At 42.7% G+C, this 69,625-nt stretch overlaps 2 protein-coding genes across 9 annotated transcripts in view; both read right to left on the bottom strand.

Moving 5' to 3' along the window:
- ZNF326 (zinc finger protein 326) overlaps window positions 1–779 on the bottom strand; it is a 24,892-nt gene extending 24,113 nt beyond the window's left edge. Inside the window, exon 1 of one of the 2 annotated variants that reach the window (XM_039727130.1) lies at window positions 240–779. In XM_039727130.1, the coding sequence (XP_039583064.1) occupies window positions 240–558 (319 nt within the window). In that variant the 5' untranslated portion in view covers window positions 559–779. The remainder of the gene's footprint in view (window positions 1–239) is intronic. The other variant, XM_039727129.1, reaches the window with a different exon arrangement.
- Window positions 780–17,326: 16,547 nt separating this feature from the next.
- Window positions 17,327–69,403, bottom strand: LRRC8D (leucine rich repeat containing 8 VRAC subunit D). 7 transcript variants are annotated; one of them, XM_039727062.1, is made up of 4 exons: window positions 69,194–69,403; window positions 57,731–57,870; window positions 45,139–45,255; window positions 17,327–22,988 (listed from the first exon to the last, which is right to left on the bottom strand). In XM_039727062.1, exons 3-4 carry the CDS (start codon window positions 45,203–45,205, stop codon window positions 20,428–20,430), a joined length of 2,628 nt encoding a protein of 875 aa, XP_039582996.1. In that variant the 5' UTR covers window positions 45,206–45,255; window positions 57,731–57,870; window positions 69,194–69,403; the 3' UTR covers window positions 17,327–20,427. The 7 variants fall into 7 exon arrangements, with proteins under 7 accessions (XP_039582996.1, XP_039582999.1, XP_039582997.1 ...); XM_039727065.1 differs by lacking the exon at window positions 45,139–45,255 and adding an exon at window positions 37,546–37,611; XM_039727063.1 differs by lacking the exon at window positions 69,194–69,403 and adding an exon at window positions 59,139–59,158.
- Window positions 69,404–69,625: the final 222 nt, after the last annotated feature.

The following is a 69,625-nucleotide window of genomic DNA, read 5'->3' as shown; positions in this document are numbered from 1 at the left end:
GCCCGCCCGCGCCGCCCCGGGGAGGCCCTCCTCCCGCGCAGCCCTCCCGCCGCCGGCCGCCGCCGCAGCTCCCCCAGCCCGGCCGTGGCGGCGGGGGAGGAGGACGAGGACGTGGGTGAGGGGGGCTCCGTCCTGCGCCTAACAAAGCGGCCGCTGCCATTTTGAGTCGCGGCCGGGCCCCACGGCGGCAGCGGCGGCGGCGGCCGGGCCCTGCCCTTGCGGGGGGGGAGCGCCCTCACCTTCCCCGTAGTCCATGGCGGCGGCGGCGGGCGCTGCTGGCGGGAAGGCAGCGGCGGCTCCGGCGGCTCCCAATGGCGCCCTCCACCACAACGAGGCGAGGCGGGACCCGCGCGCTGCCCGCACGGCCACGGCGCGCGGCGATTGGCTCGGCCGGCGCGTCACGTGGCTGGGCCGGCCCGCGGGGAGCGCGGACGCGAGCCCGCCGCGCGCAGCGCCGCGCACGGGGCCCGGCTCGGCCGGGTCACGAGGGAGGCTGCGCGGCGGCCATTTTGAGCCCTGGCAGCCGCCATTTTGTGTTCTGGCGGCGGGCCCTGTCATGCTTGAGGTCGCTGCAGGACGAGGAGTGGCGAGAGATCCACAGCATCACCCTCCCACACACGCCCAGCGGCCTGGTGAAGTGCTTCCGAGTGCGCTCCGCTGAAGTCAGCCAGTGCCTGGCGGGACTGAGCCCTCGGTAGCGCCCCTGCAGCTGCACAGCCCTGGCCATGGGCCCGGCCTCTTCCCAGTGTGGGCTGCTGCTGTGTTACGCAAACCAAGCGACTTTGCGAAATAAACCGTTTGTTTAAGACATGCCCTCTGTGATGCCCCCCTTTGATGGACCTAACAACACCAGTTTACCTAAGGAAGAAATTATTTACTGCATGTGTTATGTCACACTGTCTAGTGTGAGGTGTTCCTGCCCTTGGTGGGGAGGGGGTGTAGGGTTGGGACTAGATGATCTGTGATCCTTTCCAACCCCTTAACATTCATGATTCAGTGATTCTGTGATGCACCAGTCCCCAGACAAAGTATTTTGTGTCTGTAACAGGCTGCACTCAAAATGGCTGATGTTAAAAACAGACTTCATTTGAGGTTAGGTACAGACTTCATTGATTTGTAGGTAACACTGTGCTCCTCTATACAGCCAAAAGATTTGAGAAACAGACTTTGCCCAGACACATGATCATGCAAAAAATCCTCAACGACGGGTGTGAAGATGAGGGGTATGTCACTCCTTAGAGTTTCTTAATGTTTTATACAACTCTTAAAGAAACAAAAAGGAAAGGTGGGGGGGGGAGAAGAAGAAGAAAAAACATATGAAATGGTAATGAGCAGATCTGATACAGAAAACCTAGGAAAATGTCTCTGAGGACAGGCTGTGGGTGAACATTCAGGCTGTATAAGCGAGAAAAGCCACTCTGCAATGGGGTTAGGTTTTGCCGGGGAATCGGGTTTCCTTCAGTCTTGGGCGGCTCTAACAGTTTCTCTCCATGCGCAAAGGGATAAACGCCCACTGCAGGCTCGCACGATTTGGGTCACCGAGGCGAGGAGCGGAGATCCATGCGGTCCGTGCCTGACCCGGTCCGTGCCTGCTCCGGGCCGGGCTCTGGGGGGCAGCAGAGGCGAGCGCATGGCCCCGCGGCCGTCCCTGCCCAAGGCACCGTGTGCTCGGGCACAGCCCTGCCGCCACGGTGCAAATACCCCTCACACAGCCCGCTCTGCGCCGCCATCCCTGCGCACATGCACACCGGACAGAGCTTCTTGCACTGAACGTGAGATTCATACAGTAGATGTTTTCCTGAATGTCCGGGGCTGTACATCCATCTCGTGTTTGCAACACAGCAGCCTCTTTTCTGCAGCCTTTTGTGATGGTCCAGCCTGATCCTCAGACTTGTGCTTGTGAACAGGCACGTGGACCAGCATCCCGCTGCCCTAAAGCTCTGAAAGGAAGATATATAGGCAGAATAGATTTGTGATCAGTGCAGCTAATCGTTATCCAAAATAAACACAAAAATTCATCTGAATCAATTGCCCATAGGTCTGTCAAAGGTGAATGTTTTAGCTGTTTCCCTGGCTCAAAACCTATTGAGAGACTCAACAACTGAAAGTCCCGGGTTGGCTATGCAACTGTATGGAAAATCACGGTATGAAAAACCAGTGTCCATAAAGCAGATACAGGAGTCCTGCTTAATAAAGGGAGAGAGTCCCCTGGAGCACATGCCCACAGGTTTTCCCTCCTGAGATTTCAGAGGACGCAGCCTCCTTTTATCCTGAAGTCCTGGCCACAAGTTGCTCTCTTCCTTTCCTCGCTTCTGAGGTACCAAGAAGGTACAGCCTTCCCAAACTGCCTTCCGCATATCCCCTGTGAACCACAGATCCCCTGTGACCATATGAACCTGTCATTTTACACCCAGCTTCGGGAAGTCAAGCTTGTGCAGACCCTCCTGTCTGTTTCAGAAGCCAAGCCCTCTGGGCTCTGTAGCAAACTGCTGCTTGAAGTTAATAGAGACATTAAGACCTGTTTCAAAGACATAAACACCCATACTTTCACCCATCGAATTATTATAAAGACATTATCACACATCTTCCCTATCACAATCTAAACAGACTATTGTTTAAAGGAGAGCAGAATTTGTACTGAAGCATCTGAAAGTCAGGAGACTGTTAAAGTTATAAGCATTATTATGAGATGTTTAGGCAGAAGGCCATAGAGAAAGAAGGGACAACCAATGGTAGATCAAGGAAAACAAAAAAGATTGAGGCTCATTGGAAAAGGGGAATAAAAAGGACTATTTGCAGAGAAGCAGGCTGCTGGTCAATATGTTAGTGTGACTGAGCCCCATAGCTAATGGCCACCGTCTATCCGATCCTCTTTTCATATTCTTTTTTATCTATTTTCCATGTGATTGATTGTGCCCTCTGTTCTGTGTCCATGTATATGAGCTGGTAATGAGCTTCAAGCCAGCTGGCTTGGTGAGTCACATGAGCAGTCTGGGAGACAAGTGCTGGGAGACCCTTGAAGGATTTTTCCCTATGCACACATCCTTAGGAGCAGGATCAGGCTATGCATGCTGCCTGCATGCATGTTGGGGGTCTCCAAAGACCAAGACTGAGAATGGGCAGAAGCAGGTCCACGGCACCTAACACTCCTCATTCACAGGAAATTATGCCAAAACATGTATTTTTGTGAATCTCTCCACTATTTTCCTAAAGCACATCTATTCTGTGACTAATCATCACCAGATTTACTCATTGGAGTATACTAGACTCCCAAGAGTCACAAGGTTAAGCCTCTATAGTTTGTCATGTTAAAAATCTGAATTCAAAAAGTCAGTAGCAGCCCCTGGAGACATGAGTGATCACTGAAATCAGCAGTTTCATATGGACTTCAGGAGGCTCTGAGTTGGGCCCATGCACATCATGTCAAGATTGCTTAAAATTTGTATGCATCCCCCAGTGTTCCTGTGAAAACTGCTGGTGTCCTGTGTGTCCTTTCATGGTCTGAAGAACTTATTGACAACACAGGTGGTTGTTATGGGGACAGGCATCTGTCAAAGAAATGAGGGTGTGTGCCAAAGAGAACACCTGATTATGACAAATTCGGTTTCATACAGAAGAGGAAGTATAGCCCTGAAAACACAGAGGTTTATTTGGGCTTACTGTCCCACCACCAGAAGCTCAAGGAGAAGAAACTGGATCCAGGGGCAGATCGAGACTACAGCAGGTATAACATACAATTTTTTGGATTCAATACAAACGGGTCAGCAAAAGCGTATTATTTTAGACTTAATTAAGATCAATGGGCCACTGTTGGTTTCAGACTTTTTAAAACAAAGACTCCTTCTTTCCTCCCTGCAGGACTCCAAAAAGGAAAAAAATCTAAGCTAAGCAAAGTAAAACAAAATGGAGACATAAGAAGAGAAGGGGAACAGACCAGCATTGTACTTCATTTGTTCTCAATGATCAAAACATGAATGTTTCAGTTCAGTGTAGAATCTCCCTGTGCAATCACATTCTGCTCTTGTATTCATGTTCTAGTGTTTCCTTGGGTTTGTTTTCTCAGGTTTTTTTGTGTTTTTTTGTAGATTTTTCAGAGCAGTACAGGGATAAAAGAACAATGAGTGATTTTTTCCCAAGAACAAACAGCAGCACGGTTACTGTGAAATACAGTTCTTCTGCAGCTCAGTACCGTGACTACCCACACCCTCTCCTCCTCTTCCCAAGTGCTGTGTTTTCCTCTGCCTTTCCTTTTAAAGCTTTGTCTAATACCTGAATGAATTCTGTCAAATAACTATCAATTGCTGCTAACAGTGGTTAGCAACCAGGTACCAACAACTGTGGAGGCCTAACACAGTTTAATTGCAGTGGAGTCGATTTACATCTCACTGAAAATAAGAGAGAGGGTTCTTCTGGACTTTGATGGAAGCTGTCGGTTAACCCTGTTCAGAGCAGGTGTGACGGACATAATGTTTAAACCTACAGGTGTGCATCTCTCCAACAGCACCTCTCTCCAGTACCATTAAAGCAGTGTTCACAGCAGGGCTATATATATGTATGCATGTGTATATCTATATCTATATCTTTAACACAAACATGGATGTCCCCTGACACTTGACATTTTCAGGAAGTAGCCTTCTTTGCATTTTAGGATGATGGAGAGTAGGGCAGGAACATGAAAATTGCATTGATTCTTTCTAGAACGTGAAATCTAATCCCCTTTGTTTCTTTTTACATATTAACATAGAAGCAGATCCTTCCATCCCAGCTTCACAGAAGAACCATGGTAACCATCCAGTGCCACACTGATTTCAGGGCTCTTATGTCTGTCATCACAGCATAAATCAGAGCCATAATATGGATTTCCAAAGCTCAAATATGCTGTCTGAATGCATATATTGAGAACACAAGCATAAAAGATGCCCTAAAATTCAGTAGGAGGGAGTGGAAACATCCTAATGCAGAAACTAATCATGTTCTCCTTTCCTCCAGGGGAAAATGAACACTTAGAATATAGATTAAAAATCAACCAAACTTAAATTTCTTTATGTATCTCCTTTAGAGGAAAGACTAGAAATGTGCCATAACACAGGCCTGCTGGAGCTTGCGTGCTGGGTGGCCCTGCTGGAGCCTCCTCAGCATCCCACCAGCAGTGGGTACTCGCCAGAGACAGTCATTGCTGTAACTCCTGGGCCACAGTAGAACACTGAAGTTAGGGTAACAAAACCCATCTCAGGGTTTGGGTTGGTTTTTGGCATGCTTGCCAACAACTGGTTAGTTGGAAATGGAGACAGGATATCAGCTTCATTATGACACAGCCCTAGAGGAGAAAGGATCTTAGCAGAACAACTTTCTAGTAATTGTCAAATTACAAAGTGTTTTACTTTTCTCAAATGCAAATACAAAAAAATTAGCAATTATGCTTATTGTTTTTTATATTTACAACTTGTTTTACTTTGCACTCCTTGATGTCTATCTCTAGTTATTATCTGAGCACGCAGAGAGCTGCTGCAAGAGGTGTGTGGGACTCTGGTCGGGCTCTTTGCCCTGTAGCCTCCACCCTGGGAGGCAGAGCTGTGTAGGTGCCCTGAGTAGGGACACAACTGGAGTTGTCATTGCTCTTTCCCTCTCAGTCAGCCCACTTATGTCCTGGAACATTTCTTTCAGTTGCTCTTATGTGCCTATTTGCTCCCATGTTAGAGCTGCCTGTGCCATACCCCTTCCTGACTTCCTCTTTCCTTAAAAAGAAAAAAAGCCAAACAAGACAACAAATTAACACAAACATACATATTCATTGCCAGTATTTTTCAAACCTTCTGTATAGGTTATATATATTTTTTTAATATATATAATTTTGTATCAGAAAGAGCACAAACTCAGATCCTTTTCTTTCATACTGCAGTAGGCTCGGATGTGGGTTTCCTACAGGAACTGCTCACAGAGGTACAAGACTGCCCATGCGCCTCTGCTTCCTTCCTCAAAACTGCCATGAAGTCACAGAGACTTTTAAAATACATTTAAAAATGGGGGTGGGGGACAAAAAAGGTTGAGTGTGTATATGTATTTACACTTGCAGGCCACTTTTTGAGCCTTTGCTCTTGAGTTTTATTCTTGGACTTTTCAGTGAGACTGAGCAGTATTTTTTCTCATTTTTAATTTATAGTTTTTATTGTTTCTTAAAGCTCAAGTTGTCATGCTCTCTTGAGTCAGACTGCAGAGGTGTAGAGCAAACACTGTTACAAGACTTGTGATAGAATCACCAGAATATCAGCATATGATTTGACATAACATTTCACTTTTTTTTCCTGTGTTTTCAAAGTAGTTCATGCCAGGAACAATTTCCACATGGCCCAATACGTCTTGCTATGAGAGTGCTCAGCATTTTCCCTCTTAAACTGTGTTATGCTGGTGAGTATTACTGAAGGACCAGAAGGATTTTTCCTATAGTGCAGGAAGGGAAAATTGCCCTGTGTTTTTGCTGGGTCTATGATACAGTGAGTACATCATGAAACACAGTCAAACTTTCATATAACAGTTTATTTTGAGGTTACTGACATTTTATAGGGAACTGCTGCATAGTTTTATGAAAACAAGGTACATATGCAAAACCCTTTAAAAACTGTAAGAGACGAAAAGAGCTACAGCTTCTTTCTCATGCTGCATTCATGCTTACTTCCCATGCACTTCAAGGATGACAGAAGTTTCAGCAAACCCTTTACTGTTCAAGGCCCATAAAACTTACATATGCTGCACATGTTTCTGAATCAGATTTTTGTATATAGTGCAACATGAAAATTTAATGCTGAAAATAATGATTCTCCATGCTTCCCATTTGTTTTGCTTTGAATTAATCTACAGTGAGGAGCCTCACTTACAAATATTGTGGTTTTTGTGAAATGTCTGATGATTACACTCGGTTAGCTCAATAATTGTGGTGGTAAACTCACTTTGGGGTCTTGGTCTGGAGACAGGATGGGTTTATTCACTGCAAAGGGTGGCTGCTGCGCCATCCTCCACGTGTCAGCAGCCAGGGCAGCAGCTCTCAGGGTGTCAGGGTTATGAGTGCCTTGGCAGTGATGGAAGTTTCGCATCCCCCCAGCTCTTCCCTGGGAGAGAAACTTCTCTTTATGGTCTGAAAATGACTTGTGCCCTGGTAATTCTGCCTGCTCCCCTCCGCAGTGCAGCTCTGCCTGCCAGGAGACAGCTGCTTCTGCTGAGGCCAGAGCAGCTCATCCAGAAAATGATAAAAGCATTTATCCATTATCAACTTTTCCTTCCTCCTCCCCTTGCACTTCACTTGTTACTCTGGGTCTCAAGTCCTGGCATGAATGTAGAGGTGCTCTACAGAGCCTGAGCATATTCATCAGTTTGAGTACTGCAGTATCTGTCAACATTTCCTCCACAATATTTGAGAGCACTTTGAAAACAGTGCTGGCTGTCTCTCAAAAATCCTTATGAAACATGGATTTCACTCAGCTCTGTGCTCCAGGGTCATATATTTGTTGGGCACGTGGTTCCAGCGAGATTCATCATCTGTGGTCCCAATCCAGAAACATTTTAAGAGCAGATAACCTCATCTAGCCACAACTATAGATCTTAATGTGGATACACAACATGGATTTTCTGCACAGGTACACAACTTCCCCCTTTTTGAGGGCTTTTGAAAATCTCATTCTTTCACACAGTTGCACAGTGCAGTCACACAAATAGCTGAATCAGCACTCCTGAAGAGAATTTCTGAGAGAGGGCAGGAGTGAGTATTGTGGTGATGGGGGATTCAAAGGCAGTTTTTCTCACCTAATTTTGCTACCAAGGGACATGTACTGCTAGGTTAATGGATTCACCCCCTTCACTGCTGAGATTCCCCTGCACAAATCCCAGAAGTATTTTAGGTAGCTCTGGGAGGGAACTGTGAAGATTTAACCTTCTAAGTGATGTATGTTAAGTATTCTGTGACAGAAAGGTCAAATCAAGATTCAAACAAAAAAGAAATACATACACTCCCCTCTCCTGTCAACAATTCTCACGCAGCTCAGTTATCCCCAGACAGGGGCACTGGTGAACTGGTTTTGTTACGGCTCTGAACCAGATCTAACCTGTGGCTGAGATGCACCTCTCTTCCTTTTTCCCTTCACAGTAATGACTCCAGCAACTACAGGCAAACTAACTAAGACAGCTACAGTACGAGGGATATCTGTTTATGTATTTTTCCGTGAGAGGCAATAATCAAATGCAAACATATACAGCTAACATAAAGTTAGGCCAGAGACCCAGAACACCAGGCTTAGTGCTCAATGAAGCAATGGGCTTGCCTTGCCTCCTGCAGCATTCCTGCACACGAAATACCAGGTTTTGGAAATGTACATACCATGGGCAAAGCCTCGTTGGCCCCAAGCACTCTGGTTGCTCAGCCCACACCCACAAGCAAAGGCCAGTTTGGGCTCTCTGGGGTCAGAGTCCATGTGGGAGTTGGCTGCCCCAGGAACTGATGGCAGCTTTAGCTTGTATTACCTACAAGGAATTTTTCCTGCATTGCACTTGTTCGGTGGAATTTGTATGCGGAGCCAAAGACTGCTCCACAACCACCTCAGAAAAGTGTGATTCATCAGACTGCATTTGAAATGGACCATCCCAGTGTCTGTCCCTTGGAAAACCCCTGGATTTACCAGCAGAGTTCTCTGGTGCTTCTGGAGGTGGAATCCTGTTCTGGTGGGCATTCCTAGCAGACACCCATACACTTACATTGTTTTTTCAGTGTATTACTAACAAACACTTTTAATTTACTCACCTAAAACAGCCTTTCTGTATTACAGAAAAAAAAAAAGAAAATTAAAAAAAAAAAAAAGAAAATGTTTCTTTGTTATTTCTGGAAGCTTATATAATTTTTTCCATTTTCTCCTTTCCTCTGGGCACCACCTCCCTTTGCATAATTTCATTAAGATGTATAAACTCTCCAAGATATATACCAGGGAAAGGAGAGCAAAATCAGCAATAACAGAAAAAAAAACCACTGAAATATCACTTTCCATCCAAGTTACACAGAAAAATTTGCAAAATTCCTTGGCACCAGAAGCATGGGAAATCAGAGCCACCTACTAGCCAGTGAAGGTGGGGTTCCTGTGTGCACAGTCAGGGCTGTGCCAGCAACAGTAGGAGAGGAATTTTTACAGACATTTGAAGTAGAAAGTCTCAAGAGCCTTTGCTGACATCCATGTCACTGCTGGTCAAACCAGTAAAAGGCAGCAGCACTGGAACTGTGCTGTGATCATACCCTGCCTTATCATGTAAATTCAGCTCAAGTGAAAAGGTCAGAGATCTCCATGTATATTTTAAAACACAGAAACCAAATCAACCTGTTGTTAAATGTGGGGTACCTAGGAGATTAACTGTAGGATGTAGGATTTTGAATTAAAACTTCATGTCTTCTTTGCCTGAGGATAAGTAAGTAAGACTAGGGAAAAAGAAAATTAAAGTTGTTTATTAAGTCCTATAACCCTCTCAGGTATGATTCCTTCAGCAAATTAAAGAAATTTGTAAGCTGACCAAAGCCAAGGTAGTTCCCAATCTGCTCAGGATTCCTCCAGCCTTATGAGGGCTGTGCCAGAGCAACTGTCTCTGAACTTTCACCAGCTCCCTCCTGAAATAAGACATACAAGCTATTAGTTTAAAGCTACTTTCCAGATGTTGTAAGTCACAAGAAAAGCAAAGCTATATATCAGCAGCCGTGGATATGGCACTGTCAGTTCCAGCTCTTGGATTAAATCGATATGCTCACCATTCATGGGAATTGAATTGATGGGTTTGGATCTTTTCCCAGCAGGCTAGTGTCCAGTGCTCTGTGCCCCAGAATGAATTCACCATCTGGCTCTCCTCTCCAGCTAAACACACAGAGCAGAGAAAAGCAGTGACCTCCTTTCTCAGCTCCCTGTGTAGCTCTGGGTGCCAGGGCAGGGCTGACCAGCCAGGTGCTCACTGCTATTTCCATGGCTGAGCCAGATCAGCAAGGACAGGGGGACAACATAAAGACTGGACTTTCTTTTCAGCCACAAGCATGTTTCTTTACCTGTAACTCGTGTCTATGTAGATATTTCTCCCCAAATGGCATCTGAAGATCCACATTATATACGGTGTTTGTATTTTCTCTTGGTATGCCTGGAACAGTGAAAATCAATAAAACAAAGGCATTTCACTTGCAGGAGTTTGAAGCCATGGTGTTTCCCCAATAAACACCCCATACACAGTACTTTTCTACTTAAGAGAACTGCACCAAAGTAAAAACATTGTAGGTATGAATCCTGATCCTAGAGCTTGTAAAAAGATACTTACAGAAGCTGAAGGACTGAGTTGTACAACCCTTGCAGCACTGAGCACAACCAGTCCACTGAGAAGGCCTGGCACAGAAACGCTCCCCACAATTCTGTGGTTTCAGTAAAACAGCAAATTAGTTAATGAAGGATGGCAGCATCTCCAGAACAGCCCTGAATTTTAGAGAGTGGGTTTTTTTCTGGTAAAGTTAGAATAAATGCACAGTAACATCCTTTCAGGAAGAAAATGTTCCCCACATACTAATAGGACAATACAGTAGAATAGTTGCTTCAGATGAGAAGTTTTGCACTAATTTTATTAGGGAGGAAGAATTTAGTCAGAATTTTTCCTGTTCCAAATCAGCAGCGAAAAAGAAGAAACCAAAACAAAACCCACAGGGAAGAGAAAATAAAACTGCAGATATTGTTGTCAAACTTGTGCAGGTTAAAATCAGAGCTACCATGCACAATGGCTCAAGTCTGCAGTTTTCAAAAGAGGCATCTGCAAAAAACAAGTTTCAACTAATTTTGAATGTGAAGCCAAAGGAATTCAGAACAAACATTTTGGTAACAGAAAAAAAGTCCTTTAATAGGGGTTAGAGCAGGAACAGTTCACCTCTGTGCCAGTTAGCAATGAAGCTCTAAGAAGCAACCCAGTTTTTTTAGGATTGTTTCACTGGAGCTCATTCAGCCATATGCTTTATATGACAGAGCTTCAGGAGGTGAGCAGTGAAGAGGCAGAACAGCCCTGGAAACAGTCAGCACATTGAACTGTGGGACTTCTTTGCTTTCTGTGATGTGTTAGGACCAGTTCCAAACTCCTCATAATCATTGCATTAATCTCACAAGCTGTGCCTCACTTCAATCCTGCAACATTAGAAACAGGAAATTTCCATTCCCCTGGCCTTTGACAGCCACTTTGCCACTGCCTTTGTGCAGAAGCTCATAGAGGGAAAAAAGAGCTGCATCTCCAAATGTGACTGCTCCAGGAGACAGTAAGAGTCTCTGTCTGTGCCAAGGAGCAGCAGCTCACACTGAGGCCCATTTGCAGTGGAAATGCTGTGGCCAGCAGGATAACAAGGGGAGAACCAGCACCTACCCACTTTTTTCCACACCACACAGGACTGACATAGCTTTATAATATCCAGTGCCTAGTCCAGTTTGCATCTGTCCATCCTTTAAGCTTCTTTGAACTCAAGTCTTGCACAGAGCTAATCACACCATCACCACCATTTTGCTAATAACAGCAGCAGCCCTCTAGGCTGTCAGGAGCACTGATTGCTGCCTAACAAAACCACGATGTACCTACATCTCTGAGGTCTCCTCCATTACCTGCCCCTTCTCACTCTGGTGAGGAGACAGCAGTGAATGTAAATGCTCATTTTTGGACCCTCAGAACCCCAACAAGGCTGTTCAGTGTTTCACAACCTATGCTGTCTGCTGCTAGCTCCTCTGGGGCACTCAGCAGTTAGAAGCCCTGTTAAAGAACATTAAAAGCATTTAATTAAACAAATCTATTGAGAGTTAAAGATGTTGCTAAGGCTGATCAGTGCAAGAAGAAACACAAACAAAGCTCAATGGGCACAAGGACCTGTACATGGGGCAATAATCCTGCCTGCCTTCCTCTGAAATTGCCTTTCACAGTGGGTGTAATTCTTCTGTGGGGCAACTCCTTCAGAGACACCCTGGCTGGGAGCATACCTGCTCTTCTGGGGTAGACGTGGCCAAGATTCACTTGATTTCCTGGCAGGGAGGAGAAAGGCAGGTTTCAAAGCCACAGTTATCCTGTAGCTGCTGTCTACATGATTATTTTAGTCTTTTAATTACTTCACTAAAATGTTTTAATTAAGACCTCTTCAGCAGAATTCTAGTTCAAAACTGCAGCCTGTCAGCTTTACTGGTCCTAACCTGAAAGAAGAGGAGGTCCCTGAGAGGGGACACACTAAAGCTCCTTTGTGGAATGCCTGTGTGGGCTCCTGGAGCTCACCTCTGTCATGCAGACATGACACTGAATCACTGGGGCTTCCGATCAGCAGCACCTGGGGAAAACACCCCTGCTCTGGGTGAGGGCTGAAGTCTGTGGTGGGAGGAACGTGCACTCAGCCACAGATAGCTCTGCAGGTCTGAGGAGCATTCCCAAGTACAGTTATTCATCCACACGAGTGCTGACTCGCAGGGACAGCGCCACCGCACACACACTCAATTTTAAAGCCAATTTACTTAACAAGATTTCAGTACAAAGACAGCTAGAAACCTATCTAATTCTCCTGGGTCAGATCATGCTGGCATTTTCTTAGGTCTCAAATACACAAACTGATACTGACAGTGAGCAATTTACAGCCCAGCTGGCCTTTGCTTTTTGTTATGCACATTTCACAGTTTCAATAGCTTAAAACCTGAGGCCCTGAAAGGCACCTGCTTTCTAGCTCTGCTAATCATTATAGCCCTACAGACCTGGATAGGGGACTCAAGAGTCCCCACTTGCCAGCATTTTACATCCACAGCATATTCTTGCAGCTACAGCGTGGGAAGAACTCCACAATAAAACTCTCAATAGCCTGGAGGGCTTGGAGACCAACCACCGCCTTCAGATGTATCCCCTGGACCTCAGAGAAGCCAAGCAGCAAACGAGGGCAGCAGACCCTGTGCAACATCCTGCCACTGCCCTGACCAGCCCCCAGACCAAAGGCACCTTGCAGAATGGCCTCTGAATTCCCTTTTTGTGGAGGGCACCAGGAAGTCGTGGCCAGATGGAGAGCTGGGCAAACCAGACATTGTGTGACACTGTCACTCCTGGCGAGTCTCCTTCTGGCTGTGTGTCCATACTCAGGGCTCTATACTGGGAGGCTTCAGCCCAGGTCCCACATTCCATTACAGACAACACTACTTTTACCAAACTTGGTAAACTGAGAGGATTGAGAGGAGAGAATCAGGAGATACAAACTACTGAAGGAAGAGGTTTAACCCCGGGCAGAGAAAAATAAGGGTGGAGGAGAAGCACTCACTGCAGAACAGGCTGTGACAATCATCAGGTGCTGTCTGCATCCTCCCTGAACAGGGTTAGAAACACACAGCCCATTTCCAACAAAGATATGGGAGGCTCTTGAGACACAAAACCACAGGAGCCATGGAGATGCCTGTGGAAATGGCAATTTAAGGATGTTATGGCAACCCTGTCCTTGGAGGGCTGCAGGAGAACATGGTTCACCCCAGCTGTTGAGCTGGGGGAGGACAGGACCCCGCCTGCCCCAGCCCTTCCATGGAGCAGCCCTGGAGCGGGAGCCGGGGGAGCCTCAGGCCCGGCAGAGCTGTACTGGACCCGGGTATCCTGCCAGGCAGAGGAGGGACAACCCCTTCAGGGGAAGCTGCAGCTCCCAGATTAGGCTCTGGCCCTCCACAGTGCCGGGTTTCCCTGCAGGGCAGGGCCACAGCTCCGGGCAGGGCCCTGCTAGGACAAGAGCCAAGATGAGCTTATCAGGGACACGGGCAGGGGGGACACATACCAGGAAACAACACAGAATAAAAAGGCAAAGTCATACACTGCCCTGAGAATTTGAACTTGGCTTTAGGCAGGAGCACTTGTAACTTCCAGATTTTACACTCTTTCTGAAACTCCTGAAATTTCAAGCCAGAGGTGGGGACTCTAGCTCTTCTCAGGACCATTTATTCCCACTCATTCTACACTTCCTCCTGTTGTCACAATTCATCTTTCAGAAACATCATGTTTCATTCAACAGTACTCCCTTTATTTTGTGGTTAAGGGCACGCGCTTTCTTTTACAGCATCTCCCATAGATGCCTCAGGAGGAGTGAGGTAAATCTGGCTTCCTGAGAAGAGTGAACCCTCCATGGGGTGCTGGCAGCAGCCACAACACCCAGACCTTCTCTCACCTCAGCTCTGCCAGAGCACCTCCAGCAACACCCTCTGGGGTAAGCCTGCCTTCCCCAGGCCAGCAACATTGGCTCCAGAGTTGCTGCAGCACAGTGTTAGGGAAAACAGTTTTAAAATCCATTTTTACAAACCATGTGAAGCAGCAAAAATACCCAGAACTGGTTAGCAGAACAGCAACATGTCCATGCATTTATTCCTAATGGTCTACACAACCCAGTCCTAACTTGAAATTTTATTGTTTATGGGCACAGCATGTTCATTTTATGGGAACAGACCTGCTCTGTGCTGGAAGACTTCCTGCAAGCAACTGTGGTGTTAATTTAGAAGATGGCTTTTTTCCCAAATAGTCATCATTAAACCAATAACCCTGTGTTACCTCCAGCATCAAGGGGCAATGTGCTGTTGGAGGCAAGACAGAACAAAGGTCCCAGTGACAGTAATTGCAAAAGGGCTTAAGGGCTGTTCTCTTCAGGGAAGGGGGAGAGATGCAGCCTGGCCAAACTCCAGGGTGTGTGGTTTTGAAGATCCTCACTTGAGTTGTATTGTGTTGATGTGCAGCATTACAGAGCTGCCACTTTCTGCACCCATGCCTGGCTGAGTTACAGGAACTACTTTCAGCATCTCAGCCAGAAATTACATCTCTCATGACTTTTATCATGGAAGGAGTGCGTGTTTGTAATCAGCTTGGAAAATATGTTTCTGAGCTTAATTCTAAAGCCTCATCTTTGCTACAGAAACAACTGTACTCAGTGACACAGTGTACCCTCCCTTGAGCAGCATGGGAAATGATTTGCTGTCCTGGGAAATTGGTAACAGCATAAACCCACAGGGTTTTGCAACCTCAATGTTTGATGCCTTTGGTTTAAGTGCTGAACACGCTGTATAAGCACAAGCAGACAGCCTGAACTGGGAACTCTTCTGTAGTGCTGAAATGCCAACCATTCGGGGAACGCTGTAAGCTAATCATTAGTTTGTGCAGTAATTTCATCAGTTCACAGAGGGAGGCAAGGGATTAATGCCAGGGTCAAAATCACTACAGAATTAGTCTCACATCTTTCAAATTTGGTAATCTTAAGGATCAACTTGCATGTTCCTACAGCAAACTTGCTCAATAAACTTTATTTAAATGCCTTCATAAAATGTCTTTCTGAAGAAACAAAACACCCGGGCTTTGCAAGGGCAAGGATATCAGTGTCTAGCCTAAGAAAAGGCAGACCAGTAATGGATGCACTGCACTGTGGTTGCCCTGCTGTCACTGGAGAACACAACTGTTTGCACTGTACATGTAACTGAACTGGTGCAAGCTATCCCTCAGGGCTTTTCTCAAAGGAATCCTAAATTTCAGTCCGCCCAAACTGCTCAGGATGGAACATATTCACACAGCATATCCACATAGTCTGTTTGTCTGTACTTCTGCAAGCTAACAGGTCAATATATTTCTAACCATTTGGTTTGGCTTAAACAGGGCATCAGCAGTTCTTTTGCTGTGTTTCTTCAACACAGAGATGATTAAGTAAACAGCTTGCTTAGAGAGGGTGGAATTTCCATCGCTGTCTAACCCATTCTAATATTGACAAACATCTGGCAGTAATGAGTTAGGGACCTTATTGCTGCATGAGGCAGGGTGGCAGGCTTAAAGACATGTTGAGGTATCTTCAAGTCCTGCTCAGACTCTTGATGATTTGCTGTCTAAATCAAATTGTGCTGGGATCACACATTAGAAACACGTTGACACAGCCTCTGCCTCTTGAATCTTTCTACATGGCATAATTTCTGCATGATTTGTGTTTTTCACAATACTTCAGGCATTTTACCTCCCTTAACGAATAAAAGTGTTTTCAATATCCTTTACCCCAGGTGAGGGGAAGGCTGTACCAAACTGTAAAGCAGATCTCAAATCATAGGCTTAGCCTCCCTCCTTGCTCTGGACTAAAAAGTGGTGCCACAGCCCATCGTGGTTTGAGGCCAGCAGTTGCATAGAAAACAATCCCATCACACTGGTGACAGCTGCCCAGATGAGCAGCCCAGTGACGTGCCCACAGCCCTGCTCCCCTCAGCCCAGTGCCACCGTGCCCACGGCCCTGCTCCCCTCGGCCCAGTGCCACCGTGCCCATGGCTCTGCTCCCCTCAGCCCAGTGCCACTGTGCCCATGGCTCTGCTCCCCTCAGCCCAGTGCCACCGTGCCCACGGCTCTGCTATCAATACTAAGATCCCTCAGCAAATCTGAGACTTCTGTTCTCATGTTTAGCCCCCTCACAGGGTCGCAACCCAAAGACTCAAGAGAAGCCCCACTGGTCGTGTTCACAACAAGCTGCAGCAGTTACAGGTGGGACTGTCAGGTTTCCTGCTCAACTCCCTGCCTTGAGAACTAAGACTAAAAGCCAGATCCTCTAAGAAATAAGAGTGACAGTCAACACCACAATTATAGAAGCACCTGCTTTGTTCAATTTGACTTTAAGTAAAGGAATCACAATCTAATCCACTGCTTTCATGTAACCATACACCACTGATTTCTCTGCGCATCATGGAAACACAATATACAGCTATTTCTGTAAGATTTTTATTAAAAATGCAGTCCACAAAGCAGAACCCCACACTCAGATATGATGTACAGTGCCTGGGCATCTTGCTTTGCTAGCAGAGAAGGCAGCTCAGGACTGCCAAAGCCACTTATGTAGCAGCAGAGAGCTTTCACGAGTGTCAGCATCTTCCCAAGATGCCTGCCCAGAAATGCCATCGTTCAGTCTGCACCACTGGAAGTAGTTTCCAAAAGGTCAATTTATTGGAAAGCTAAAGGATCTGCACCAAAACGAGTTACAGTGGCAGAAGCAAACAGAATGGGCACTTCCTCTCATTTGAACAAACACAGGTTTTTCTTCCAGGGCCATACATGTGTTCTGCAGAATTTGATCAGCCAAATAAAAACATTTAGGTAGGTAATTTAGATTGTGTACATGAAAAAAATATCTGCAGTATTCTAGATAGAAACATACTTACAGGATTTACTGGGAGCAGCAACTCATACCTCTTCATACTTCTTAGAGTACAGGCACCACAGAACAAGTTCAGCATGAGGTACTTGAAATCAGAGAGTTTACTATGCAAACACACTTTTCACCCATTAAAAAAATAGATTAGAGGAAGATATAAACATCTTATTTATTAAATCAAATAGAAATGCAAAATATATTTCACATGCCTTACATGGAAAAGAGATGAACTTCCAAGACTTTAAAGCAAAACTGTGTCAGTTGACACGCAGGAAACAGGAACATTATAAACAGTCACAAAGAGGAGGAAGGACTGGGGGGAAGTGACATGGGGGTGCTGGGAAGTTCCTCCCCACTCTGAGAAAGATCTCCTAAAAACAAGAATGGAGTTTATACTAAGCAAGCATTAGAAGTATGTTAATTTTAACATACACTTATTTTGGAGAAAATTGTCTAAAGACATACAGTTGGCTACTAACTAGTCAAAACAGTGGTCTAAGTTATGTATACCATACTCATTAAGTGGACATAGGTTTAATTTTTGAGTATACCATAGTCATATGAATTAGACAGGGGTTTATTTTTTGAACATCAGTAGGGCCAGCAGGAGAATCAGAAACACCAAAAACACCTTTTAAAAACTAGATCAATACACAGCCACGTTCTGTGCGATTCTGCTATTAAAAAAGGGGAAAAAGATTAAAAATAGAACTATTTTTCTAAATATTTTAATCATTTTGTCATCCTCCAACACTTCCTCCCTCCTACACACAATTTCTTGGAAACTGAAATGACACTCAACAGCAAATACAAAGCATACACCAATAGTATAGTCCACAGTTTTTCTAAAGAGTCAATAGTCCAGCAATTTTAAAGTGATCTATGTGCAAAAAATAAACAAATGAAAGAGTTTCTTAAAAAAAGAAAAGTCCGCTGCAGCCTTAACTTCTACTTTAAAAAAAGAATCTGAGGATTTGCACTAAGTTTCCCAGTGGAGAACAGATCAGTAACTCCAAGTACTCTGCCTAACCTGTGACTTGGTGTTGCAAAACTGTCAATATCCCACGTTTACTACCTGCTGGCAAGTGGAAAACAGACTGTATCCCCACAAGAAACAGGAAAACCACTATTCATAAACTGGTCTTCTGAGATACATAAACATATGGTGCAGGTATGTATTCAGAGACTGCTACCTACAGCTGAGAACAGTCCTCCCAGCATGACTAACAGTAAATTATTAACAATAAAATATGCAAGACTAAGAGCAGTATTTGAAATGTTCCTGCCTGCTCAATGCCTCTAGGCCTAAACTATCCGCTCGTTAATAGTGGTGTAAGTCAGGGCAGCTCTGGTGAAGTTTCAGTAGAAATCACTGTGCATGAGGATTTCTGTGTGAGAAGAACAGTCCCTTGAACTACAGACTAGTTCAGTCCTGACCACACTACAATAGGGAATTGTGTTTAAACCATGAGTAATCATGCAATCATCTCCCAGCATAGTACTTCTTTTCTGCACACATGGAATGTAAATGACTGAGATTTACAACTGATGATTTTGCAGATTTAATGGATTATATTTCTCTAATGGTTCTGGCAATGCAAACTCAGTTAAAAAAACACCACCAAAAAGGCCAAAAAAGAAAAGCGCCAACAAAAACCAAACCCAAACTCACTGCTGTCTGCTTTTTTCTTTATTGGATGACTTATCTGGCACACAGCTAGGATTTCTAACAGTGAGTAAGTCTTCAAAGACATCAGATTAGTTGGGCTGGGGTATGGTAAAGTCCAGGTGTGGAAGACACCACAATAGATGATAAAGCTTCATTATGGTTGAGTGAAAAAGCAGATCTTATGTCTGTTATTAGTCTAGTAAATGGAGATGACGCCCCACATCCTAAGCAAGGGCGGTGAAACAGAACAATCACCAACTCATAAAACGCCTTGAGTTTTCCAGATAAAAACTCAGAACAGCAAAACATGAGCAGTAAAGTCACTTGGTGTTTAATGGCTTCCAAAGTCACCTTCCAAAAGAGCTCAAACATCAAAACTATCTCCAACTTGAAAGCGATGTGGCAATATTCTCCCTTTTGCCACCCACTGCTGCATGAGACAGAGGAGCACTGTGGAGGCTGAGGGGGACACCAGCTGCAGGAAGGTGACTGGCCTTTGCCAGGGTGAAGGACTAACACACCAGAGCACAGAAGGAATCTCACCCAAAAACAGGAGGCCTTGACGAGAACAAAGGCAAACACACTTGGCCTGATGCGAAACACTGAAGTACTGCAGAGTGCCCAGAGAAGGGCAGTGGAGCTGGTGAAGGGTCTGGAACACAAGTCCTGTTAGGACTGGCTGAGGGAGCTGGGGGTGTTGAGCCTGGAGAAAATGAGGCTCAGGAGGGACCCTTATCGCTCCCTACCAACTACCTGAAAGGTGTACTGAGGTGGAGGTCAGTCTTTTCTCCTAGGCAACAAGCAATAGCACAAAAAGACACAAGTTGTGCGAGGACAGAGCATTAGGAGAAATTTTTTCACTGAAATAGTGGTCAAATATTGGAATAGGCTGCCCAGGGAAGTGGTGGAATCATCATCCCCAGAGGCATTCAAAAAAAGGACAGACATGGTGATCAGGGACATGGAGGACCTGGCAGTGTTAGTTAATGGTTGGACTCGATGATCTTAGAATGATGATCTTTGCCAACCCAAATGATTCTATGAACCCACATACCTTAATGCAGGAAAATGGTGGTTCTGGTGCAGCTCAAATCACAGCCAAACTGGTTTTATTTGCCAAGGATAGCTAAACACTAACAACACAATTCAACCTGTGTTTCAAGTGCTGTTAGGCCCATACCACATACAACATTTAGCCTTGGTTTGTCTCCCCATAATGCACTAAAGTAAAACCAGACCTTAAGGAATAACTTGCATAGTAAGAAAAGGTCATCAATTTAATCATTTACTTTAAGCAGGCAAGCAAATTTGTAAACATTCAAAAGCGGCAGCATCCAAGTTACAAACAATTTTAAGGAAAAAAGAATTGAGATTATTAAGGTTCTTTATCCTCTCAAAAATTTTGGAAATTAACTTTTAAAACACTGCAAACATGGAACACTCAGTTGCACTTCTAATCCTGCTAGTAATTCTGCCTTCCAAGGAATTCTGCTTTCTAAAACACATGATCTCACAGTTGCCATACTTTTTATCATTTGCCATTTGGAAGTCAGCTACCAGAGCGTTTCACCTCAGTCTAAATCCCATTAGCAAAGGGAATGCCCGTGTCTTGATTCAACACCTCTTTAACTTCTGAGGGTAAAGTGTCAAAGAGGTGATCTTCCACAACGAGCCCACTTTTCCTGAGAAGCTGACACTGCCCCAGTGTAGCTGGCAGACGGTCCAAGCAGTTTCCCTTCAGTTCCAGGTAAGTCAGCTGCAACAGCTGACTTACTTTATCTGGGATTGAGGTAATACAGTTTTGTCCCAGACTCAAAGTCCTCAATTTAACACATTTAAACAACTGTTTTGGCAAAACGTCGACTTTGTTTCCTGTGATGTGAAAATGCTGAAGATTTTGAAGCAAACCTACTTCCACTGGAATCACCGCAATTGAGTTGTAGCTTACATCCAAACACCGCAGTTTCTGTAAGCTGAACACTGCGGCAGGTAAGGTTTCAAGTTTGTTATTGGAGAGATAAAGAGACTCCAAATTCTTTATGTGAGTAATGGATGAAGGAATGCTGACTATTTTATTGTGCCACAGCTTTAAACAAGTCAATCTTTTTAAATGCTGGAAACTGATAATTTCTTCAATTGTGCGTATGCTATTTGACTTTAAATCCAGTTCCTGTAAGTTAGAGAGACTGAAGATGGCATGGGGAATTCTCTCCAGTTCACAGTTCTGCAGTTCCAACTCTGCAACGTTTGTCATTTTCTTAAGGCTATTGAGTACCACAAGCTTAGTGCCATCATTATGAATGACTAGTTTTGTCAGATGTGGTGCTACATCTGTGATATTGGGGGGAATTTTGGTCAAATTGCTCTTCACGTGGAGAATTTTAAGGTGTCTCAACTCTCTAAGAGATTCAAGCCCTATCATTTTATTGTTTTCAGAGTTCAAGTTGCCTATCAAATACAATTCACGGAGGGTTTTGAGCAAATACACCCACGCAGGAATTTCTGCAACATCTGTGAATTTCACATGAAGGCATCTCAAGTGGTCCCGGAGGAAGCTGAAGGCAGTCTGCTCGACCTTCGCAGGGCAGTGGTACAGATGAAGCTCCTGAAGATTTGTCATCTGGGAAATTTTGGCTGTAATTTTCGCTTCAGGAATCAGCTCCAGTTTCAACACATCCAGATCTGTCAGATCAAACACTGCATCAGGGACTCCCGACAGCATGAAGAGATGCAACTCCTGCTTGTCCTGGGCGTTGCGGGAGACGTGCTGCCGAAGCTTTTCGTAAGTCCATTCATGGTTTAAACTAATCCCACGCAGCTTGTTCTCGCTTACCTCTGACAAAAAGACACCAAATCGCTTCGAATACAGCTGGTCATACTGATCTACCATGTGCAAGAGAAATGCAAAATCATTTTTGACATCTGGGATATCGCTGAAGCTACTCTCTTCTCTGACCTTTTCAAAAGAGTATTCCTTTAAAGGAATCCGGAACAGCCAGAAAAGTGTGTAGAGGCAGATAAAACCATAGACACAGATGAGGGAAATATAGCTGATAAGCAGCTTCTTCAGCATATAAGCCATATTGTGTGTACATTCAAACTGTGTGTAGCCGATCAGGTGTTCCACTTTTGGGTTGCAGATGTGTTCAAAACTGATGGTGTTGACAAAGTTTGCAGTATAGCAGAGAATAAATATGAACTTGACAGTCTTGATGACAGTCTGGCCAACGTAGAGCTTGTAAATCAGATCGCTGTCTTCCACGTGAGCCCGGAACTTACGGACTTTCTCAAACAGTGCTTTGGCTTGCTCTCCATCTTTCTTATCTAAAATCGTGACACTGGGAATCTCGATCATCGGCTTGTCAGCTGAAAATTTGAAGCCAGATTTGGTTATCATGGGAGTGCTAGCACTTGGGCTTCCTTCATCACTGCTAGTGGAAACATACTTGGGCAGAGACTGTGCACCAGTTAATCTCTGTTTGTTCTCCTCAGAGTCCTCACATGCTGTTTCAGACAACGCTTTTGTAGTCCAAGGAGACTCAAAGCACTTCCCCAGTATAGACACAAAATGCTCGATTTTTGAGCAAGTCTTGGGATACTTGAACCAAAAATTACTACTGACTATTAAAATTATAGTATGGATAAGAACAAGATAGGGAAAATACTTTGAGTACCAAGGAAGAGCCAGATGATAGCACATCTGGTTAATAAATACGTACTGCTGAAAATCCAAATTTGTTTTACGGCCTGAGGAATCTTTCTGCTCCTTCTTCAGCTCCTGGTCTGATTCAGTGGGTTGATACTGAGAAGAGGTAGCTCTGCTCAGAATGTCAGGTGTTACAGTAGGGGTAAAGGAAACAGTTCTCATTGACACTTCTTCTTGACCAGTGGTTGTTTCAACAGTGGTAAAGTCAGCCTTCCCTGCTGTATCAGGCTGCACTCTTGAATTTACAGTAGACTGCAAAACTGGCAAGCAGACCACCTGGTCTTTTGTCAGCTGCATGGTTCCAGCAAAAATGGCAACCATTAACATAACAACAGCGAGATAATCCATAAATACATCCCACCATGGTTTCAAGATACGGTAAGTTGGCTGGATGTCACTGAGCGATGCAACTTCTGCAAGGGTAAACATTCCTACAAGAGAACAAAGACAAAATCACTGTGGTTGACTGGGAACATTAATTTTACCATTTAAAAACAATCCCAGCATGACATACAGAACCTCAGAAGGTTTCCCTTTTTCTTATGTTTTGTTGTCTGTCACATATTGTCCATCATTCCACTTAACAGTTTTTCCAAAGGATATGAACAAAATAATGAAGTATTTTAGCAAAACAGAAGGCTTCTCACTTCAGACTACATCGTGTTTATGTATCTTTGCCACAGCACTGAAGCCTGCTCTGTGCAAGTGAAGTATCTGAAAGGTATAATACTGTAGCTAATATATATTAATAAAAGGAAGAGCAACACTAGACTACAGAGCACAACATCCAATTCTGTAAAATAGTTGCTTGAGTCTGAGCACAAAAAATCCAGTATGAAGAGTATTTTGTACTACCTTGCATTTAAACAAGGTGCAAATACTTTGCACTCCGCTCATGACTTGGACAGCACATTTTAGGTCTTGTTATGTCATCAGCATATTTCTCTTATTTCTTTTCATCTAGCACAAGACAGTATCTTCCACTCCTTCCCACTGAGCATCCACATGTCTTATCAGATTGATTGGCTCCTTTCCCTTTTAAGTATCACTGCAGCACAAGTGAAAGCCTTGCAGCCACTATGTGAACATTTGGCACAATCCCTTTTAGTATACTTGGATGTTTTAAAGTAAAAAACAGTTGGATGGGGACTTGAGCAACCTGATCTAGTGAGTGGCATTCCTGGCCCATGGCAGGAGTGTGGAACTAGATGTAACAGTTGGATGGGGACTTGAGCAACCTGATCTAGTGAGTGGCATTCCTGCCCATGGCAGGAGTGTGGAACTAGATGCTATTTTTAGGAACCTTCCAACCCAAACCATTTATTCTATGATTGGACCAAGTATTGGTACTGTATACATTTTTCTCCCCAACTTATTTAACCCAACTAACCAAGAACAAGCCCCACAACTCTTTCTTAATATAATAGGGAAAACATTTTTTCAGGTATTATCACACCCTAGTGATCACAGGAAGCCAGTTAGTATAGGTAGGACAGGAACTGACTGCAAGGCTTTCACTTTGTCTTAAACATATGCACTTGAGACAAAGCAGCAAACTGACCACAGGAGAATCCAAACCTCTCTGCAGCTTTAAATAACTTGCTTTGCTTTTTGTTTTGACAAAATATGGAGGAATCAACTTATCAGCTTTAAAAAAATAAGCTTCCTGCGCAAGCAGGATGTGGTAAAATCATCATTTTGACTGCTGAATGTGTGACTCAAATTTGCCATTTCTAAAGAAAAGTCGCTTGTGTGCACACATGCAGCTGGGAAGGAGACAGTATGTACACTATCCCACAGAGTCTGTCTCCCTTGGCTTGGGACAACAGCTTAGCAGAGTCCAAGGAGATCAAAGCAGGCAGTAACAAGATGCATTAGATTTATTATTTTTAACTTGTAGCATAATAATTCATACAAACCTGTAAAGGACAGTGTCAGAAGCAACATATATACAGTCTGATAATTTAATTATTTCTGGATAACAGACATTTCTACACACAGAATTACAATACCAGCAATTGTCTATATGTTAAAAGTCATGCACTAGCACCCCTCCTTCCCCACACCAGTACAAGCAGCTCCCACATCTCGGTATGTGAGAAAGGCCAGCACTTGTCTTTACTACCACAGAGCTCAAAGTGTCTCCTCCAACACAGGAGATACCCAGCCCCTGCCCTCCCACACTCCTCCCAAAACTTTTACCAGTCCTGCATACCAAGTCTGTGATCTGGTGGAGGCAGCCAGGAGGGAAAGGACTTTATCTCACTGCAGCACTCATCTCGGTGCTCTCGGCACAGTTGCCAAAACTTAAAAGTTAGGGCTGAGTTTCTCAGGGAACCAACAGAAGGAGCTTCCAGCTCTCACTTTCTTTATTTTCCAGTAGGCAAATGAATGTCAAATACTCCTCCCTCACATTAGGAGTTTTTGAGGTCTTGCAATCCTCCCAGCCCCACAAGGACCTCATTCCTGAGAGGTGCCTGAGCCTGCCCCCACACACCTGCCCAGGGCTGCAGCTGCTGCACCAAGTGCTGAAGGACACTGACCAGCAACACACCCCAGCTATCGAAGCCTCGCAGTGCCTTACTTGGAAGTGAGCTACAAACTCCCATCTTTAATGCCTCCTCAGCTTTACCTACACTGAGTCACAGCATGACTGCTTGCCCTGGAATTGCTACCTTTGACATTTAAACAATAACAGTGTGCACATGAACAGCATTAGCCACTTGTGCTAATGTGAACAGACTGATATGAAAGGACCCTCCTAACTCCTAGGGCCCAACCTGCCCAGAACAGGAGAACAACAAAACAACAGCAGAGCAGATTTTTTCTCCTGAATTTATCTTTTTTCTTTCTGGGAAGCCCTCTGGAAGGCATACTCTCCATCTCCACGCTCTGCCAGGCACGGGGCAGGAGAGCAGGGTAGGGAGCAGGAACGAGCTCACTGCTGAAGCAAAGAGGGGTAGGTAGCTGCTACTGCCTCTTCCTCTGGGGATAGCCTTTCTCTCAACTTTGCACTGGCTAATTACATGGGAAGTTACTTCACTGCGGTTTGGGGCACGGCCTCCAGAATTCCTTTCACAGAAAGAAGGTGATTTTTTTGCTTCTGCCATAAGAACACATGAATAAAGCATGGAAACCCAGGCACTGCAGACATGACTGCTCTAAACAACAGAAATAATGGAAAAGAAATGATGGAGCACAAAGTGGTTCCAGCTGAAGACTTAGAACAATAATAAAAGAAAAAGTTAACAATCACCTCTACCAGACTTCTGTCTGGCACACACAAAATCATTCCCAAAAAGGTTAGGAGACTCAACAGAGCCTGAGTAATCCTTTGTGAGGCTGTCGGCAGCATGGTGTAATAGGAGCTTTACACCAAGAAGTACCACATTCAGTGCTCTGAACACATCTTTTCTTTCAAGTTACTGATACTCAGAGAAGAGCTCCTGTTTTGGCAGATTAGAGTTATAAAACACAAAAAACTCCTCTGTGGCATTACTAACACTGTCTCATAAAAGACAGACCTTTTTCTAGCTAGTAAAAATCAGTTCCAAGAGCTGAAAACAGATTTTCCTCCTTACATGTCCAAAATGTTTAATGTTCTGAGTCTTAAAAACCACAATGAAAAACTATAAACCTACACAGAGTATAAGACACATTCTGACAGGCTGCAAATAAATTTTTTATTTTCTCTCTTAAATCCATCATAACATGTACTGGTGCTTGATTTTACTAAACTAATAACCACAGAAGTTAACTTTTATTGTATTTCTGCACACACATAGAAATCAAACAATTAAGAGGCACTCAGAACAACAGGTCTGTACAGTATCGTAATGGGTTTGGATTTTCTTTATTCCATTTGAATTTAAACTAGTCAAAGCCTTTGAAACCTACTGTCTGGAATATTCCTTAGAGTAAGTGGAGAGTGTTTTCACTGGTAATTTTCAACTCCTTTTAAGAGTGACAAATTGGGCTCTGAGTTTCATTGTAAGTTACAGCGATAACACTGTAAGGAAGCAAGAAAAAAGGAAAGCAAAAAGAAAGATACAAATGCCAGTCTGTGTCTGGCAGGCAGAGCCTGCAACACCCTGCCACAGGTGGTCTCCCCTCAAAACCAGTCATGGCATGCTCTACTCACAGTCCCAATGCAGAAAACATCTGTGAGAAGACCGGTCAAACTGAAGCACAAAGTCCTGTACAGCTGAAATGTTAAAATACCTGAATTCTCATGGTGAAAACATTCACTCCTTTCAGCCCTTTTCAGGGCTTACAAGGCACCAAACGGACCTCAAGGGTCAGCAGAACATGGGGCTTTGACAGACCCAAGATGAAAACAGAACCACACTAGGAAAGTGAAGTTCTTGAAGAGAATTTTTTTCATTCCCAATATGCAATGCCAGGACAGACTCCTTTTTGAAACAGCACATTTTTGTTTAGTTTTAATAAACATAGATTTTAATTCAAAGATATTCCAATATGATCCTTAAAGCTGCACAGCTACATAAAGGCTTTAATTTTAACAAATAACCTTTTTTCCTCCCAAACCCTGTCTCCAGTTCTGTAACATGGATGACATTCTAGGATAGTATCAATTTCTTTTAGCTCCATCTATCACTTCTAGCTATCTACTGGGCATATTCTTTCTCCTAAAACAAACAAAAATTTTTTAGCCTAAATATATGCAACTGTTCTAAGCACAGCTGTTTCTTGCTGCCTTCTAAGATTTTAGGTGGAAAAACGTGAAGTTCTGAAAGTAGTGCAGTGGTGTGATTTGGACCTCTAGAATTAAACCTTAGCTTATTTTGCAGTTATACAAGTTACAGTGAAACTGGAATATAAAGAGAAAAAAATTAACAATGACAATAGCATTGTCATAGGTCCACATTAAATCAGCAAGGGCAGCCACTAATTTAATAAATCATTCTTCTTAACAATTATAATTTCATTAGTCTTAAACAAAAGCTGTACTAGAAAGAGGTCAGAATGCGATTAGCCTGGTGAATTTCTGACTCATTTCAGACTATAAATGCTGAAATACAAAATGGACATATTTGGGATATTTCCTAAGAAACTGCTCTAGCTTAAATACAGAAGTTAGCAGAAAAGGAAGCAGCAGATTGGTATGTCACTAATGTTTATTTACATCCTACTTCTTCCTGTACTTACAGATAAAAACTGTCTGTCCTGTAACTCACTGGCCCTCCTGTCTTAAAAGCATATTTAAAGTTAAAGCAAATTCAAAGTCAGAACAAACAAATAAAAGGAGAATTGTAGCACATGATACACTCATTTACTCTCAGGTTCCCAAGACTCCAAACAAGTCCACTTTGTTTCAGGAAACAAAAAGATTCTTGAATCCGCCTTGTTACTGCATCTGGTAAAGAATTTCCTAAAAAAACCTCAACATTTCTAGCTAAAAAGTGCTACCATGAGCAAAATTATTTTATCCCTTCCCACAGGAAATTAAGGAGAAGAAAAGTTTTCCCATAACTAAAAGGCTTTGCTAGCTTGTTTTTGATCAAGTGACCATAAGTTTAAATTTATTTCCACTGTATATTTTGTTGTCTCTTTCCACCAACCATTTCTACTTCTGCAATATCCTATAAAAGCAAACTATTAGACCATAGTGTGGTAAGAACAGAATATAAGATTCCTGTTAGCCAGGACCCTGCCAGTATCAATTGTTCCATGGACAATCTGCAAAGGTCAAAAAGATGGCACTATCCTTTTTTTCCCCCATTTTCTTTTCCACAGAACCAAGTATAAGGACCCCAAGACCCTTGTGAAATAATGCACAAAGACGTACAGGAAAGTCTAAAAACCAGGTTAGGCATTCTGAGCATAGACACATCCATACCTGTGTTGGTTATTCAGTTTCTGAGATGAGAACTCTTAAACAAAGTGAAGGTTTAACCACCTGCAGGCTTTGTGATCGAGTAACAGAGGGAAAGTGCCCTGCTGAAGTATGTGGGAATATTACCACTATCCCTAGCCTGGTTTGCAGCTCCTAATAGGTTATCTCTTGGCTCTCTGCTGCTTTATTTCACAAGGGATTATTGTGCTTTACTCTACCTGAGCCCACTCAAGCTACAAAACCAGCTGAAGGTACAACTGTACTACAGCTCCTCCTCTCAACGTCGAGCAAACGAACCCCCAAAATTCAGCTAAGCACGGATTTGTGCACCAAGTGTCTCTATTGCCTGAAAAGTCCAGGAAACATTTCACAGGAAACACAACATAGGTGTTTTTGTAGTATTTCTCTACTATAGGAAATGTCTTGGTGCTACTACAGTGATGGAAGGGATTGCAGAACATGAACACCAGGATGGGGCTTATGTTATCACATACTTCCTGATCAGTGCTTTTATCTCTGGAAAATCAAAACCACATTTAATATTAAAAACTGCATAGAAAAAGATTTCCATTATTTCTTTCCACCCAACCAGAACAACAAAAATTCCCACTTACCGTTTCTCCCCAAAACACCTAACGGCAACCAAATCTACCCATTTGAAATTCATCTGCTAGATCTACTTTGGTTTATTCTTGTATGGCTGCCCTGTAAGGGATGATGACTGGATAAGGAAAAGCAATGAACACAAAGCTGAAAGGATATTTCCCATAGAGAAAAACATTTCAACTAAGGAACAAGAGTTCTACAGTAGCTTTTCATTAAATAATAACTCATACACTCACTGTTTGAGAAACAAAAGCAACCAAATAAAATCCCCCACATCTAACCTATCTCCCCAGCTCCCCCATGCCACTGCCCAAACTGCACAGCTATAATTTTGGACTTTCTCTTAAAGTGGATATATAATGGCTCTCTCTATATATGTCTATATATTTATATACATGATATATACAATCTCTGGTATAGTCTGCAAATACATTCTCCAGCTAAGGAAGCATCACCTTTATGACCAACATGAACCTCACTGACTTGCAAAACAAAAAATTATCAAAATCTTACTTCACTTAGACTGCATAAAGAAATATTAGGCTTCAGTAAGCTGGAGACAAAAGATATTTTTTACATAATCAATGTCAAATTAGTACCATTTACAAAAACTAAATCTACAAAACCCACTTTTTTCTTTTTTAAAATCATCAAAAATGCTGCCCTTCAAAGCTGGGCTTTTTCAGGTTGTGTAACACTCTAACCTACTTTTGGATGCTGCTATTTAAGTGTTTACACTGAATCTTCTTTGTTTACCAGTTCTTTGAAGGTCTAGTGCCATACACCACTCCTACACAAATGGTTTTGTAATCAATGTGATATTTAAAAAGCAGTATTAGCAGCCATTATTTCCCTAACAATAAACTGTCAAATCTTACCTCATTCTTGCCTTGCTGTAAATGACCGGAAAGGTCTGTTTAAAGATGACTTTCAAGACAGAAGCCCATTTTTACATTTCTGAGTAGTTCCCCAAAGCATCCAAAGATTATTTACACAATTAAAGCTCCCAAAAAACCCCCCAAAATTACTAACACAGTTAGCTGTGTATTTGCTCCATGCAGATTCATGTCTACAGAACACAGGAAATTAATGACTTCTCACTTTGCCTAGTACAGTACTCCTGAGCACACTCCATAAAAGAGCTGCTTTGACAAAAAGTGCTAGCTTCAGGTTTTACTGACATTTATCCCCAGGCTTCAGAGTGCACAGCAGCTGCCCAGCATACTTCAGAAAGCTCAGGGAGACCCAAAGCTGGATGTTCAGCAAAACCGCTCCATCCTTACTTCTCACAGGTCAGCAGGGTCAGAGACCATGAAGAGCAGCAGAGAAGAGATGGGAGAAGCAAACAAGACTGGAGAGAGTGGTCCTCTCTGGTAGAGATCAGGATTAGATGTGTTCCAGCTAAAGTCAGTTAACCACGTGTGATTTTACATGTTACAAAACAAACCACCTAGCAAGGTAACCAGAAGAGGCGGCTAATGAGACATCAGCAGGGTAAATACTCAATTTAAGATGCTCTTCATACCTGTAAGCAACAGTCCATGAATGCACAGGAATTTCAGGGGCACAGCTGCTGGAACAGAAATCCTGCAGCAGAGTTGCAAGGACCTGGCACAGAAAGCCAGAGAATATGCCTTGGATGTACCCTGGCACACACACTCCCACCCTTACACTGCTGCTGCAGCCCCTCTTATTTCTGCAATGCCAATTCATCCTTCTTCTGTCTGAGGCAGCACATTCCCAGTGAACAAAGTCACACCGCCAGGGCTGAGTAACCAAATCTGCAACAGCATTTTCTGTTTTACCTAGCCAGAGAGAAAAGACAGTGAGCAGACACTTTGTATCTGATTTCACAGAATCCCCAAAACAGCCAGACCAGTGATGTTGAAGACAGCCCAACTTGTGTGTGCAGGACTCTCAGTTTAACACCAAACCTTTTACTCAAGTGCAGTCACAACTGAAAGCTACTGAAGCACATTTAACCTGTGCTGGCAAGGATGTACAATGCAATCAGAGTTACACCACACAATAAACTAACATCTTCTTGTGCTTAAGTGTAAATATTTAATCCTTCTGCATTTCTGAATCTGCTGTTCCCCTATCTTTTAGGCCATGAGGTTTCTGCAGTGTTTTCATGACCACTATCAGAAGTAGAGGAACACACAGTAAACATCTGGCACTTCTACTAACCAGAGCACTTTGGGAATTTATCAAGTTGCAAAAGCAAGCTGCCCCAAAATAAAAGCACATCTGGTAACTCTTGTCCCTAGTGGCTGCTTTTTATCACTAAAAACAACCCAGCAATACAATTAAAAATAAATTTAAAGGATTGAAAGAGAAAAAAAAGTTTCAAAAAATAACAAACTTTTATTTCCTTTTTAGTTTAGAAATCTGAAAAACAGAACAGTTAAAAATGGTTTAGATCCAAGTGATTCAAATTTCCTTTTACATAAATAAGTCCACATGGCTACAAAGCTTGTTACATGAAATTGCTTCATCTCAGATAGAGACAGCACTCAAACTCATGCAATTCCTCTGAAAAATACTCTTCGCTGATGCACAGCCACATGCACTGCCAGTCTGTTTGTCTCCTTCTTCCGAATTCACCTGGAACTAGGGCAACTTCAAAGTGGTAAGAAATTGAACTTGCCATACACGGAGCTGATAGATTTTAAGCCACAGAATGTGAAGATACAAAGCTTATTATAGAATATATTAGTAGCTCTAACTACACATTCTAAATGTACCTAAAGAATAAGGAGGAATTCCTACCAAAGAGAAGGAAATATGTTGCTGAAGTTCACTTTACTGCAGATTTTAATAGCCCCTCTTCAGGGCAAAATGAACTCTCCTCAGTACCTTAGCTCACAGTACTGAACTTTTCTTTTACCTAATTTCTAAACTGCATTCCCATCCATATGGAAACAGGTTTACTGAGTAACTGAAGTAAATGATTTTCAATGAATACTTTCTCCTTAGTTTTATTTTAATGGACATGTGAGCAACCTTGAACTGGAACATTTACAGCATCCTCATGGAGATCTAGAGCCAAGAACAGACAAAAAGTTCCTTTAGTTAAAGAACAGGCTCAATTGCTCCCTATCTCAGCTGGTTCATCTCTTCAGCCTGCAAACACAGTGACTCTCACTGGGTTACAAGTTCAAGAGAAGTTTCATAAAGATCTGCACATATACAAGCTACTGTATTTTCAAATATCTGCAGTGGCACTTTCATTATACCCATTAGCTAAAAGCAAATAAGAAAAGGTCGCACTTTAATTAAAAACTTAAAATAACAAAAGCAAATGACACATATGCATACACACAAAAAAATGCCCAGTGACACAAGAAGCTACATGTAAACACAAGCCTCCTACTCACACATCAGAGTTCCTCTGTTTCTGCCAAGACCTTTTCTGTGGCAAGAGCAGTAGGAAGGTGCATTAAATGCAGCTGAGAATCAGGATACAAAGAAACACACCCAAAGTCCACCTTTCCTTTTACCCACTCTGCTTTGATGAAAAAATTAAAATGCTAGTTTACAGCTCAATAAATAGGCTGCACCCTCAATTTTCAAACAATCTCTCCACTCTTTATGGGACAACAGTCTAACTTTGTTCCTACTTAAATGTCACACAGCTTTTCTATCCCCAGGGGGAAGGGGATGCTTCCTCGCTCAAGCCAAGGTCCAGCTGTAAAGCCATGTCACAGAAAGTACTCGAGGTACCAGCCCAGCAGCCCCTGACACCCCAGCATGTTGTCTGCTCCAACCCAGGGCAGGCACCACGCTGACAGCCTGCTGCCAACCCTACCTGCTCTCTATCAAGCACAGAGATCTTCTACACCTCAGACATCCTGCCAGATGGGTAGCAATGATGACTTCTCACATAAAACTCTGATCAGCAGATGAAGGATGAGTTATTAATGTTACCACATTCCTGCCAAGCTTCCAATAGCTGAACCTCCAGTGGTTTCATGCCAGGAAAAATGCCTGCAGCTGAAGCATTTATCCTCAAAGGGATTTATTTAAGTTTACTATAATTCTTTTTCCTCTTCTAAACTTAAGCTGCTTTCTGTAAGAGATAAGCTATTTGCTTAGTCCATCTAGTCCCATAATTGTTTGGTTCAGGGTGTGTACTTCAGTACTTTGACATTAAAAGAAATTGCTCTGCAACACATTTTTGGGGGCTCTTAAAATTTTGCTGATGAGTCCAGATCACCTCCTTCCTTTTTATGCTTTATTTTCTCAAAACACCATTCAAAACATTGCCTTAAGAACAGAAAGAATGTTCCAAGACTTGCTGTCCTACCAGTGATTGCAGCATTCCTGCTCTAACAAGCAAGCTTTCAGCTCTGCAAAAAGGTTCAGTAAGGTTCCATTGTATTGTTTGATGCTATTCACCAGCACTAACAGATCCATACAACCTCCAATTTAAATATGTACTATTGCTAAATTTATATTAGGATTTGACTCAAATGCTCCAGCTGGAATTGTAACCTCTGCACTGAGGGCCTTCCAGCAGGGAGTGGGCAGACAACCCTTGCCCCTGAAGACTCACAATCTAAAAGTGATTATTTGTTAGGCAATGATAAGCATGTTTGTGGCCGTAACATTCAAAGCAAAAAACCAAACTCCCTCAGGCTTCCAGAAAAAGATAAAAAAGTGGGATAACAGCCTGATTAAAGTATAATCAAATTTAACGTTTTAATGCACTGCAATCTTTGAGAAGGCTTAACAATATGTCCAGATAAATCCCTTTACAATTACAGCATTCCTATATACTTAGCCATACTCCTTCCCACTGGTTTGAGGATGATGCTATCTCAAAAATAAGGCACTGAATGCAATAGCTCTTGAAACCTACCTTTCCAGTGAGATGGATAACAAAGCTTTCCTTTCCAGTCAAATTTGTCTTAAAATAGATAATGAAGCACACATCAAGTAAAATAAAAATACAGAAAGAAGACACTTTACCCAATCCCATTTACAGATGATACCACTCCTGCTCCAGCACTTATGATTTTTCCATGATTACTCCAGGCTTCCACACACACCTGCAATAGTTTCTGGCAGCCACCTTCACCCATGGACCACATCACTGTCTGACTTTTACAGCCAACATCTGCTTGGATGGTGACATCAGAAAAATCAGTGCACAGGCAGCTTTTTTATTTGGTGGGCAGCTTCCCCTTATCCCAGGTGCTCTCCATTTGAACTTGTTTTAGCAAGTTTCACATCACTTAAGGGTAGCACAATAGCTGCTCCCCAACTGCTACAGAAATAAAAGCAGAGTGCCTTCTAACTGGAGGAAAAAAACAATCAGGTTTTGTTGTTGCCGCTGTAAGCAATTTTCACATCCTTCAGCAGGCTGCAGCTAGGTCCCCAGGAGATTCTGTGCAAGCATGAATAACCAGCAAGGCAAGTTCAGAACACAGCACTACATCATAGTGACCTGGCAGAAGGGTCCTTACCTTCTAAATCACCAAGATCTCAAAAAAAAGTGGTATTTCTACAGGCAGGTGTGATGGACTAGGCATCACCTATGCACAAAGCAGGACCAATGGACCAAATGAGTTTCTATCTTGTAACAGCACCAGAAAACACCAGTTTGGTGCAGTGGTGGTGGTGAGAAGAGTGAACAACTAGAGAGTTCTCCTCCCAGGCATGCAGAGCTCTCCAGGCACTCACAGTGATCAGGTGGCAGGGCCTGCAAACACCCCTCTCAGAACAGGGTAGCCTGGAGGCTACCCTGGGACAGCAGGGGTTCTTTGAACTCTTGGTTTGCATTTCAGGTTGTTGACTCAACACAAAATAAAACAAAATGGCCACAATTTCCCACACAGTGACCTGTATCACGTCACAGCTGAACACAAGTCATCTTCCATCCAGACCTATTTGTAAGTCTGACTGGCATTATTTTCACAAGGATCTACTCAAGAACATTAGGACAACTAGCCAACCACTTTATTTACATTTTCCCGTTATCTCATCACACACTTGGACAACTGCCTGTGCATGTGGGTGTACAGCAATAACACACATATGACTACATACCTATCAGCCATCAGTAAAGAGTTTAGGATTTGTCATGGCCAGACTGAAACCATCCATTTACGATAAAGTTTTGTAACAGCCTGTCTTTGACCAAGAGTTCTGCCTGCCAAATCATGCCTTAAGTACATTTTTTTTTAAATAACAAAAATTTTATCAAGGCACAGAACTCAGTTATAGTTTTTGTTCCCTTTTAGACTAAACAGCAATTCTAATCTCAGTTTCAAGTTCCTCAAAGGCTAAAAGAAAAACCCTCTCTTAGATATAAAACCACCAAGCAGCTTTGGATTAATGAAAATTTAAGTCAATTATTCCTTTAAGCCTGCACTGGTTTCAATTTCCCAAAAACAGATTTGCTTTAGGAAGCCAGATGAAGTATTGTTCTCTACCCCCATCACAAAGCTTGGGACATCCACACATAGCACCAACTGACCTAGCAGCTAAGACCCAAAATGGTGACTCTAAAAAGGCAGGTGATGTACTGCTGCTGTGAGCTCTAAATTCTTGCATATGGGCACAGCCATGTCCACGTTCACTGTGACAAAGCCCTGGATCACAATACCAAATCTGGACCCTGCTCACCACACATAAGCAGGCACTGTTGCTGCAGCCTGGTCTTGAAACATGGCTAATGGCTTATTGTGCTGCCTGCTCTGCTGCAGGTGGCAGAGCTCCTGCTGGGTTAAAGCACTCTGTGTGAGACAGAGCACTGCGACAACCCTGCTCCTGCCTCAGCAGGGACACTGTCTCATTGTGCCCAGCCTCAGATGCCACTCGCTACCTTTCACAACACTTGGATTGTAGTTCCATGTGCTTTGCATCTCCAGCTCCTGCATCTTGGTCAGTTTCTTCAAACTGACACAAACAAAAAAAACCCTTTTTTTTTTTGACTTGGCCTCTGCTAGCACTTGATATTTATAGTGCATAAAAGGTTCAATTCCCTAATCTGTCGCAAAGCCTTACTGCATTATACAGTGTCATCCTGTTTCAAAAGGATTATGGCCCAAAAATTCAGCTGAATTGCATCAGATTTCATACTGTATAACAGCAGAGTGTTTGAGGAAGGCAGAGTTTCAAGACTAACCAGTTGTGAAAAGGAAGAACCTTTAAGATTCTGCTGTGGGCTAGAAATTGGAGAATATGTAGAGAATAAATCTTTTATTCTCTACATTAGTAACACTTTGACCTCAGGAGTAATCACAAAGTAAATTAATCCTAAATAAAGTTTTCAAGGATTGGCAGTGTGTTGGAATTATTTCTTACCATGCAACTCTACTATGAAAAGTGATTGAACAAATGTATTGCTGAAAAATACAAAGTAGCAGGAAATTTTGGTATTTCCATGCAGGTGTACAATTCACAAAAAATAATTTCTCTGAAATTAGAGTTACTGAAACTCTTCCTTTGGGAGTTTAGCCAAGTTTTCCACACATAGTTGGTCTGGGTACAGTGCTTCTTAGTGCTCTGCATAGACTCACTTGCTGGAGCCAGCCCTAGTCACTGATCCTTGCTTTGTCAAATTACGAGAAGCAAGATGTAAATAGTTTTACTTCTACCCCTAAATGGGGGAGAAACAACTGATTGTATGAAATGAGTAATCATGAAGTGGTTTAAAACAGAAACAAAATCCCCATCAAAAATTAAAACAGTCATGGAGGTAAAGGCCAACAGGATTAGACTACAAGATCTCAAGTTATGCAAATAAGAGCAATAATGCTATTATGACTCATTTATTAGAGAATCTTCATGGCCTTCAGTTAACAAAAAAAACAACGTGACGATTGCACCACTTGAAATTAAGTTACGTAAAATTATTTCTTGCCTCTAAGTTGCTGTTTGTGAATAGCTGCAATTTGAACAGAGATCTCAAATCTTCACTATAACACAGACTCAGAATTGGAAGTTTTTTAGCAATGAGCAAAAGCATAATCATATTAACATGAAATATTCAATTTTTCCCAGTGAGGCTTGCACTTGAGCTTTTTAATTACAAGGTCTACGCCTCTATCATCCAAGGCAAGGATCAGCAAGGAGCAATCAACCACATCACAACACCACAGCCAGCTACTATAGCTTTCTCTAGTCCTCTCTGTGACATCTGTCACTGTTACAGCCACAACACACTACAGGGTCTGACCCTCCAACTCCTAGAGAAGGTCTCCCTGCCAACTGTAACACCATCTCACCAACCACTTGCAGGCAAACTACTTCTTCTTAGTAATTCTAAGTCACTGAAAACCCACAGGATATAAAATCATAAATTACCATAACCGTGCCAAAACCCAACATGGCCAAAACACAGCAGCAAAGCGTAGCTATTCCTCTGTAGATGAAAGCCAAGGGATTTCTAGTGTTTTATTTCCTCTAATGCACAAAACCCAAATGCCAGCAGCATGCTCCTTGGTAGAAGCCCAAAGACCACTTAAAAGACTCAATTTTCAAGATATCTTAGATGACATAAGTTATTTCATTACCTTCCCCCCCTAAAGTAAAAAAGCAGCTTCAGTTTCCTCTACGATCCCCTGTGACTCTTGGAACTCCTGTGGGTAGACAAGAACAGCAAGAGTTATGAACACAGCTCATATTTGGCATTAACTGAACATCTTTAATTTATGATTACAATTACATTACAAAATGCACATATACACAAATGTGTCTTACAGATCAAGCCATCTTTCCACAGTCAGCAAATGATGCAATTTATTCAGTCATCACAGTCCAGATCAGACCAGTGACACTGTAAGACATCACACAAACAATACAATAGCATGTACTGAAGAACTACTGAAAACTCATTTAACAAATAAAAGCCATCTCGTAAAAACATCCCATGAGAGTCTTTTGCTGCAGTATATCATCTGTGTTTCAGACTCAGCATTCAAAAATATTTCGCTTTTCTACAACAAAGAATTTTACTTGTGTTGGAACGACTGCATGCAGGGAAAAATATGGCAGTCATACAAAAGCCACAAAATATCACAATTCACTGTGTTTCTTGATGCAGCTCTTAAGAGCCAATTCATAGCATCTATGACTTCAATATCGTGTGTTCACAGCCCAGTATCCTTGATTCTTTGGCAGATTAGTGCTACATTAAGCTAGAAAGGCAGCCTGTAGAAGTAGGACTGATATGTTCCTTTTATCCTTGCAAAGAACTTCAAAGACAGTCTGCTCACTGGTCCCCATCATTGGGCCACAAATGGCATGCCAACAAAACAACATTCCCATCTACAAGGACAGCAATGCTAAAATGCTTCATCTTTTGAACCTGCTCAAGCTTTAAAACTTTAAAACTTTAACTACATCACCATTTTTCTCATGTTCTTGTTCTATAATCCTGAAGATTGCTTTCCACCAAGACTTTGGTGGTGAACAGACGTGGGTTGCAAGACCCATGCAGAGCTGACCTTCCTCCTTTGCTCACGTACATGTGATGGACACAGTGACAAACACAGAGGAGCTCTCTGCTTCTCACAAGACATCTCAAGAGCACACTGAGGTACACACTGCTAACAGTGCTGAGCAGCTGCCCCAGGGCCTGGAAACCATGAAAGGGAAGCAACAGGGAAACAACCCTCACAGTCATTATGCCTGTACCTGCACCTTCCATCAATACTTTCTGTCCACTTGTATTTACCAGATGTAACTGTCACACCAAATGAAGTTCTGGGTGTGCCTGTCTCACCTACATGTAACCTTGGGAAGAGAAAAAGGGGAAAAGAAAAAAAGTAATGATAATTACAGCATTTGTAACTCTCCATTTAAGAACAGAGAGCTTTCTCCAAAACAAGTGTCAAGAGGTAATTACAAAGGAAATGGAAGACTTCTGCCTGACAAAAACACAGCTAAACCTTCTTTCCATAAGTGAAATCTCCTTGCTCTATTTCTCTCTCCACTTCTGATGGTATCAATCCTCAAAGATGCTTCATTTTCCCTGCAGATAAATTACTTTAATACAACAGAGAAATACTGTACAAGTATCATCACTGAAAAGCTGAGTGTTCAAAAAGCAGTTTGCTATTCTGATCCATGCATATTCTGTTTGTGTATCAGCATGTATGCCCTGCAATCAGAGGCACAATGACACATTTTAGCACACAGGGTGCGTTCTCCCTTTATCACCACCGCCCCTTCATACACACACCCTCAGTGTTCCTTCAGCCCGAATTACGCTCCTTCTCTTATTAAATTTAGAAACAGAACTCTGAATCACCAGTTCCTGTTGTGAACGTAGCTAGAAACAGATACAGCAAAAGAAGTTTCCTAGTAAACAGCTATACAATAATCAGTCCACCACATTAGACCACACTGTTACCAACTGTTTTATAAGCCCAGAACAGAATCATATAGATTTATGTGAAATTAAGTAAATAATTTCCTGGGTGTCTAATCCTTCCTGGAAGCCTATCAATTCTTATCTGTAATGGTATCATGTAGCAGTGAGTTTCAAAAATTAACTGTCCACTTTAAAAAAAGAACAAAAAAAAAACCCCCACACCCAACCCCCCTGCCCAAACATTACTCAAACTCATTGCTTGTGAGCCTGCTGCACACTTACTCCATCCCGTTCTACTTTTCCTCAACACGCCTTTAGATGCACCTTGAAGAAGAGGAACAGAAAGATCTACGCTGCTGCTTTGCAAGAGAAGAGCAGCACAAAGATTCCAAAACTGGTTATATGCAAGAAAGGTCAGCTCTGGAAAGAGAAGAGTTCAGACAGCATTACATCCAAGTTAGTCCGCCCTGCAGACAGCAATTATTTCCTAGCATAAGCAGAGTGGAAATGCACTCATGTTTCCCACTTTGAGTCTATGAAGAACCATATGCATGGTTAGGAAACTCTTGGTCACCACTTGTGGATTGCAGTTTCTTCAGTTGCTCTTGAAATATTTAACAAAGGAGCTACGTATCTCACGCCAAGAGGCACCACCCATGCATATGCCTCTCCTGAAGCATACACACACACATATGCTATATATATATATATACACACGCACTTTCTAGCAGAGAGGCCAGCTCAGCTATGCAGAGCATGTGAAGAACATTTTGCTTTGAAGGTTTGTATAGTCCCATCTATGACTTACTGAAGTCAGTTTGACATCACGTACTACTACTCTCTATAATTCCTGTATTTAGCAGAGAGGACACTTTCAGAAAATCTTTCAGCCCTGGGAACATTCTGGGTGGAGTTCACCACTTTCCTCTGTTATTTATTTGTTCTAGCACTTATGCTCTCTCACCATTACAAATGCACTTATTTCCATTTGCCTGATTGCAGCTCCCAGCCATCAGTTCTGTGCCATGCCTGTTTCTGTCTGCGTTTTAGCCTCCATCATGCTCTCCCTCAGAAGGTGTTTCCCACCAATTATTAAGTTCCTCCACTTATCAATAAACAACAAACAGCAGCAGAATGAGCCTTTCAGGCTCACCTCGTGGAACACCAGTCAGCCTTCAAATATCTCCTCTGACTTATGTGAACTCACTCCCATTTTCAACAGGCTCCTCTTGATCTCAGAACTGTACACGATTCACCTTCCTTCTCCCACTGCCCCTCCTACACCCCAAGTTATACTCCTCTGCTGCCCTGCAAGACAGCAGTCATGTCCAGTTGTTGACTCGCTGTGCCCCCAAGCAGTCTTCTCCTCAAGTTCCTATTCTGTCACTACACTGAAGTGCAACACCTGCAGGGCCCACAATATTACAGATTGTATTAAATTGCACCTTTGATTGTTACAGCTCACCAGGCTGTGTGAATTCCGGTGTCCAAGCTGCTTTGTCCTTGTTTACCACACTGCCTAGTGTGATACAGCCTGCCAAGTCTATCAGTACAGATCTTGCCCTTGTCTCTAGCTACTTGAGGAAAAGGTTCAATGGAATATGCCCTCACCTCAATCCTTAAAACAAGATTTCTAGAAGCATTCCCATTTGACAATGATTCACCACAAGTGACTAACTTTCAAACATCGGTTAGTCAGTTCTTAATTCGTTTACTTTTGCAATATCACAGGGCAGTAACGTGTCAGGACAGGAATCCCCGAGGGGCACAGCAGTCCTCACTGACTACCTCTGCTGGAAGAGGGAACTGGAACGAGAGACAGGACTTGGAAGGAGCTGGGGAGTAGCAGAGGACCATAATGGATTGAACTCTCTCCATCCCCCTTGCATCAGATGCCTTTGAAGACATACACCTCAGAGTCCTGGTTGCTTTAATTCTTTCAGTATTTTGGTGACTATTAATTTCAAGCTAGCTGGGTTATGATTAAGTCAGTCTCCCACTCTTTCCTTGTCTATTCTGGCGCAGTTGGTTTTAAGACCCCCAATACCAACAGTTACTGAAAACTGTCTGCATGCCTACAGACTTTTCAGCAAGGGCTTTAGATCAAGTCACAGCACTGCTGACTTTGCAGCAGAATTAAGATTTCTTCCCTGGAAAAAAATCTTAATTTATTAAATAGACTTAATTCTCTGTTGGAATTGCACTGATGGTATCACATTCTATACTTTCCCAAATATGGAAGAGTATTAACAAATATTTCTACTTTTTTTGCATGAGCTACTTTATTCTCTGTCTAGTAATTTGAATTATTTCTAACATAGTTGAGCTGTAGAAAATATCCAGTTAATTCTTAGTAATTTACTTCATTAACTTCTAACTTCATATATTCACTTTCCCCTTAATTACTGGCTTTTCTTTTAAATTTCTAGATGCCTCCTGAAACCAGAGGGCTGTTAGTGTAGATGTCTTCTTTCTTTAAACCAGAATTTCAGATTTTGGACTATTTAGTAGTATCTTCTTACAAAGATCTGTTTTTCAATCACTTTTTTTCCCCCTACAATGACACTGAGTTCTCTGTGATGACAAATATGCTCTTCTGAAGCATTAAATGCAATTTCTTTGGGGCTGTTTGCTGTTTACCTATCCTTTACCTAAATGAGTCACACTCGATGGTCCCATGGCAACCAACCAACTTCCAGCTATGTGCTAACAAAGTCCACAGTAGCTTTGTCACCTGAAGACCCGAAACAAGAATTGACCTGCTAAATTTCCACGGCACTGAACATCTTTCCATGATGCCAACAGGATGTTCAGCACTCCGGAGGCAACAAAACAGAACTAAACAGAATGTACAAATGGAAACAAACCTAGCATTTGCTGATCAGCCATTTCAGACATCTCTAAAAGCAACTCAAAATCTAGTCCTTGACTGTAAAGATGAGCTATTTACCAAGTAACCAATTTTGTAAGTCAACCAGACTGGACAAGGTACAAATTCAGACTCCTACCATCAGGCTGACCCTCACTAAGGTTAACAGCTTCTGCACAGCCCAGCCACCTGCTGCTTGTTTGATGAACAAGGCAAAATGAACTGACCTCAGTCTGCTCCCAGTGGGACACTGCCACAGAAACTCTGCTTGTTTGATGAACAAGGCAAAATGAACTGACTCAGTGTGCTCCCAGTGGGACACTGCCACAGAAAGGGCACTGCTCCTCAGCCAAGAAAGGCACTGCAAAGCACGTGCACACAACATCCCCCAGCTGCCCAAAGAGAAGGCATCTGTGCTCTACCTGGATTTGCCCATCCTGTCAATTAAACCTTCGTACAGAACCAGTCCTTAGTCTCTAGAACCAAGTCTTTCACAGGGCAATAAAAGTATTCAGCAAGACAACACTTGACTTTATAATTGACTCAACAGTAAGAAAAACATTCAGAACTTTCAATTTTCACAACCTTATTTAAATAATATGCTAACTATCCACACACAGTGATCTATTATGTGTTCTAGAAGCATGGCAGTAACAGTCTACGGATGGAATTCTGCAGTTCAACATACATGGACCCTTCCATGTGCTGGTGAAACACAGACTTGCATGAATTTAGTTAAATTAGAAATTTCTTCCTATGTTTCCAAGTCTAAATTCAGTAACTGAAAAAGCAATAGTCTGTGTTCTTGCTGTACATCAGCCACTGCAACTTATTTTGCACAACTGAAAATTACTAAGGAAAAATACCTACAGTAATTCAGACATTCCTCTTCTTATTAAAAAGGAAGAGAAGTAAAGAAGGAAGAAAAAAACTGCAGCAATACATTAAAATGCAAAATAGAGATGTATGTCTGTAACTTCCCCAACAAATTTTTCCTGAATTAGGCAGCAAATATTCAAAACTGCCAGTCTGCACAGACAGTTCAGTCCGAAGTGCACAAAAAATCCCTGCGCCAGATTCCTCTGTCCCTTCCTCTCAGGCTTGAGGTAAACACAACTATGCAGGTTACCAAAAGCCTCAGATAACAGAACATTCAGCCTTTTTCCACTACCCAGATTTTGCTAAAGGTTCATGCTTCATACACACATCTGAAAAAAAAAATTGTATGGCATGGGAAGAATTTCAGTTTGGGGTGGAAGTCCAAGATTTGCTCCGAGGGCTTGTACTCCTCTAACTTCCTTCAACCTCCTCCCATCAGCTTAGAAAATCTCAGAAGAAATCAGCAACTTTACCCACTGAAGTGCATTCCATTCACTATAAAAGATTAAATATGTGAACTAGAAGTTTCTACTGAAATTTTCAGTCATTACATGGTTAGTGACAGCTTTAAGGATGCCATTAGCAGCAGGTCTATTGCAAAGATTAAAGGCAGTTCACATCCTCTCAATTTCTTTATGTGAACTAGAAGTTTCTACTGAAATTTTCAGTCATTACATGGTTAGTGACAGCTTTAAGGATGCCATTAGCAGCAGGTCTATTGCAAAGGCAGTTCACATCCTCTCAATTTCTTCTTAAGGTTAAGCAGTCAGAAGGCTGAAAAATGAATTCAGATGAAAGAACAAGGTGACTTTAAAATACAAGTGCTATTCCTGACTAGTAATACATCTACATCCACATAAACCCTCCCAAATCCTTAAGAGCCTTCCTATATAATATAATCCACTTTGAGGCTTTGTCTGCATAAGGCACTTTGGATTAATTCTTAAGACAAAAACCATGCAAATTAAAAAAGTGATTTCATTAAACTCTTTGAGATCTTCAGATGCTCTTCTTCAGAATCAGAGTGACTCTCGATTATTTTACCTCAAAGATGTAGAACAGTTGAAGCAATTCACTTTAAATTCACACCTTCAGCTGACTTGAGTGATTTCCTAATGGCATGTGAAGACAAGCCCTTAACTCCAGATGACACACAGAATTTACTTGGGAGTAACTGTCCAAAATATCTCCCTTTGGGAGACAGGCCCAGACAACACAACATATCAGGATGCTGGTTCAATACCAAACCATTCTAAGAAGAATGCAAGAAGCCACACATCAGAAAAACTTGATTTCTGGCAAATAGAATTCCTGACTGTGCATTTGCCAGGTTTTAGAGAAGCATTTCTAGCAGGCACCTAGCCTTGGCTTGAAAAGCCTTATATTCTGACACAATTATCCATGATTCCTCTCCAGCTCTTCCCTCCCCATCCCTACCCTTTCTCCCCAAGCTGCATTCCCCAGCTGCTCTTCCAAACCCCAGCCTGCTGCCCTAACAGCTTGACACATGGGGCATAATCTAAGACAAAATGTGACAGCCCCTTCTTGACAAATTTTAAGCATCACCTGCCTAGGATGCAAAGCAGCTTGGAACAGAAACTGCAGGTGCAGAAGCAGCAGAGAAGTGCTTTGACTTTGGATGCTCCCTCCCCCACAGCTAAGCTCTCATTGTTTTTTCCTGGGGATACATCTTCAGATTAGCGCCACAGCCTGCTGCAGATATAGATCAGCTTTGCTCATCCCACCATTCTCTGTCACTGGCAAAAAATAGCTCTGGAGGGAGAGGAGGAGGTTTTCAGCTGTTTTCTTCTCCACTTCTCTCTCTCCTCCCTTGCAATGAGGGAGAAGCCATTTTCTCATGCTCATGGCTTGATGTCAGAGTAACTGTTTTCTTACTCTACAGAGCAGTAAATCCCCAGATGTGCCTGTAAAAGAAATTTAATAGTAACCACAATGTTCCAGCAGCATCCTCAGCAACAAGATCACCAGGCTTTTCATGCAAGAGCTGAAAGAAGCTGGCTGGCATATTACTTGTTTCCTTACCAAAGGCAGCCCAGAGGAGTGGCTGAGGCCAAAAGGAGAGGTCTGCACAGACGCTTCTCCTAGGCATCACTGATACTCTTACAGGGTTCAAGAGAACCACAGGACAGGGACATTTTCCTAGACAGGGTCAAAAATAGATGGAGGAAAAGCATGTAATATACTATTCTTTAATTTTCTCATAAACAGTAACTTTATTCTTCTTGAAACATTGATTGACATTTGATCCTGTTATGAACAATTCTGAAGCCTCCCCCACAGAGCATCTAAGCTGCAGCACATTAAAGCTGTTCCTTTCTCCTTGCCTCTAGCATATTCCTAACATGTAAACAACTCTGCTGTGCACACCAGCAAAGGCACAGCTAGCTAGTGAAAGCTGCAGCACTAAGGGCACTGTAGGAACCCATCCAACCCTAATAACCCATTAATTTCACAGGGCACTGTATTTATTAACTAGAAGCCAGCTACTATTAATGCAAATGTATATGTGAAAAATTCTCCCAGTGGAAAAGCAGAAGGACCATTACAGACCTATTTTTCACAGACTGTCATGTTTCACAAGCTTTGTTACCCCTGTAACCCAAACACACAAGAAACGCCAGTCTGAATGGTGGAAGAATTGTGACAGACTAGGAGAAAGGCAAATCGGGAAATCCAGCAGCCTTACTGTCTGAGGATTTCAGCTGATGTGACACCACATGATAAGCAATATTCTTGTGTCCAAGCCTCAAAACCCATAGGGACTATTTCTAGTTCAGCTTAATAGAAAGAAAAAAACCTCATAATCTTACTTTTCACATATTCAACAGCGAGGTAATTAACAGGAGATACCTTACAAAACTTACCAAAGTTAATGCACAAGGATTGCCCAGCCACATACTTTGTGTATATTAACTCTCACTTCACAGGCTCTGGATCAAGGCACTGCCCTGCTGAGTCTGGCTCCTCAGGGCAAGTTCCAGTAGCCAGATTCACCCACTCTGCCTTGGAATCCTCTTACAGCACCATTGCTCAACTCACATATCTCTCTCTGCAGGCAAATCTGATAAGGCCTGGAGGAAACACCAATCCATCTCTGATCAATGTCTCACCCATCCAGGGGTCCTGCAGTGATCCCAGAGAAAAAGCTAATGGAACTGCAACTACTTTTCTTCAGGGACTTCTCTGCCTTAGGATGTTCCCAATGGCAGTAATGCAGAGCAAAGTGGCTCTCAAGTTGTGAGCTGAGAACAGCTGCACTGCCAGGCTCCAGCATCAGGACCTAGAGCAGCTCAGGGTGCCTTGGGTGACCACTCCATTGGCAGGTTTTTCCCCTTCAGTTAAAGCAAAACCTGGTGATTTCTTGCTGTACTTCTGATTTCTGCTGTCCACACCTACTTTATAAACTGGAGCAAATCAGCCATGTCCCAACACCCACTAGCTTCCTTTGGCTTCTTTCCCACATTCAAAAATGTCAAACCATGAATTCCAGACCCTGCTTCTTCCTTCCAGAATGCAAAGTATCACTCTAGTCACACACACATTTCTCCCCTCCCACTTCTTATCAAATTCCACTGCCCATGATGACACCAGAGCAAGTTTTATGTACTTCAGGCTGTGAAATCATCCACTTATTCCCAGCACCCCTCAAGAGCAAACTGCTGTCCTTCTCTCTTGACAAACCAGCAGGTGAACACCCACTCAGTCCTGCACATGACGTCTACCAAAGGAGGTTTTGCTGGAGTAAAACAAGCATTCAAGAAGGTTTAGTTTTATAAATCAGATTACATATTCTTCCCTGCAGCTAAAATCTCATCTCCACATTTCCTACTTTCAGTGCTTTTAACACAAATTAAAGAGGCAGTGGGAGGGAGAGCTTTCTCCTTCCATATTCGGTGCACAGGCACATGGTGGTTTTATCACAAAGGTCAAGAAACAACCTCTTTTTACGAAACTTCCTGAAGTCTAACTCCAATGCTATCCTTGCAAAGGCCAAAATCCCTACTCACAGTAACTCTGCAGTATGCAATACCTATTATACAGCATTTATAAAGCAGTGCAAAGACTGAGGCTTTGCAAAGTGCAAGGTGTCAGCTGCTGTACCTTACATATCTGACAACATGCAATGTCACAAACACCAGTGCCAGCAGGTTGTAGCCACATCTTGGTACCAAATATCTGGCAGCTTTTTTCTTTTTAGAGAAGCCTGATCAGAAGAATACAGCCAAGTGATAGTTCTGAATTTAATGATTAATCATTATCATTACACTAAAAATCTGAAGCAATTCAGGTTTAAATTATGAATGATAGCAACAGCTCAAGGTGAGATTATTACACATTTTCATTCACCTTTCACTCTTATAAGTAAGTAAAAATGAAAGTTTCAACAGTGGCTTTTTGTACACTGTCAGCAGACAGATGTCTTGATGTATGTTCACCATGCACTAAATATTCAAGATTCAGTACCTAAATTGCCCAGGATTGCACATAGCATGCTTTTAATTAACCAAAAAAACAAAACACAGGTTATTACCTCTTCTAACATCAGAGTCACAAGACCTATCTTGTATCAATGACCTGCCCTAGACAGGAGCACTCAGGAGGGTATCACTTTGCCTTAAAGGATTCCAAAAGGTTGCTGAAGCTTCTGTGCCTTTCATGGATTGGTTTTGATTGACCCCACATCTCTGACCTACTGCTGTTGAACCCCCCTCAAATAGACATCATTTATGCTAATTTAACTGAATTGAAAGGGCTTGTTTTGAGTCATCCTTTCAGGGTTACACTGCAGTCAGCAGCATTCTTCACTTTTACACTATCCCAGCATAAAGGCAGAAAGCATCCTGGACCCAGGGCTTCCCATTACACACACAGCTCAAATGCAAACCTGTAGAAATACAAATCTTTGACTGACAAATGTCTACTGAAGAAAAGCAAAGAACCTGTATGCGAGAATTCCTGAAAATCAGGAATCCCACTACCCATGAAGCACCTGGTATACCAGGGTATCTTAAAAAGGTCATGAGGCAAGTATGACCCTAGCACACCAAATGGGAACATTTGGCTCCTTCTAACTGCAGTAACCTCATCAGAACACTTGAATCAAATTTGACATTTATATCTCTATAAATAATGTGTGAGCAAAAGCAAAGACAAAGCAACATTTGCAGTTCAAGGAAAGACATCAAAGTAAACACGTCCCTAGTACTCAAATGTTAAACTACATGTGGGAATCTCATGATCTTTTGAATGGCTGAAAGCTAGGACACAGAGGAAAGGGCATCTTGTTTTTAAATTAATTATTAATCAATCTTTTCAGCCATCAAATCCATGCAATGACTCATCCACTTGCTTTACCAAAGTCTAAACTGTTATGGGGAGACTGCAATTCCACTGGAACATTACTTAACCCTGTACATATGCAAAAGGATTTTAGTAGAGTCATTCCTCTCCCACAAGACCATCAAGCCCTCATTATACCTGTAAAGAAAAATTCCACACCCCCTCCACCAAAAAAACCTCAAGCCACTAAGAAAAAAATGAGAAAAGGTAAAACAGTACTTAGAATTTTACACTGAGAGAAACAAGAGAAGATAAAGTCCACCTCAGCAATTCACTGCAAAGCCAGTATTCTTCCAGCAACAGTATACACTGTAAATAATAAGAGGATTCACGTAATCAGAAATCCTCAATTATCATGTAATCAAATTATACAATTCTTCTGTACTCATTCACACAGTTTCTACTGTCTGTGAAGGAATTTAGAGAATTGTGGATTGATAGAAGCTACTTTTAAAGTTCACAAAATTATGAACTTGATCCTACACCCCACATCCATGCAAATCTCTTTTCAAAGTTTGACAGCTCTACTAAATAAACTGAGCTGCAAGACTGCAGCTCAGTTAGTGATACCTATGTACAGAGCTTGCTCTTTTCCTGTGCTAAAATTATATCAGAACACTACAACACATTTGCATATCTCCCACACATGTAACTTTTTGTCGGCTGTGAGAAGACGACATCAAGGCTTAGAAAACGTACCAGAAAGAGACAGAAGGAGAGGGTGGAGTTTCCTGCAGGAACACCCAGGCTGAAGTCCAGCAGCTCCCAGGGAAGGTGCTGCCCTTCTACCCGCCCGATGCCTTCAGACCAGGCTCCCACTTACCACTGTCAAATGTGAAACTCCACCCAGGAAACAAAAAGCTTCCTATTGTTTCTCCCCTCTGCAGCCTCCTGGCTACTACCAGGAAAACCAGCATCACCTCATCCTTTTTCCCCAAGAATGATTTACATCTTTCCCTTTTACTATGCTCAGCCTTGGAGCTACCACAGAATATGAGGAAAAGGAAAAAAAAAAGTCTCTGCTAGGTTATCTCCCTTAGTCTCTCCTGTATGGCTTTTCTGGAAATATTTCTAGTAGCAGCCCAGAGTGCTGATGTTGATTTTAATCATGCAGAAGTAATACGAAATTCACATGACTACTGTCAGTTTTCCAGCCACACAAGTTTTGCAAAAACATCAATTAAAACAATCTGATCTTCCAATTTTTACCTAGGGAAGCTATAAAAAAATTACAAAAGTAGCAGTACTTTGGAAAATATTTGATTTACACATTGGTGCAGTTATTTTCAGAAAAGCTTTTCATTAAAAAATAAAAAACATGATACTACTGAAGATTTCTGGCAGTTCACTTCCTCCAAAGATGCCAGTGTGGAAAAAATAACAGAGCCAAGTAAAAGCAAATAATAAAAAGTCACAAGAAAATACCTGACTTGCCATGAATAAAGTGTTACTAAGGTGTGAAAGTGAGTTTAAGTGATTTTGGAAGTCAATAATGGAATCCAGTGTTATTCAAGGTATGCTACACTAGAAAATCTAACTTGAATGCTCAAATTATAGCGAGCCATAGCCCTCCTTCTGTATCTTTCCAGCGGCCCATTTTTACCAGTGACACCTATCACAACATCCCAATAGCAAAACTCAGTTAAATGCAAGCAGAACAAAGCAATTAATCTGAAACTCAAGAAAGTAAAGTATAGTGCAGGAAAATTTGAAAACAAGCCCCTAAAAGTGTGACCGTGTAACAATAACTAACAGACCAAATGCAATTCCCCCTAAATCATTAATACTTGTTTGTTAATGATCATGCATGTTAGCTGCAGGGGAAGTGCCTTGGTAACATAACATGATTAAGACCCCATAGAAAAAAGTGAAATAATCAAAAATTACTTTTGTTAGTATCATATTAGGCCAAGTACATATCACATCCATAGAGATAAGATCTACTCCAGGAAGCAGGCTTTTTAACACCAGCGAACTTAAGAGCTAAATTACCATGGGCTGTGAAATGGAAAAATGCAGAACCGCATAAAAGGGAGGCAAACCCTGCTTACAAAATAGCAGTGAGTCAGCTCCTGAGGACTGGTCTGTGACTGCTACGAAAACAAGATGCACATTCCTTATGCGCACTCTGATTGTGCAGAATGGAAACAAGCCCATCCCCTAAATATGCTGTTAATGGGGTAGATGACATTGCAGAAAAGGTGTCAAGAAACATCAGTAACACTGTTTAAGCCATGCAAACTTCAGAAAACATTTTCAGCCAATGCTGATCCACAAAACCTTTCAATCATACACACATCTACTCACGTTTGGGGCATTTAATAAGCAAGAAACACTCTTATCCGTGTCCTCAGATCAGCAACAGCTTATCTTGGGGACACCTCTAACTCTAAATAGTCCTTGAGATATTCATTTAGGGAACCACTTTCTAAAATGCCATGACCCGTTAGCTTGTCTAGTTCCATCATCTGTAATCAGACTATCTAGAAAACCAGGAATAAACACCAAGGCCTTTTGTGACAAGCTGTGAAACTATTAACAAGCCATTTAATTCCATAAGGAACAACACATAACATAACTACTGCACTTATTTATTTAGAGAACACAATTACATTTTCCCTCATTCAAAAATCCAAGATAAATGGTGGCCTCTCATAATCTGTCTCCCTCTTAGCAAGTGTCCTTGGCTACAAGCAGCTCTCCCCTTGACCACATCATAGCTCATTTTTTTGTTGCTGTTTAGGGATATCTGGGGGCTTTCTGGTCTTCTGCTCTTTTTACTGTTTTCAGATGTCATTGGCAAACAGGGCTTCTCCTGGTATACTGACTACTTATGAGAAAAAAAATACATTCAAAGAATTAACGTGGCACACATGCAGGGAAAAAAAGGCTGGTAAGTCAGCTCTACCAATATTATTTTGTTGACAACTATTAAAACAAGGTGCTGAACACTGAATATCATGTCAGCACACACTGAATGGAAGCACCCTGTCCAACCTCTCTGAAAAAACAGAAACCTGGAAACCAGCTCATTTCAGGGAAAGGATTAAAGGTTGTTTTTTCAGGTGTCCTTGCACACCAAATCCCTCTGCCAGACACTGCAGTTTATCATTGCTAAACACTTACACTGCAAAAGTATCTAGAGACCTCAAGTAGGTCAGGACCTCAGCATGCAAAGTACAAAATTGATGCATAATACTTGACAGCCCTTGCCTCATCATATTTTTCAATTTTAAGTGTTTGTCTTCCCAGTAGCACGGCTATTTGAACAACCCACACAAGGAAAAGAAACTCAATAGCACTGTAAAATATCCACTCAAGTTCCCCCACCACTGTATCAAAGTGCTGTCCAACACACAAGGAAAGCAGAAGTAGCTTTGCCCCTCGTTAGGATATGACACAAAGACCGAGGTGAAAGTTAAATCAAAGCAGGTTTGGGGCATTTTAGGTTGGCATACCTCCAACTATTCTAACAAAGACAGAAGAGGCTGTTGAAATAAGCTTTGTTTAATGTTTATGGATGAGAGCTCCAATTCTCATTTTTCCCATCTCCTGCAACCTAGTCATACCCTCTCAGTGAAGGGAATAGTTTCTTAGTTGCTGCCTTCAGACTGAACCCTGGTTGAGACAGAGCAGGGGTGCAAAAGCAAATGAAAAGAAAATTTAAATGAACTGCAGGGAGTGGAACCAGTGTGCTAAACCTCATGTTTGCATCCCCTGGATTAGTTCCATTAAAGGTGAAAAAATATGCAATAAATCTGAAATGAAGCTTAACAAAATGATAGAGCTCTTGGCAACCTGATTATTTTAACAGGTTGACAGCCAGTAATTTCAGATTGTCTCAGTTTAAATACACATACCAGGAAAGCCCAATCCAGAAGAGTGGGCCAATACACTCCTGCAAAATTAGCTGTGCTTTACGTTCCATGTTCTCCCTTCTGATGCCTCCCAGCTCTGTCACCACCCACATCTGTCTTCACAAATACTCACCCAGATCCTGCACAGGTTACCTGCAGCTCCCCATGCCGTTCCCTGAGCTGAAAAGGAAAAACTGGTATTGCTGTGAACTTGACTGCAAGTCACCACCAATCAGTGACTGCCCAAGGACTAGAGATTTAGGAAAAAACAGCCATCAGCCTTCAGCCAACAGGTGGTGACTTCAGAGGTGGTTGTCTGGTTCTATCACAGCCCACTGCTTCTTGCATCTAAAGCAAAACCCATGCAGCACCCCTATTTCCAGTCCTTCCCATCTCACCCCCATGGCACAGGGATGTCTGCTGCTCCCAGCCTTTGGCAGCACTACCAGCATCTCGGCCTGGTGTCATGGCAGGCAGCAAGTCACCAAAACACACGACCTGCCAAAAAGGCAAAGCATGTGGGACTTTGCAGATGCAGATGCAAACCAGACAGCTGGACACCAGAGTGCAGCTCTGGTACAAGCAGCAATCTGGTGAGGATCTATGGGGGAAATAGTGGAGTGGCATTTGAGCTCTGCCTCTAAAGCCTTAAACTACAATGGTTCCTCCATAGTAAAGACTGGAAAAAACAAACCACACCCAAACCTGGGCAGTGCTCCCCTTAACTACCACAGAACTTCAGAACAGCACATGGTGGAGCCAGGGGGAAGGGGCAGTATGGTGCTTTCCTTTCTCAAAAATTTCTTTTCATGGAATTGTTTTTCCCCCAAAGTTTCAAATATCAGTAATGTTAACAATTATTATATTCCTTAAATAATTATTTGAACTGCCCATGAAAATTGTTTTGCAGTCTTCCTGGAAAAACATTTTACCTCAGTAGTAGTAGAACGTAGTAGATTCAATTTATGAGCAGATAAAAAAAATCACTTTTTTTGCCCAGCTCCTGCAGAATGTAAGAGTTAATGGAATGGAAAAGAGACTGATGCTTTATTGATCAAAACAATTCTAATTATGCATACAAGACTTTTCTATGTTTCCAGTAATACACTGAGCAAAACCTACTTCATGAAATGCAGTCAGATAAGCAGAAAGTTTGAGAGCTCATTGCTCAGCAACAAAAGCCAGATTTTATACATCCAATCACCAAAGGCAGTGGAATGTTATAACTGCAAGCATATTCTAGCACTTGGAATAATAAATAGAACCAGAGAAACATTATTTATGTAAATTTAAAATTTTTCTAAAAGAGGCCCATAAAAAGCTGTGGACAGAGTAACACAATATAACAGCTAAACCACAGAAGCATTAAAATAATTGAGCAACAAAGAGCTGTTTGTTCATTTTTTCCCTTGCAAATCTCTCTCTCTCTCCCCCATCTTTACTATCTGAGGTGCAAGGCAATAATGCCACCAACATGGTATGTCCTCTTTACCATCATGTGCAAATATAGCACCACGAGTTGTGTTGGGCTCATCCAGACAAGGAAAACCTGCAAAGGTTTTGAAAAGATCAGCTTTTCCCCAGTCCAACATCTCCTGTGGTTTCTCAGCTGCTGGAAGTGTTTTGTCTCTGCTGAAACCACATCGGGTATGGGCAAGGACACACAGACCTTACTGTTTGATGCTGCACCTCACTACATGGATTTAGTGCTCCAGTGTTCATCCAACCCCCGGGAGAACAAGAACTGTGATGCTGCTGCCTTTTCAAAACAGTATCACCTACCAAAGACAACAGATGAAGCTTGAGGGAGCAACATATTGAGAATCACTTCCCATCTATCCAAAAGGCACCTCCTGAGATTCCAGTCAAGAACTGAGAGCAGGTAGGTATTTCAAAACAACATCATAATATGTCAAAATACATAGCTAAGAATACTACAGCCCACTGAATTTGATACACATCCAGTACAGAACAAGTCTGTGAACACAAAACCATGCAACAAGACATTACTCCAGGGAAGGTTGAAAGAGAGCAGTGCTGCATTTTGACCCTGCTCAGATTTTTCTCTGCTAGAGCAAGCTGGCGACAAGCCCTGCCAGGGCCATCCCCTTCCTCCCCCGTGCCGTGTCGGTGCCACTGCCTGCAGCCTGGCTGGGTTCAGGCTCCAGAAGGACACGCTGGAAGCAGCTCGGCTCACTGACCCATCACTGTGAGGACTGGCTTCTGCTATCAGTAATGGACAAGTCTCCTGTCTAGGCAAAGAAATACGAGAGCAGAAAACAGTGAAAAAACCACTAAAGTGGGGCTGTTCTCCAGCTATTTTCCAGTTATTTTCCAGTTTCTGTCTCTAATGATAACATTGAAAATTCTGCTGGAAGGACAGGAAGAAAGAAAAGATAAACCAACATGGAAATTGTAACACTGGAGCAAGATACACAGAAGTTCTTTTCATTGCAAAGAATTACTCAAAATGACATCTATATCTGTACTAAGGAAAACACTGCTTCTGCCTTGAGGTAGCCTTGGCAATAACATTTACCATTTTGGAGGGAATTCCAATCAATTTAATTTATTTGTCAATTAATAAGCTTCTAATTACTGCTTCTGGTATTGAAACACACACAGAGGAAACAACCCTTGCCCTCCAATCCCCCCACCATACCTGCCCCTGGCAGTGAGGACCAGCAGTCATTCTGGTTTCCAGCTGAAGGTCAGCATTGCTGCTTACTATGTGCATATAGTAAACAAATAGCTTATACAGACAAGTTGTTCTTAAAACAAATCAAAAGCACATCAAGTGAAATGTGATCTAAAATAAGCCAGCAATGTTTCAGAATATCACTATTTCCCCTGGCACTTCAGGATGCTGCAGTTGCAGAAATTCCTCTAAAACAATTCAAGACTTAAAGCTTATGCTGACACAAAAAGAGGTTTCGAGACAGAAATGTTTTATAAATACACACACACACTCCATCACAGTAACCAGACCACAACACTTGCACAGCAAAGCCCCTAGCCATACTTTAACAATTTTTTCATTGAACTGTATCAGCCAATATTTTTTCTTGCTTCTCAACTATGCCAGTAAAAATCTTACCACAAAAGCGCTTCTAGTGATTGCAAAATTTTTCTGCCTGCATAAACCGTTCCTTTCACAGGACATGGAATAAGCAGTACTAGCAAAAAAACATTCCTCTCATACCAGCAGAGGAACCTGAGAAGGAAGCAGTGAGACCAGGTAACCAAAGTGAGCAAGCAGGAAGGTGAAAGCAAAGAAGAGCATTGCATCAGTCTGGCTTATGTGTGCAGAAAAAGGCAGGAAGCTGTAACTGCCCTCACACCACGTTTGTGCCAGCAGAAACTAAACTGCAAAGTCACAACACTACTACAAGAAGTAACAGCACAAAAACACTGCATGCGGGTCAGACTGACCAACTTGACTGTGACAGACCCGGCATTTTGTTTTCTGTTTGGATTTGTGTGTCATGTTTTGTGTAATGTATAATCTTGAGAAACAAACATCGCCTAGAAACTTAAGCATTAGCCATTCCATTTATGTCAAGTGGACACTAATCCTATTTTCCTGAAGAGTTCAAGTGTCAGTTGTGTTAACTGTTTCACTACTGATAAGATACTCAGCACATGTTCTTTGCTAAAATCTATCTCATGATTCCAAGACTCTTATGAGCAAAATCATCCATGTATTCCCCATCCAGGAATAAACAACACCTCCACTTTTCCTAATGAGCATCCTTATGATACAGACCCATCCTGGCTATGTGAAAAATACTCAATTCTAAGAATAGAGAAGTGTGGGTTAGAAAACAACAAAAAAATTTAAGACTGATCCAGTATACTTTTAGAGACTTGTCTGTATTTCCACTCAAACATAAATCTTCTCTGTACTCCCTCTGCTTTTTTTTTTTTTTTTTTAAACCCCAGATCTGCTGCAGGTTATCCAGCCTGCCACATCACATCAACACAGAAACCAGTAAGGCCTGGCTGCAGAATTTAGGTCAGCTCGTCTGTGGAGTACATAAGGTCTTCCACACAGCCATGAATTTCCTAGTAATGCTTCAATAATCCCTCTTCATCCTGCTACACAGCTATTTCACTAGGAACTGCTAGCTTTCCTCTAACTCCCCAACAAAGACTCTCCACAGGAGGGATGTTTGCAGGCAAATGAGCCACTATCTCTTCCTTGGGAAGCAGGAAGCTGGTTGTTCAATCAAATAAATGCTGATTCTTATTTCCCAAGGAAAAAAAAAAAAAAAAAAGTGAAGTATTCACAATGGATGCTAGAAAAAGAGTCCTTTTAAAAAAATCTTTTAACCACACCAGGAAAGATATAATCAGAGCTGAAAACTACCTCTAGAACATTAGGAATAATTTTCTTAACAGATTTTAAAATACCCTCACTGCTTCCATCTGGGACAATAAATAAAAAAATAACAAAAATGTGACTAATAAATTCAGACAGTCTAAGCTAAAGAGGCTGGTATTTCTGGAGAGAAAGCATCACTTGAGGTGAAAAAACACTGTGCCTCTTCATAGAATGCTCAGTCTAACAGTGAATTGCATGCCACTGCCATCCTGAGCATTGTACAAACCAACCTAAGTACTAGCCCTGTTCATAAAAGATCTCTAATGGTACATAAAAATATGTGAAGTCTTTTCAAAACATGGTCCTTAGAGCAGGAGTTCCACAAACTGGAAGGTATAGTTACGTAAGACAAAAACCCCAAATTAAATACAATAAATCAAAATCTTGAACCCCTCTGTCTACATAAAAGATGAACCTAACTAGATCTTCTCAAGTATCTTTCTCTGAAAGATGTGAATGCAAGAATAAATACCAGCTTCCAGGAATGGTTACAGACATCTCAGCAAATAAAAACATAACAAGAAAACTGAGAGTTGGTTTTGTCTTAAAACCCATCAGCATGCTACCTCTGTGCTCAACAGTTCCCACAAGACATACTGCTCATCAAAAGCTAGGACTGAAGTCTCCCTACTAGAACAAAGAATAAAGCTGAGGAAAAACCTTTCCTCAAGACATCAAACTGCTCTTCAACATTCAAATATTTGTTAAAGAGTATTCCTAGCCCATTCTTCACAACTTACATGAAGCCTGAAAATGGTACCTGCAAACACGTATTGAGCAGTACTGCACACCAGATGTGCAAATCAAATACCCCAGGAAATGAGATGCATTTGTTTATGCTCACCTCAGCTCTGTCAGAGAGCTCAGACACAAAACACAGCCACGCCCTGCCCACGGCTGTGGCTGTCCTTACCGGGCTCCACTGAACCACACATGCTAACAAGCCCTTCCACAGAACGTAACTTTTAACAACTAATGATCATCCATAACTTAACTCTGCACCAAACAACCCTTCCCATGACTGGCTCAGTACCTGATCAGGCTGTGCTTCTCCGCCCTCCTCCTCTGGCTTCAGCAGGGCTGAGCGCTGGCTCCTGAAGGCTCCAGCGGCAGGAATACCAAGCCACACTCTGATGATCACTTTCTCATTTTGACAAGCGCCACAGACTCCTCCTATATAAAAATAAACTCCTGTGAATCAAACTGGCCAAATAAAGTGGTCATGGTAGCAGGGGTTAGAGGAATGCCACTCAGTAACACAGAAGACAAAGGTTACTCATCATTTTGCTGACTGTGCTTCATCTCTAGGGAAGACAGAGCACATCCTTGTTTTAATAACTTTGGAACTACTCTAAATGAGTTGTCCTATTCTTGAAGGGCACAGATCCCAAATGAGCAATTTATCATTCCCCACACATTTTCTTAAACATATTGGCTCCTCCTAACTTAACCAAGAGCACTATTTCTACATCATCACCTCCCTATGACACCACCACAAAAGCCAGACCAGACCCGAATGATGTGGTAGCTGCACAATGCACATGTTCCACACAAACACTTCGATGACACTTCAACTACTGCATTACAGCCCTGTGTCAGGAAAGCACACCACTCTGAGTCAAATGAGCTGCTTGGAAAAATCTCAGGAAAACACCTCTATCCTCTGGGACGAACAAACTAGAGAAAAAGCTGCACTGGCCCCCTCCTTCTTCAGCCCAAAACTTCCACCAGCTAAGATCCAGCATGGCTGCCTTCATCTCCAGAGGCCCAGAGGTTCCAGGGCTGTGCAGAGCACACAGATGGAAAACAAGAACTCAGCAAAAAGAACAGCTAGACTCCAACAGGTAATTCATGAATATTTATTTTACTTTGCTGCTTATTAAGTATGCCTTGTTATAAATCAAGTATTTTACAGTAATTGCCTCCAATCAACAAACACAGGGAAAGCTGCTATATAAACCAGTGTTGTTCCATATGCAAAAGGAATGCCTTAGCAACAGGCAGGATTCTACAGGACTCTGTGTGCGGCCGGCTGGCTGCCACTGCCTTGCTGCCCCCCAAGCAGCACTGCTGTGTGCCCAGGGTGTTCCTAGCACTGCCAACCACAGCACACTGTGCCAGGGTGCCAGCACCAGTGCAGCAGGTGCTCACTGCAAGGGTAGCAAGCCCCAGGTACAGGGGCAGCCCTCCAGAGCAGAGGATGCTCCACAGGCAGGAACAAGCAGCTGTATCCCTGCTTCAGCCCCCAGCCCACTGCCCCCACCCCAGCAGTGCCTGCAGCAGAGCTGTTCTGCCCTAAGGGTCTGCACCCAGCACCGAGAGCAGTGCACTCACCCACCTGAGCTGCTCCCAAACCACTGCAGAAAAAAATGCAAACACACCCTCCGCCCCCAAATCTCCCTCTATTTTTTTTCTGAGGCTTTTTCAGGGGTGGCACCCACCGGCACTCAGAAGCACACAGGAACAAGCCCTGTGTCAAGCCTTCCACTGAGATAATTTTAAAGGTCAGCAGGAACCTGCTGTTCCGGGTTTCTTCTTAGCAGTAGAGACCCAGGATAAGGAGACAGAAAAAACACTGTCAAATCCTCAAATAAAATACGCCTTATAGACTTTTCTTCTTGAAAGGGCTTGGGGTAGTCAAGTGGTCTCAGGAGAAGCAAATCTTTTTATGCAGAACTGGTGTTTTCAGAGACTCTAGGTTTTTAAATAAATGGAGGAAAAAAACTGTGACTAGATACTTTCCAAGGGTCTAGAGCAAGCAGGCTTCAGAACAGACCTTTGGGTCATACTTGAGCTCTAACAGAAAATGCTCACAGCCACGGGGCCATTCCCCTTGGCTGTTCCAGTAACCCTTGTTTTTCACGAGGTCAGGGAGCCATGTAAGAAGGGCCTGAACAGAGCTCACCATGCCCTCCAATCCCTCCTCAGCAGCGCTCCCAAAGGCAACAAACCATTTCCGAAAACAGCAGGCAAAGGCAGCTCCCACCTTCAAAGTAGGAGGAATGCTTTTTGAGAGTGTATCAGCATTTAGGGAAAGGGGCCAGGAGAGGCTGAACAGCACCACCACCACACTTGGTAACACATGGGAAGCACAGGAGAGCTTGTCCTTCAAGAGCTGAATCACAATCTGAAATACTGCTGAGGTCCATCACCAGCACCCTCCCCTTCCCAGAACAGGCTGAGCACATGGATTGGATCATACCTGAGGAAATGTAAAGGATAACAAATGACAAAACACTTACGAAAATTTTGGTTTCAAACAAACAAAAGAAAGCATAAAACAAACCAAAAACCAATCTAAAAGCAGAAATTCTTATATAAATCATAGCAGTGTGTAAGCAGATGTTTGGGCAATGCCGAGACCAGTGAAGGATTCTTCCCTGCAGTTCTTACCACAAAAATTCCCATAGATTTTGTTCCAAATCCCATTTGTCAAATTCTCACTTTATGCTACTTCCTTCACCTCCCTCTCCCATTTTTGAAGTGACAACCTCAATTTATTAAAACAAAGCGACGTCTTTCTTACAGAAACATCTGCTTTGATACAAGAATACAAATCCACTGGTATAGTCAGTGTGTGGGACTGTGGCTACGAAGGAGATTAAATAAGGAGCACATGCACCACTCCTCTTTTAACCTCATCCCCTCTGGCACTCATTCACTTCAATACTTTTCTTTCAGGGCCCTACAGCATAGGGAAAGACACCACATTTACATTGGGGTGTTGGCATTAGCCAGTGCCAATTTCATCTGAATCACAGCCAAGCACTTGGCACTTCAGGCATAACACATGCAACCTCCAAATGCCACATCCTATATACAGTGGCTGCCTCCATTTGTACAGTCACTTGATCAAACATCTTTTCTTTTAAGGAAAACAATACTTCTGATGCTTTTAACAGGGAAATAATCATTGTTAACAGATTGAAAAAAAACACAGAAAAATTCACTTAGAACAAATCATTATGAATTCTGTAAAGAAATTAAAAGGAGGGAAGTCACAGTATTTTGGGGAAGAAGTGGGTATTTTGGAAAAAAAAATCCCAAAACCCCAGCTAATTAAGTAAGCAGTTCCAGTCATTAGAGGTTTAATTTCAGCACCGCTGAATAATTCTCAGTTCTACATATATCTCAAAGTACCCAGACAACAGCAGACATTTGACAATCTCTTCAGTTAAAATGCCATCTTCCTCCCTTGCTGCTGCATAAGAAAAACAGCAAACCAGTACACAGGAAAAGTGTCATGCCATCAAGAGAGAAGAAAAACCCCCAGCATAGATACCTCCCGCAGAAATACTGTCAAAAGTAGCATGTAGCCTAACCAGATAAATACCAGATTTTGTTGCTATCTCTGAGTGAGTTTGGCAATTAGCTGAAGCTGATTTGTGGCCACCCTGCTACTTAACATTCCTGCTCTCTCCATGGTATGTGCCTGGGAAAGGCATCTTGCCCAAAGCAGAGGGTGGGCTGGAAGGCAGGACTTCCCCTTTCAACAGCAGTGCAAGCTCAAATTTGCTCCAGCTGGTCTTGAAACCACACTCCCCTTGGACAGCACCTTAGGCACTGCTCCTGCTACATGGGAGCCTACAGGACCCCACTGCCACTCCCTGCGGAGTTCATTGTCCATTCCAGGCCTGGCTTTTCACATGACACCCAACTCCCAGTTTAATTTGGGAGCTCCCTGTAATTCCTCCCTTCTCTTGGTGGCCACCTCCTCTTCCCCCAGCCGTGAGCCAGAGGCTGTGTGCAAACTCCTCCCCACTTCCTCTCTTCTGCTGCAGACAGCAGGAATAGAGCAAAGACATCAACAAATCAAACCTTGCTGGTCAAGCAGGCAAAGCTCCCCACTGCTACAATGAGCTAACTCATTGTCTGACCACAGCTGCTGGTAGCTCTGGTATTGCACTCTTTAGCAGATAGCAAACCAGAGCTAAGATCTTACAACTTCAAACAGCAAACAGGTAAATAATCAGACACTGAAGAAGTCTTCACATGAATGAGGTGACAGAAATCAGCAGATATGAGAGTGTGGAGGGCCACCATCCTCTCTTCGTGCACAGAAGAAACAGCAGAGAAGGGGCACTCTGCTCCTCATGCTGGCCAGCTGCACACTGGCTGTTTCCAGGCTGCCCTGTGCACATGGACAGACTACAACCTTAAAATACAAATGAGGCACGTGCAAACCATTAGGCAAAACCAGGCTTGTACTAATTCAACCCCTAAGCTTCAGGCACCCATTACACTGCATGCAATGAATTTTTTCAAATACTTTGCTTTCAAGTTAACTCCGAACAGGGAAAACTTGGCCATTTCACTATGAGCACAAAAGCCTTGTTTCTGGAATGAAGCACCCTCAAACAAACAGAATTCATACACTTTCCACTTGCTGAACAGCATATATAACCTTATGCTTATATTTACTCACACTTCTCTCCACAGTTTTGTTATCTCCTTTTCTTTGCCTCACTATTACTATTTTCTTTTGTATTTTTGCATGTTTCTCGTATTTTTATTTTCAGGCTTTACTATCTTTTTTCTCCTGTAACTCCAGCCTCAGTGCTTTCTTTCTTTAAAATCTGTTTGGGTTAAACTGACCAATGCTAATAAAGATACTTAAATTCACCTTTCAATCTAAGCACATACTAAATTAACTTTCACTAAAAATAAACATGGCATAAATACAAGTTTTAAACACTGGAAAACATATTCTTGTCCAAACCTATGCATCTTTCACTTTTCTGAAAGTGAAAGAATCTGAATGATTATTAGCACAATTTTGTTTCTCTCAGTCCACTCCTCTTTGTAAGAACACTTTTCTTCTATTAGGCACTTTCCTACCCACTTTTCATAGGGACACCAACACTGGTTAAACACTCAATTTTTGCAGCACCAACAAGCCTTTATGTATCTGCATTCCTCCACTTCCTCGTTTCCAGAGCCAATACATTTGTTTCAGAAGGATAGGAGAGGAGCAAAACTATCAAACCAGTTTTTCCTTCCTCTCTACTATCAAGGCCAACAAGGCAAAACTGTGAAGAAATTTATTATGGGTTATAAAGCATCAAATATTACTTAAAAAAATTGAAGTGCATGAGAAGTTTCACTTCCCTTTTCTCAGTTCCTCTGCTAAACTAGGTAGGTTAGGCTTTGTTTCTTAATTTAATTAGTCAGAAATAAGTACATAAAAGTTTCTGTATGGCAGCCATTGAGAGGAACCCTGTATGTGGACTCCTCAGTTTGTGTTTTGAAACACCAGTCAGATTAAGCGTGAAGTCTGGCTGCTCCTGCATCCTTGATGAAGGCAATTGCTAATGCATGTGGAAAGCATGTGTAACCACAGCGGTGCCTGGAAACAAAGCAAGCCAGGGCACTACCTCTAACACTGCTCCCTCAAGTTTTAATGCACAGACTATCAGACCAGAGCAATTCCTATCCTCTCTTTCCATGACCTGTACACTAACCACCGCTTACAAATATGCAACATGGACTTTTTTTCTCCCTTTATTCATTGATATTTGCATTGGTTTAGTGGACAAATTTATACAGAACAATCCAAACTACATCAGCTTAACACCATGTTCCTCTGTGCAGGACTGCAAAGGCAACAAAATGTCTATTACATAACACTTCTGTATAAAATATTAATTCTCACAGAGGAAGCTCTTGAACCAAAAGGTTATTTTCAATGATTAACAAATCAGTGTTGTATAAGCTTGGTTATTTAATCAGTGTATTTAAGACAGACAACAAACCATACATTTTATTGACATAACATGAAAAAAATCAACTTTTTATGTGCACACATCAAAATTTATCCATCCCTGGCACACACAGATTCAGCAAGCCTGCACTGGGGTAATTGCAGGCATCTGCATTTTTTATACAAGCTCTCACACCAGCTGAAAGCATGTAAGCTTCCTTTCCAGAAACAGATGAAGAACAGGTAAATATTCAGACATCATACTCATATACACATCCCGTGCACTTGTTCTGTCCTCAAAGCTGTAATCTCAAATTGGGAAATCACTGCAGCAAGAGTAAAGTGCTTCAAAATTTTTTCCATACAAAAAAAATCCCCGTTTTTAACAGGCATGTTGGTATCTGTGCAATTGGCCAGACTTGAAAACATTATAGGTGTGGCAGCCCTGCCTTCTGTAGGACCCAAGGGCAATCAGGAATACCTTTTATAAAGGCACTATCTCAATGCTGACTTACAAAGAATGAAGTTCAAGAGAGGAAAAAAAGACAAACCTGTATCTTGGCTGTGACTTTGTAACCATTAGGTTGCACGAGGACAGGCAGGAGCCTGTCTCACTGCATCATCAGGACTATAAAGAACCTCCATGCATGGGGTTTTTCCTTTCTCTGTGTATCTTTACATAATGAATGCAGGGAGGGGGCTCATCTTGAGCACCACTGTCTCCAGCAGATGGTCTCAGCATATTTACCAGCTCCATGTGAGAGTCACAGGTAAGACATCTAAAACAGCAACAGATACTTTAATCCACATTATCCATGGTCTAACCATGCAGGGGAAATCATCAGGAGATACAACTCAAAAAAATCCTGAGCAAATGAATAGACAGCTTTTGAAACTCCAGTTTGAGAACTGTGCATTTTTCCCCCAAATTTCTAAGCACAGCAAAGTTTGAAGAGATATCTGATAGGAAAAGGTAACAACAGTATTTATCTGTAGCAGCCACCCCTAAGGTCTGAGAAATCTTCCACTGCAATTTTCTGGTCTTCAAAGTAGACCATCAGAAGATAGAACACCTAAGATGCCTAACTTTTGAAGAAGACCATATACAAGAGGGTTTTGGTTTTGGTTGGTTTTTTCTTAACACTAACAAGGAGCTAGGCAGATCACAAGAATCAGACTATTTCTTCTTTTACTGACCACACAATACAAAAAGCAAGACCATGAATAAACACAAATGCTATCCTAACTCACTGCTGGATGCCACACGCTTTCAGCCTTATTTCTTTCTTCTTAATCAGAATTACCTTTAACAAAAAAAGGGCCTCCAAGAAGAAAAAAAATATCTGAGCAACAACCATCCTTCCTCCTTCCTAAGGGTGGCTGTATTTTACACCACGATTGCTTCTCAAGTTTGAATGTTGCAATTACTTCAGTCTCGGAACAAATCACTTCTGAGGAAAGAGCTCAAGTGGAAAGGAGGAAAATTAGTTTTGAGGCTACATGAACAATATGGTTTTGTATCCTGATTTATACTTGAAGAGGGAGAAGACGAAAAACTAAGGTATTTTTCTTAAAACAGTTCTAACAAACGAGTTCTTGGTGCAGCCATACTCACTTCCCATACTACTGCTTGTCTCCAAGTGTTGGGCAAAAGCAGCATTTTGCTGGCTTGATTTCAAGAAAACAAGTTTTCTCCTTCCAAGGATATCTCCCTCAACATTCTGGCAGCTGCTACATGAATGTCTTTTAACTTCCTTTCCTATCCATTTCCTGAAGGGGGACAAGAACCTGTTCTTGCTACAGCTGAAGAGAATACAGAAATAAATGAAAAGAGTTTCAATTCTTTTAATTAAATAAATTTGTGGTAAGAGAAAGACTGAAGCAGTGTCAGTTAAAATTAATGATGTGGAAATTAGTATTACTGATGGTATTAGGTGCCAACTTGACTTGTGACGCACTTTTCTTTTTAACATGCCAAAACCAAGATGATTCTCAAGAAGTTAAACGCTAGAAATCATGGCTTTGTTCTTTCCTAAATTTGTTTGTAATCTCTGAGGGAAGAAATTGTTTGGCATGCAACTGGTGCCTATTCTTTGTTATATGGTTAAAAGAAAATTGTACTCAATTTGCTCCGACCAAACCCATCCCCAACGCAAGCAAGTCAAACTTCAAAAATGTAGCTCAAAGTGTTTTCAAGGTTAGAAGCACAGGATAGCCTTGAAACACTAATTACAATTGCTTTCACAAAACATAAGGCTAGTAACTGCTAGAAAACTGCATTTCACAAACACCTTTCTTCATATCTCAGCCCTGTGTGGACCCTCAGCAGCTCATCACCACAGCCAAGAATAAACACTTCCATGATCAAGCAGCACCAGTGTGACCCCAGAGAGCCTCATGCATGCATGTGGACTTATGAAACTATACATACGTGGAAAATTAGTCATGGACACAAGTCTTTGCATGGTGAAGTCCACAGACTTTTCACTGCTTGTTTAAAAAACATGTTTAAAATGTTAGTTATGCAAAAGCACAGGCAAGTCTTTATCTAAATGTAAAGTTTCTGGGGAAAAATAATTCCATTTTTCTTAACATAGCAATAGCTTTTTAGGTTGGTTAGGATATAATCTCCCCACCACCAAGAGACAATAAATAAATAAAACAGAAAGAAAAAAAAAAACACAAAAGGAGAACTGTGCAGCCCTATTTCAATGCCAGCAAGAAATGGAAGAATTTAAATAGCAGAAACTGAAATAACAGGTTTTATTCTTTCCACTTAATGTTACTGTGCTATTATATATAACATCTAAGTATAACAAAAATCGCTAATTGTGTTTTATGATATTTAGGGATCTACAGCAACTTCGTGAATTGGAAGATAAAGACTGCTTTTCTGAAAGGAAATTAAAACCTTCAGAGTTCAGTATTTCGTAAAATACTTACACTAGAACTCCTTTTTTTTTTTTTTATCCAGTTGAGAAACTTGTTTACTGAGTTCCCTCATGTTCCCCCATTTGTGACTCAGGCTCAGCAGAACAGCCTCCAGCAGCCCCACAGAGATGAAGTGCTTTAAGGCTCAGGACACTAACCCAGCGATCCATGTCCATGTATCTGTAGCTACATTCCCCTCTGGCTCTTAGAGGTGCCGGAGAGAGCAAAGGGAGAGCCGGGCTGAGTGCTGAGTCAGCACTGCCACCCCTCCACACAAGCAGGACCTGATGCAGCGCTGGTGCCAGCAGAGAACACACAGCAGGTAAGAAACTCAGCCTGTGTACAGGGCCTGATAAAAAATCCACTTACTGCCACTGGCTTTAACAGACTTTGAATGGGACCTCAATGCACAGGAGAAATGGGAAGATCTAGAGAATTTAAAAGAACCAGCTGCAAAACCCAGGAAACTTCTGTACAGTCCCTTCTTATAACATTGCACCGAGCCACAACACACATAGCTGCAAGTGCTTTTGACCACAGGGATGGACATACCCTTTTGTCCACTAGCCTTTATTCTCTTATCCTTTTGTCACTTACAGGACTTACTGCAAGTCCAGCACAAACAGAATCAGCTTTTTTCCTCCCTATCCAGGCATGTAGTCAAGAAAACTGCCCATAAACAGGAGGCAGAGCTGTAGAATCTCTGTACCACCACTTATGTATTGGTACACAAGAGAAGGAGGCAACAGGCACAAAGGGCTAAGAAAGAACTGGAATACAAGAGCTACATTTCAGGTGTACAACAATGTGTTAGTACAATGTTCACTAGTTAATCTTTCCAGGGCAAGCACCCAGGTGCTTTCACTCTCTGCATTGTTATTATAGAGGTTGGCTCCTATTAATAATTACCTTCCTCTGATTGCAGCACAGTCTTTCTTCATTGCTCGTACTGCTGGTTAGAATTCCTTTTCCAGATCTCCACATGCTGGACAGATTACCATTCCCTCAAGGATGTCAAGACTGGTAGAGATATCTATTGTGCATACCTGGATCTTACAAAACAAAACGACAGCTTAATGCTGCTCCCTTCCCTGCATAAGCTCACATGGCCATTGTAAAGTTTTAATACTTTGTGTTGAAGTCATCACAATTACAAATAACAGCATCTATTTAATATTCCCTGATATTATGTGCAAGAAAACAAAGCAAACAGACAAATGTTTTTGATGCTAAGCAAGATACAGGCAAAGCACCAAATGAGTTTACTATAAAAGCAATGCCTGCCTAGAGACACAGGAGAAAATTGTGTAAAAAAATATATAGCCACAGAAGCATATTCCTAGGTCAGGATTTCATAAATCAGTTTCTACTAACAATAAAAGGTTTATATGGCATTTGTAAGGCACAAAGAACGAATAGGATCCTGGCCCCAAGTAAGGCTTGGTGAATTAATTTAAGACGGCAATCAAGAGCAAATAACACAACACTAACCTTACCCTAAGTTTGAAGAAAGATGGTTTCCTTTGTCTCTAGGAAGAGGTGAGGGAGAAAAATCAAAACAAAACACCACCACGAAAAACAAGACAGAAATAAAAGAAAAAAAAAACGAACAGAGAGAAAATGACTTAGCTACCCCATCTGGCACAAGAGTGCTTTTTTGATAGCTCAGAGCTGTGGGTTTAAAATCTCAGCCCTGTTCATGCCAATTTCTCCCATCCTAAAGCACTCTCTCTCAAACAAGCGGGCATTGTCACTCCCCACCTTCAGTTTTACAGGCAGAAAATACTATCCTTTCCTATCACGGTGACAGACATAATGCTGAAAAAACACCAAATACTTCCCTGCAGTGTTTGGGGATTTTTTTAAAGCTGTAACTGGCAAAGCTTACAAGTAGCCAGTACCCCAAAGTGCTCTCTGCACCAGCAGCTAAGTCAAGTAAAACATCACTTTCAGCACCACCATTACAGGAAGTACTGCTAAGACTTATCCACCGAACAACACCACCACCACTACCGTCCTCCATTTTCAAGTCTGAGTAACCTATCTCATGGCTCTTACGCCCTGGGAATATCCAGAGGCGAAAGTGCCAGGCGGCAGGCGTGCTGAAAACGCCGAGCCCGAATCCCCCCGGTGACCGCAGACCAGCTCCCCTAAAGGATGCTGGGCAAGTCACAAGCCTTCTGCGCCTGAATTCGTATTTGTTTAAGAGCAGTGGCAGCACTTGTGACGGGGAGGGGGGAATGCAGGTTGCAATACAGGAGCTGCTGTGCCAAGCTCAGGGATCCTAAAGGAGCAGGAGTGGGTATTGCCACGTACTGGGGAGCAGGGGGAAGGGAGGAGACGCGCCTCGAAAAAACAGAGATGGTTATCTGACAAGGGCTGGTTCTGCCCTGAAGATGTGCTTTATTGACTGGCTTGGGCCTCTGTAATCTGCGTGCGCTGCAACACGACGCACAGCTGACCCCATACAAAAGCCGCACAGCTGGCGGCCCCCAGAGGGGCCGGATCCAACCCCACCGGCCTCGAAAGGGGCTCGCAGCTCCAGCCGCATTCCCCAGCACCACGCCGCACTGCCAGCCCCGCTCTCGCCGCTGGCCCCCCGCTCACGCGGGCACGTCCTGCGTGGATGCGCATCCCGCGGGGGAACGAGCGCAGCCGCCCCCGGGTCCCGCCGAGGCACACCGGCGCTGGCAGCAGCACCAGCGAACCGGCCCAGGCCGGTCTGCGCGCAGAATAAGATAAAGAGAAGCGCGAGGGAAAGCGCGGGGAGGGAGCGGCGGCGGTGCCGGTGAAGATGCCGCCCCCTCCCCGCGGCCCCTCAGCCGCCTGCCCAACCGCCTCCCGCCGGCCCCGCGCACGCCTCACCTCAGGGACGGCTCTGCGGGCTGCGGACCCCGAGAGCCGCCCGGCCGAGCCGAGCCGAGCCGTGCGTGCGGCGGGCGCGCAGAGCTTCTCGGCGGCGGTCAGTCCCACGGCGCTGCCATGCGGGCGGGCAGAGGCGGGGCGGGCTCGGCTCCTAGCAGCGTCCTGTAGCGCGCACCCGCATGGCTCGGCGTGCGGACAGCACCGGCTGCCGGCGGCGGCCCCGCCCGCTCGCCCCCCGCGCAGCCGCCGCGCTCAGGTACCGCGGGCCGGGGCCGGGAGCCCGGGATGTGTGCGCGGGGCGCGGCGGGAGCGAAGCGCCGGGCGGCAAAGCCCCTGGGCTGTTCTCGGTGCGCAGGTAGATGGAGCGTAGTGCGTGAGCCAAATAAAGCAGCGACAAGTTCACATTGCGTGGCTTTATTATTAAAATATTAT

The sequence above is a fragment of the Passer montanus genome, unplaced genomic scaffold (assembly GCF_014805655.1).
Source record: "Passer montanus isolate IOZ18808 unplaced genomic scaffold, ASM1480565v1 scaffold60, whole genome shotgun sequence".
Taxonomy (NCBI): Eukaryota; Metazoa; Chordata; class Aves; order Passeriformes; family Passeridae; genus Passer; species Passer montanus.
This window is presented reverse-complemented; position numbering and strand designations above follow the sequence as displayed.

Excerpts from the sequence above, each read along its gene's own strand:
- LRRC8D (XM_039727062.1), bottom strand. The coding sequence starts at position 45,205 with ATGCCTAGGAGAAGCGTCTGTGCAGACCTCTCCTTTTGGCCTCAGCCA. Across the intron at positions 22,989-45,138 it reads ACTCCTCTGGGCTGCCTTTG|GAATGTTTACCCTTGCAGAA; the intron begins GTAAGGAAACAA and ends GTTCTCTTGTAG.